Source organism: Triticum urartu, chromosome 3A, assembly GCF_056163025.1.
Source record: "Triticum urartu cultivar PI428250 chromosome 3A, HENAU_Tu73, whole genome shotgun sequence".
Classification (NCBI taxonomy): domain Eukaryota; kingdom Viridiplantae; phylum Streptophyta; class Magnoliopsida; order Poales; family Poaceae; genus Triticum; species Triticum urartu.
The window spans coordinates 413,460,544-413,532,632 of NC_141875.1; the positions used below are offsets into that span (position 1 = coordinate 413,460,544).

The 72,089-nt window shown below is 45.7% G+C and overlaps 1 protein-coding gene across 1 annotated transcript; it reads left to right on the forward strand.

The window, feature by feature from the left end:
* Nucleotides 1-39,286: 39,286 nt before the first annotated feature.
* Nucleotides 39,287-43,489, forward strand: LOC125544173 (TPR repeat-containing thioredoxin TTL1). The gene is made up of 7 exons (XM_048707762.2): nt 39,287-40,457; nt 41,064-41,265; nt 41,378-41,562; nt 41,655-41,988; nt 42,066-42,270; nt 42,485-42,591; nt 42,676-43,489. Exons 1-7 carry the CDS (start codon nt 39,586-39,588, stop codon nt 42,835-42,837), a joined length of 2,067 nt encoding a protein of 688 aa, XP_048563719.2. The 5' UTR covers nt 39,287-39,585; the 3' UTR covers nt 42,838-43,489.
* Nucleotides 43,490-72,089: the final 28,600 nt, after the last annotated feature.

Sequence of the window (72,089 nt, forward strand, 5' to 3'; positions counted from 1 at the left end):
GAGGATGGGGAGGCCACCCCTCCAGAGAGAGCGGCAGATGGAGAGGCGGAGGATGATAATTACATGCCCCCTCCAAAGACAAGGCAAGCCTCGACGATGACGAATTCGTCGTGCCAGAGGATCCCATCGAACAAGAGCGCTTCAAGCGCCGGCTTATAGCCACGGCAAATAGCCTTAAGAAAAAGCAGCAGCAGCTTCAAGCTGATCAAGATCTGCTAGCTGACAGATGGACTGAAGTCCTGGCGGCCGAGGAATATAAACTCGAACGCCCCTCCAAGAGTTACCCAAAATGCAGGTTGCTACCCCGACTGGAGGAAGAAGGGTATGATGCGGCTGATCGGCCACCTCGTGGCCGCGATAGAGAGGCATTCCAGCCAAAAGCTCAGCCTGCACCCCGACGCCATTCAAATAAAAAGGCATGGGGCAATACGCCAGACTTGCAAGACGTATTGGAGGACAAAGCAAAACATGCAAGATCGATCTACGGATCACGAGGGCGCGCCACTATGCGAGATGATAAACGTCACGCTAGATACAGTAAAAGTAAATCCGGCCGGGCCGAACACAGCGGGCAAGACTCAATGGAGCTGCGTCGCGATATAGCCCAGTACAGAGGCGCCGCACACCCCTTATGCTTCACAGACGAAGTAATGGATCATCAAATCTCAGAGGGTTTCAAACCCATAAATATAGAATCATACGATGGCACAACAGATCCTGCGGTATGGATCGAGGATTTCCTCTTGCACATCCACATGGCCCGCGGTGATGACCTACACGCAATCAAATACCTCCCACTCAAACTTAAAGGACCAGCTCGGCATTGGCTCAACAGCTTGCCAGCAGAGTCCATTGGCTGTTGGGAAGATCTGGAAGCCGCATTCCTCGACAACTTTCAGGGCACTTATGTGCGACCGCCAGACGCCGATGACCTGAGCCATATAATTCAGCAGCCAGAGGAATCGGCCAGGCAATTCTGGACACGGTTCCTAACAAAGAAAAATCAAATCGTCGACTGTTCGGATGTAGAGGCTCTAGCAGCTTTCAAGCACAACATCCGCGATGAGTGGCTAGCCCGGCACCTTGGTCAGGAAAAGCCGAAATCTATGGCAGCCCTCACGACACTCATGACCCGCTTTTGTGCGGGAGAAGACAGCTGGCTGGCTCGCAGTAACAACATATCAAAGAACCATGGTACTTCGGATACCAAGGACGGCAGTAGCAGATCACGTCGCAACAAACATAAGTGCCGCATTAACAGCGACAATACCGAGGATACGGCAGTCAATGCCGGATTCAAAGGCTCTAAACCCGGTCAGTAGAAAAAGCCATTCAAAAGAAGCACCCCGGGCCCGTCCAGTTTGGACCGTATACTCAATCGCTTGTGTCAAATACATGGCACCCCCGACAAGCCAGCCAACCACACCAATAGGGATTGTTGGGTGTTCAAGCAGGCCGGCAAGTTAATTGCCGAAACCAAAGATAAGGGGCCACATAGCGATGATGAGGAGGAGCCCCGGTAGTCGAATACCGGAGGACAGAAGAGGTTCCCCCCACAAGTGCGGACGGTGTACATGATATACGCAACCCACATCCCCAAGAGGGAGCGGAAGCATGCGCTCAGGGACGTATATGCATTGGAGCCAGTCGCCCCAAAGTTCAACCCATGGTCCTCCTGTCCGATCACCTTCAATCGCAGGGACCACCCCACTAGTATCCGTCATGGCGGATTCGCCGCACTGGTCTTAGACCCAATTATTGACGGATTTCACCTCACTCGAGTCCTTATGGATGGCGGCAGCAGCCTGAACCTGCTTTACCAGGACACGGTGCGCAAAATGGGTATAGACCCCTCAAGGATCAAATCCACAAAAACGACCTTTAAAGGCGTCATACCAGGTGTAGAGGTCCATTGCACAGGCTCAGTCACACTGGAAGTGGTCTTCGGATCCCCGGATAACTTCTGAAGCGAAGAGTTAATCTTTGATATAGTCCCGTTCCGCAATGGTTATCATGCACTGCTCGGGCGAACCGCATTTGCGAGATTCAATGCGGTACCGCATTATGCATACCTCAAGCTCAAGATGCCAGGACCTCAGGGGGTCATTACAGTTAATGGAAACACAGAGCGCTCTCTCTGAACGGAGGAGCACACTGTGGCCCTCGTAGCAGAAGCGCAAAGCAGCCTCTTAAGGCAATCCACTAGTTCGGCGTTTAAGGACCCGAACACCTTCAAGCGCGTCCGGAGTAATCGGCAATAGGACCGCCTGGCACATTCTGAGCTCGCATAGCAATGCGGCCCCCACCCCGGTCTCAGCCAAACGGCGAAACCCGTGCCGCGCGTACATAATTACGCATTAAAAATACCATGGGCAAAGGCGGGAAAGGGGGAACGACTACGGCACGCCCCAAGACGCGGCTTAAACCACACTAGGGGCTTCCCGCTTTGTTATTTTTCTCTCTTTCAGGACATTAATCTCTAGAAACCCTGTCTGGCAGCATGATTGCCGAACACATGATGCAGCAACCAAGGAGGCAGAAAGCTACATCACACCACGGAACTCCCAGGTGGATTACGATAACGAGTGAAATACTTGCTTTAATATTATTCCTCAGCTTGCCCTTGGAGGGGACATAGTCCTACTTTTTGCTTATTGCACTGCATGTATCATTCTGCTTTAACGCACCTTTTTGAATAAACAATGCATGGCATTAAGACTATTATTGCATTCTACCTTTATATATATATATATATATATATATATATGTATATGTTCATTCGTGACATCCAGCACCCGTACACTCTGGTACGGCCAATACACCAGGGGCTTAAGTACCCCACAATATGGTGTGAGAAGTCCGAACACTTTCACAAGTGCGGCACCCTAAACTTATAGCATTATATGCATCAGCTCCGAATCATGTCTTTGGTCAATAGTTAGGTTTGCCCGGCTCCCATGTTTTGGTACCTTACACTCCGCTATATCGGCTAAGGTAGCACTGGGAGAACTACTGCGACTGTGCCCCGGTTCAGCTGGGTTAAGCACCTCAGTAGAGAAAGCTAAAACTGACTGTCATGATAAGGCGAGAGACTGGTCGCTGTTCGAGAGGTTTTCGAGTCCTTAAAGACTTATGCCGCTTCGAGCGAGGAGTCGGCCCTGTCCGGCTTAAGGCATGTATTGCACCCTAGATTCGGCCTTCCGAATACTAGGGGCTTCGCCAAAAATTAAAATTATAGAATTATATGGCTAAGTGAGAGTGATAACGCATTATATTCTGATTGCCTTGTTCGTTGCGCTGAGCACCTCCCTCGAAGGACCCAAAAATGGGAACAAGAGTGCTCAGGTTTATCCCGAACACCCTAGCACTCGTGGCATGGGGGCAGAAGCCGACGACTAGCCATCTCTCGGATTTGATAAAAAGCCAAACAGAAGGTGATATTTTACATTCAAACAAGCGTTGCATAGCACACATGAACAAGTTTTCATGAATACAAGATTACACGAGTGGGTTTACTCAAATATTGTATCTTTGGTACACTCGTCCGCTACGAGACAGGCACCCTTCAGGACACCCTCATAGTACATCTCGGGGTGGAGATGCTCCTTGCCCTCCGGCGGCCCTTCATTGATCAGCTTCACGGCGTCTAGCTTGGCCCATTGCACCTTCACACGGGCGAAAGCCCGGCGTGCACCTTCGATGCAGATGGACCACTTGACGACTTCCAGCCATGGGCAGGCGTCCACAAGCCGCCTCACGAGGCCGAAGTAGCTGTTCGGAAGGGCGTCACCAGGCCACAGCCGGACTATAAAGCCCTTCATGGCCTGTTCGGCCGCCTTGTGTAGCTCGACCAATTGCTTCAGCTGGTCGCTGAGAGGCATCGGTTGTTCGGTCCCAGTATACTGAGACCAAAACAACTTCTCCATTGAGCTTCCCTCCTCGGCCTGGTAAAACCGTGCGGCATCCGACACGCTGCGGGGCAAATCTATGAATGCTCCTGGAGAGCTCCGGATTCGGGTAAGTAACAGGTAATTTACTTTCACATGCTTGCTTTGCATATAGAATGCCTTACCCGCCGCTATCTTCTTCATTGCATCAATCTCCTGGAGGGCCTTCTGGGCTTCAGCCTTGGCATTTAGCGCTTTCGAGGGCCGCGGCAAGCTCGGACTCTCGCGTCTTCGAGTCATGCTCCAACGCCTCATGCTTCGACACGAGAGCTTGGAGCTCTTGCTGCACCTCGCCCACCCGTGCCTCCTGCCTTTCCCGCTCGGTGCGCTCCTTGGCCACTTTGTCTTCGGCCTCGGATAGTGCTTGCTTCAGGGTCGCCACCTTGGTCGTGGCCCCTAGCAAATATATGATGATCCTGTCATTTTGCAATCGCGTCTTCTTTTATGTATACATATCTATAGACAGGGTATTACTTACCCTTGTTCTCCTCGAGCTGCCTCTTGGCAAGGCCGAGCTCTTTCTTGGACCCCTCGAGGTCCTGCTTCAATGCGGCAACCTCCGCAGTCTGTGCGGCAGCGGCCAGCAGCGAAGCCTGCATACGCATATAGACATACTTATATTAGACTCCTGCGATATTGTTTGATCCTCTGTTCGGCTTTTCTTTGTGAACATCGAACAGAGCATTAGGGGCTACTGTCTATGCGGTAATATTTTCCCTATAAGCTTACCTCAAAGCCTGTTAGAAGGCTGGCACAGGCTTCAGTCAGTCCGCTCTTGGCGAACTGAACCTTCTGGACCACCGCACTCATAATAGTGCGGTGCTCTTCGTCGATGGAAGCGCTGCGAAGAGCTCCCAGTAGACTGTCCGGTGCCTATGGATGGACAGAGGTCACCGGCACAGGCATCTTGCCCCTTTTAGAAGGAGGCAGCCTGCCCGAGTCCGGAACCACTGGAGGTTCCGGCGCGGTGTTCGGCTGAGGGCCGAACTCTGAGCCCTCGGGAGCCTTGCTCCCTCTGCTCCCGGAGTCCGGAAGGTCACCTTGAGGTGCCTCTGGGATTGTCTCCCCTCGACCAGGTGCCTCTTGAGACAATACCTCGGCGTTGTCCGTAGGGCAGGGGGAGGTGGCGGTCGGAAGTGGATCGCTATCCATATCCGACGAGCCCAGGGAGCCGTCCGACGATACGTCGATATGGGCTCGTGGCGGTCTGCATAATCATAATCATAATTCGGCGTTAGAGGAAACAGTGCGACAAATGAATGCTATGAGTTACTCTGGCATCCGAATACTTACGACTTTGCTAGGGGCTTGGCCCTGAGCAGCCACTCATCTTCGCCTTCGGCGGCGGTGGTAGAGTAGTCCGGAAGGAGAGTCCTTCCGTTCTTGGACCCTTCGCCCCCCCGGTTGGGGCGGCCTTCCTTTTCTTGTCTCCCCCAACTGAAGGGGAGCATCTTCTTCTTCCTCCTCGTCTTTGGGGGAGGAGTGTGCTGCAGAGTTATCGGACGATGAGTCCGATAACACGTGGCGTCGGGAACTCTTTCGGGTTCCCTTGGCCTTCTTGGTCTTCTCTGGCACCTTATAAGGGGCCGGAGTCAGCATCTCCGTAAGGAGAGCGTCCGCAGTGTCTTCGGGCAGAGGGGTTGGACAGTTAATTTGCCCCGACGTCTCCACCCAGTCCTGTCAAAGGCATGGAGATTAGACCCCGCACATGATTAAGCTAGGGAAATAAAATATCCTACCAGATGTATAGAACTCACCGAATGCGCTTGGCGCTTCGCGCTTAGCCCGCGGTCCTCGGTGAGGGAGGGAGGGACCTCGGCGCCGTTGAACAGCACCTTCCAGACGTCCTTGTGTGTCGTGTCGAAGAGCTCGCTCAGAGTCTGGTGCTGGGCCGAGTCAAACTCCCACAAGTTGAAATCCCATTGTTGACACGGGAGGATCCGGTGGATGAGCATGACCTGGACTATGTTGACAAGCTTGAGCTTCTTGCTTGTCATGTTCAGGATACATTTTTGGAGTCCGTCCAGCTCCACCGATGAACCCCACGATAAGCCCTTATCTTTCCAGGAAGTGAGCCGTGTAGGGAATCCGGATTGAAACTCAGGGGCAGCCACCCATTTGGTGTCGCGCGGCTCGGTGATGTAGAACCATGCTGAGGGAGTCCTGGATTAGGGGGTGTCCGGATGACCGGACTATATCTTCAGCCGGACTCCTGGACTATGAAGATACAAGATTGAAGACTCCGTCCCGTGTCCGGAAGGGACTTTCCTTGGCGTGGAAGGCAAGCTTGGCGATATGGATATGAAGATCTCCTACCATTGTAACCGACTCTATGTAACCCTAACCCTATTCGGTGTCTATATAAACCGGAGGGTTTTAGTCCGTAGGACAACATACACATCAACAATCATACCATAGGCTAGCTTCTAGGGTTTAGCCTCCTCGATCTCGTGGTAGATCTACTCTTGTACTACCCATATCATCAATATTAATCAAGAAGGACATAGGGTTTTACCTCCATCGAGAGGGCCCGAACCTGGGTAAAACTTCATGTCCCTTGTCTCCTGTTACCATCCGGCCTAGACGCACAGTTTGGGACCCCCTACCCGAGATCCGCCGGTTTTGACACCGACATTGGTGCTTTCATTGAGAGTTCCTCTGTGTCGTCGCCGTCAGGCTCAATGGCTCCTATGATCATCGATAGCGATGCAGTCCAGGGTGAGACCTTCCTCCCCGGACAGATCTTCGTCTTCGGCGGCTTCGCACTGCGGGCCAATTCGCTTGGCCGTCTGGAGCAGATCGAAAGCTACGCCCCTGGCCGTCAGGTCAGATTTGGAAGTTTAAACTACACGGCTGACATCCGCGGGGACTGGATCTTTGACGGATTCGAGCCACTACCGAGCGCGCCGCACTGTCACGGCGAGCATGATCTAGCTCTGCCGCCGAACAGTGCCCTGGAGGCCGCATCCGCATCGGCTCCGATCCTTAATTCGGAGCCAACTGCGCCGATCGAGGATGGGCGGTTGGACGCCACCTCGGGGGCTGCAACCCCAATGGCGATTGAGCCAAACACCAGCCCCGTACTCTGCGAGACTCGTGACTCCAAGGAGCCGGACTCCAAACCCTCCGCGCCCCTGCCAATCGGATCCGATTGGGTGCCGATCATGGAGTTCACCACCATGGACAGCTTTCAGCACTCGCCTTTCAGCGATATCCTGAAGTCACTGAAGTCTCTCTCTTTATCAGGAGAGCCCTGGCCGAACTACGGCCAGCAAGGTTGGGGTGCGGACGATGAAGAAATTCAAAGCCCACCCACCACCCACTTTGTAGCCACTGTCGACGACTCAACCGACATGCTCGACTTCGACTCCGAAGACATCGACGGTATGGATGCCGATGAAGGAGATGATGAAGAACCAACGCCTACTAGGCCCTGGAAAGCCACCTCGTCGTATGACATATACATGGTGGACACCCCAAAAGAGGGAGATGGCGATGGAACAGCGGAGGATGACCCCTCCAAGAAACAGCCTAAGCGCCGGCGTCAGCGGCGCCGCTCAAAATCCCGCCAAAACAAACATGGTGATTCTAGCACGGGAGATAATAATACTCCGGAAAGCGCCAAAGAAAACCCCCTCCAGCAAGATTTAGCACAGGAGGATGGAGAAACCAGCCCTCACAAGAGAGCGGCAGACAAAGAGGTCGAGGACGATAATTATATGCCTCCCTCCGAAGACGAGGCAAGCCTCGACGACGACGAATTCGCCGTGCCAGAGGATCCCGTCGAGCAAAAGTGTTTTCAACGCTGGCTTATGGCCATGGCAAGAAGCCTCAAGAAAAAACAGCAAGAGCTTAGGGCTGATCAAGATTTGCTAGTCGACAGATGGAATGAAGTCCTTGCGGCCGAAGAGCATAAACTCGAACGCCCCTCCAAGAGCTACCCAAAGCACAGGTTGCTACCCCAATTAGAGGAGGAAGCACTTGATGCGGCCGACCGACCACCTCATGGTCGCGACAGAGAGGCCTTTCGGCCCTCCACTCAAGCCGCACCCCGTACCAAGGCACGAGAATATGCGCCGGACTTACGAGACATGTTGTAGGACAAGGCAAGGCAAACAAGATCGATCTACGGATCGCGTGGGTGCCCCACGACTCAAGACGGTAACTGTCACGCTGGCCACAAATTCAGCGGGGCCAAACACAGTAGACAAGGCTCATTGGAGCTACGTCACGATATAGCCCAGTACAGAGGCGCCGCACACCCACTCTGCTTTACAGACGAAATAATGGATCATCAAATCCCCGAGGGTTTCAAACCCATAAACATCGAATCATATGATGGCACAACAGATCCCGCGGTATGGATCGAGGATTATCTCCTTCATATCCACATGGCCCGTGGGGATGATTTCCACGCCATCAAATACCTCCCACTCAAGCTTAAAGGACCAGCTCGGCATTGGCTTAACAGCTTGCCAACAGGATCAATCAGTTGTTGGGAGGACCTGGAAGCCGCATTCCTCGACAATTTCCAGGGCACTTACATGCGACCCCTGGATGCCGATGACCTAAGTCACGTAATTCAGCAGCCAGAGGAATCGGCCTGGCAATTCTGGACACAGTTCCTAAAAAAGAAAAATCAAATAGTCAACTGTCCGGATGCTGAGGCCCTAGCAGCCTTCAAACACAATATCCGTGAAGAGTGGCTGGCCCGGCACCTTGGACAGGAAAAGCTGAAATCAATGGCAGCACTCACGACACTCACGACCCGCTTTTGCACGGGAGAAGACAGCTGGCTTGCTCGTAGCAACAATATGACCAAGAACCCTGGTAATTCGGACACCAGGGACAGTAGTGGCAGGTCGCGTCGCAACAAGCAGAAGCGCCACATTAACGGCGACAATGCTGAGGATACGGCAGTTAATGCCGGATTCAGAGGCTCTAAATCCGGTCAGCGGAAAAATCCATTCAAAAGGAATCCTAGGGGCCCGTCCAGTTTGGACCGAATACTCGACCGCTCGTGCCAGATACATGGCACCCCCGAAAAGCCAGCCAATCACACCAACAGGGATTGTTTGGTGTTCAAGCAGGCAGGCAAGATAAACGCCGAAAATGAAGACAAGGGGCTGCATAGCGATGACGACGAGGAGCCCCGGCCGCCGAACAATAGTGGACAGAAGGGTTTTCCCCCATAAGTGCAGACGGTGAACATGATATACGCAACCCATGTCCCCAAAAGGGAGCGGAAGCGTGCATTAAGGGACGTATACGCGGTAGAGCCAGTCGCCCCAAAGTTCAACCCATGGTCCTCCTGCCCGATCACCTTTGATCGAAGGGACCATCCCACTAGCATCCGTCATGGCGGATTCACCGCATTGGTTCTAGACCCAATTATTGAAGGATTTCATCTCACTAGAGTCCTTATGGACGGCGGCAGCAGCCTGAACCTGCTTTACCAGGATACAGTGCGGAAAATGGGCATAGATCCCTCGAGGATTAAGCCCACCAAAACGACCTTTAAAGGCGTAATACCAGGTGTAGAGGCCAACTGTACAGGCTCAGTCACACTTGAAGTGGTCTTCAGATCTCCGGATAATTTCCGAAGTGAGGAGTTAATCTTCGACATAGTCCCATTCCGTAGTGGCTATCACTCACTGCTCAGGCGAACCGCATTCGCTAAGTTCAATGCGGTACCGCATTACGCATACCTTAAGCTCAAGATGCCAGGACCTCGAGGAGTAATTACGGTCAATGGAAACACCGAACGCTCCCTCCAAACGGAGGAGCACACGGCGGCCCTTGCAGCGGAAGTTCAAAGCAGCCTCTCCAGGCAGTTCTCCAGTCCGGCCACTAAACGACCGGACGCCGTCAAGCGTGCCCGGAGTAACCTACAACAAGACCGCCTGGCACGATCTGAGCAGGCGTAGCAATGCGGCCCCAACCCCAACCCTCGCAAAAAGGCGACGCCAGTACTTCGCGTACATAACTACGCTCTAGAGATACCATGGGTACAGGGGGAGGGGCACCATCACGGCATGCCCAATACACGACTTAAACCATACCAGGGGCTGCCAATTTTTTAATTTTCTCTTACTTTCAGGACTTCATCCTTCGGAAGGTCTGCTCGGCAGTTCAATTGCCGCACAAACGATGCAAGAACTAGGGAAGAAGACAAGCCACGCCGCACTACGGAACTCCCAGGTGGTCTCTATCACGAGAAGTATACCCGTTCCGCATACTATTCCGCAGCTTGCCCCTGGAGCGGACATGTTAACTAGTCCAACCTTCCACTTATCGCATTACTTGTATCGTTCTGCCTTGATTGCACACCTTCTTAATAAACAATGCATAGCTTTCATCTATTTTTGCATTACCCTTCTTCTTTATGTTCCTTAACGACATGTTGCACCCGTACACATTGGTACGGCCAAAATACGCCAGGGGCTTTAGTACCCCTCAATATGGTGTGAGAAGTCCGAACACTTTAACAAGTGCGGCACCCCTAACTTATAGCATTATATGCATCGGCTCCGAATCATGTCTTGGGTCAATAGTTGGGTTTGCCCGGCTCCTATATTTTGGTGCCTTACGTTCCGCTATATCGGCTAAGGTAGCACTAGGAGAACCACTACGATTGTGCCCCGGTTGAGCTGGGTCGAGCACCTCAGTGGAGAAAGCTAAAACTCACTGTCATGATGAAGCGAGAGCTGGTCGCTGTTCGAGAGGTTTTTTCGAGTCCCTAAAGACTTATGCCGCTTAGGGCAAGGAGCCGGCTCTGTCCGGCCAAGGCGTGGATAGCGCCCCGAATTCGGTCTTCCGAATACCAGGGGCTTCGCCGAAATTTAAAATTATAGAATTCTATGGCTAAGTGAGAGTGTTCACGCATTATAGTACGATTGCCTTGTTCGTTGGGCTGAGCGCCTCCCTCAAAGGACCCAAACATGGGAAAAAGAGCGCTCAGATTTATCCCCGAACACCCCAGCACTAGCGGCACGGGGGCAGAAGCCGATGACTTGCCATCTCTCAGAATTGATAAACAGCCGCACAGAAGGTAATATTTTAAATTCCACCAGCATTGCTTAGTGCATATAAACAAGTTTTCAGCGCACAGGACACAACGAGAAAGTTTCACTCAAAAATCACATTCCTAGAACATTCATCTGCCACAAGGCGGGCACCCTTCAGAACATCCTTATAATAATTCTCGGGCTTGCGGTGCTCTTTCCCCGGCGGTGGCCCTTCCTTCACCAGCTTCTCAGCATCCAGCTTGCCCCAGTGCACCTTCGCACGGGCAAGGGCCCTACGGGCACCTTCGATGCAGGCGGAGTGCTTGATGACTTCGAGCCTTGGACAGGCCTCCACCAACTGCCGCACCAGCCCGAAATAGCTCCCAGGCAGAGCCCCTCCAGGCCACAGCCGAACAATGAGGCCCTTCATGGCCTGTTCGGCCACCTTGTGGAGCTCGACCAGTTGCTTCAGCTGGTCGCTCAGGGGCACGGGGTGTCCAACCTCAGCGTACTGAGACCAGAACACCTTCTCCGTCGAGCTACCCTCCTCGGCTCGATAGAATGCGGCGGCATCGGATACACTCCGGGGAAGATCTGCGAATGCTCCTGGAGAGCTCCAGATTCGAGTAAGTAACAAGTAACTCACGTTTATGTGTTTGCTTTGCATAAACAATGCCTTACCTGCCGCTATCTTCTTCACCTCATCCAACTCCTGGAGGGTCTTCTGGGATTCGGCCTTGGCAGATTTGGCATTTTCAATAGCCACCGCGAGATCGGACGCTTGCGTCTTTGAGTTAAGCTCCAAACTCTCTTGTTTTTCCATGAGAGCCTGGAGCTCTCGCCGCACCTTGCCAACCTCGGCCTCATATTTCTCCCGCTCGGTGCACTCCGAGGCCGCACTCTTCTCGGCCTCGACCAACGCTTGCTTAAGGGTCGCCACTTCAGACGTGGCCCCTACATTAGCCACGATAATCCTGTCATTTTTTGCAATTGCACCTTTTTATATATTTTTAACAAGGTATTTCTTACCTTCATTGTCCTCGAGCCGCTTCTTGTCACGTTCGAGCTCTTTCTCGGACCGCTCGAGGTTCTGCTTTAGCGCGTCCACTTCCGCAGTCAGTGCGGCGGACGCAAGCAGGGAAGCCTGCATATGCATATTGACTCATTTTTGTTAGACTCCTGCGAATTCTATTTGATCCTCTATTCGGCTTTTCTTCCCGAATGCTAAACAGAGCATCAGGGGCTACTGTCTATGCGGTACTATTATTTACACATTCTTACCTCAAAGCCTGTCAAAAGGCTAGTACAAGCTTCAGTCAGTCCGCTCTTGGCGGACTGAACCTTCTGGACCACGGCACTCATAATAGCGCGGTGCTCCTCGTCGATGGAGGCGCCTTGGAGCGCCTCCAACATATTGTCCGGCGCCTCCGGTTGGACGGGGGCCGCTGGCACGGTGGACTTGCTCCTCTTGGAAGGAGGTCCCCCGCCGGACTCTGGAACCTTTGAAGGTTCCAGAGCGGTGTCCGGCCTAGAGCCGGACTTGGAGCCCTGGGGGGTTTCATCCCCTTTGCTCCTGGAGTCCGGGAAGTCGCCTTGCGGCGCCTCCAGGACCACCTCCTCCCAACTTGGAACCTGTTGGGACAACACTTCGGTGTCGTCCGTAGGGCGGGAGGAGGAAGCCGTCGGGAGTGAGTTCACGTCCGATGAGTCCAGTGAGCCGCTCGACGACGCGTCGAGCCGGTCTTTGGGTGGGCTGCATAAACATATTCGACATGAGGGAAAGTTGCGCAATAAACGAATGCTATGAAGTACTCAGGTATCCGGATACTTACGATTTGGCCAGGGGCTTGGCCCTAGGCGCCCACTCCTCTCCGCCGTCGTCGACATCGGTGGAGCAGTCCGGAGGAAGGGTTTTCCCCTTCTTGGACCCTTCGGCCTCCCCAGTTGGGGCGGCCTTCCTTTTCTTCCCTTCCCCCGCTGGAGGGGGAGGGGTCTCTTCTTCCTCCTTCTCGTCTTCGCGGGAGGAGTGCGTCTTAGATTCGTCGGATGATGAATCCGACACCTCCGGGCGTCGGGCACTCTTTCGAGTCCCCGTGGCCTTCTTCTTGACCTTCTATTTCGGCACCACATAGGGTGCCGGAACCAGCAGCTTCGCCAAGCGGGCATCTGCTGGGCCTTCGGGCAAAGGAGCCGGACAGTTGATCTGTCCGGATGTCACCTGCAATCCTGTCAAAGGTAAGGGAGTTTAGATCCCGCATGGAGTCAAACTATGAAAAACTGATACCTTGTAAAAGAAAAAAAAACAGCTTACCGTGAGAGCATGATGCTGCGCACTGAATCCGCGATCCTTAGTAGCGGATGCGGGAGCCTCGGCGCCCTTGAAAAGCATCTTCCAGGCATCTTCGTACGTCGTGTCGAAGAGCCTGCTCAGAGTCTGGTGCCGCGCCGGGTCGAACTCCCATAGGTTGAAAGCTCGTTGTTGGCACGGGAGGATCAAGCGGATGAGCATAACCTGGACTATGTTGACAAGTTTGAGCTTCTTGTCCACCAGGGTTTTGACGCATGTTTGGAGTCCGGTTAGCTCTCCTTTTTTACCCCACGACAGGCCCGTCTATTTCCAGGACGTGAGACGCGTTGGGGGTCCGGACCGGAACTCAGGGGGTGCGACCCATTCGGCGTCGCGCGGCTCGGTGATGTAAAACCACCCCAATTGCCACCCTTTCAGGGTCTCCACAAAGGAGCCCTCGAGCCAGAGGACGTTGGCCATCTTGCCCACCATGGCGCCTCCACACTCCGCCTGGCTGCCGCGCACCACCTTCGGCTTGACGTTGAAAGTCTTGAGCCAGAGCCCGAAATGGGGGCGGATGCGGAGGAAGGCCTCGCACACGACAATAAACGCCAAGATGTTGAGGACGAAGTTCGGGGCCAGATCGTGGAAATCCAGGCCGTAGTAGAACATGAGCCCCTGGACAAATGGGTGGAGAGGTAAGCCCAGTCCGCGGAGGAAATGGGGGAGGAACACCACCCTCTCATGGGGCCTAGGGGTGGGGATGAGCTGCCCCTTTTCGGGGAGCCGGTACGCGATGTTGTTAGACAGGTATCCGGCCTTCCTCAGCTTTTTGATATGTCCCTCCATGACGGAGGAGACGATCCACTTGCCTCTCGCTCCGGACATGGCTGGAGAAGGTTGAGGTTCGGAGTGCGGACTCGGGCACTGGAGCTCGAGTGCGCAAGAATGGATAGGCAAAGGAGGAAGAAGGCGTAGGTGAAAAGGTGGATCTTTATCCCCTTATATGGGTGGACGCAGCTACATGTCCCCACCAGCCTGATAAAACTCGCTTATCTCCAAGCGCCGTAATCGATGGCGCGGTTGGGTTACCCACGCCCGTATTGATGAGAATCCTGGAATAAGGGGACACGATCTCTGCTTTAACAAGACGTGCCAAGGAAACCGCCTCGCATAACGCGCTGAGATGGGACAGTAAAACGGTTCGAATAAAAGCTTGGCCGTAGTGTGATGACACACTACGGAATACGTCAATAGATTAGATTTGTGTAAATATTATTCTCTCTATGGCAATATGTGGAAACTTATTTTGCAGAGCTGAACACTATCTTTGTGTTCAAAATCTTCTATGAAGTACTTGGAGGAGGAACCCGCCTTGCAATGCCGAAGACGATATGCGCGCTGGACTTTTCGTCATTGAAGCCTGGTTCAAGGGCTACTGAGGGAGTCCTGGATTAGGGGGTGTCCGGATGACCGGACTATATCTTCAGCCGGACTCCTGGACTATGAAGATACAAGATTGAAGACTCCGTCCCGTGTCCGGAAGGGACTTTCCTTGGCGTGGAAGGCAAGCTTGGCGATATGGATATGAAGATCTCCTACCATTGTAACCGACTCTATGTAACCCTAACCCTATCCGGTGTCTATATAAACCGGAGGGTTTTAGTCCGTAGGACAACATACACATCAACAATCATACCATAGGCTAGCTTCTAGGGTTTAGCCTCCTCGATCTCGTGGTAGATCTACTCTTGTACTACCCATATCATCAATATTAATCAAGCGGGACATAGGGTTTTACCTCCATCGAGAGGGCCCGAACCTGGGTAAAACTTCGTGTCCCTTGTCTCCTGTTACCATCCGGCCTAGACGCACAGTTCGGGACCCCCTACCCGAGATCCGCTGGTTTTGACACCGACACACGCCGATTGCCACCCCTTTATGGTCTCCACGAAGGAGCCTTCAAGCCATATAACGTTGGGCATCTTGCCCACCATGGCTCCGCCGCATTCTTCTTGTTGGCCGCCCACCACCTTCGGCTTGATATTGAAGGTCTTTAGCCATAGGCCGAAGTGGGGGGATGCGGAGGAAAGCCTCGCAGACGACGATGAACGCCGAAATGTTGAGAATGAAGTTCGGGGCCAGATCATGGTAGTCCAACCCGTAGTAGAACATGAGACCGCGGATGAATGGATGAAGGGGAAACCCCATTCCGCGGAGGAAGTGGTGGAGGAAAACTACCCTATCATGAGGTTCCGGGGTAGGGACGATCTGCCCCGCAGCGGGCAGCCGATGCGCGATATTCGCGGCTAAGTATCTGGCCCCGCGCAGCTTTTTGATGTGTCCCTCCATAACAGAGGAAGCCATCCACTTGCCTCCCGCTCCGGACATGTTTGGAGAAGGTTGAGGAGAAAGTTGTGGACTTGGGCGTTGGAGCTCGAGTGCGTGAGAATGGATGAGCAAGGAGGAAGGAGGCGTGGGTAGAAAAAGGTTAAACCTTATCCCTTTATAAGGGCGGACTAAGCTATGCGCCCCCACTAGCCTGGTAAAACTTGCTTATCCCCCAAGTGCCGTGATTGATGGCGCGGTTGGGTTACCCACGCCCATATTGATGAGAATCCCGCAATAAGGGGGACACGTTCTCTGCTTCGACAAGGCATGTCAAGAAACCACCTCGTGTTATGTGCGGGGCTAGTTAAAGAAAAACGGTTCGAATAATCGCCGAGCCATGGCATGATGTCATGTTGCCAAAACGTGTCAGCGGATTAGATTTGTGGAAATATTATTCTCTCTACGGTGGTATGTGGAACTTATTTTGCAGGGTCGGACACTATCTTTCATTCAAACTCTTCTGTGGTGTATCCGGAGGAGGAACCCGCCTTGCAATGCCGAAGACAATACTGCGCGCCGGACTCATCGTCATTGAAGCCTGGTTCAGGGTCTACTGAGGGAGTCGTTGATTAGGGGGTCTCCGGACAGCCGGACTATATCCTTTGGCCGGACTGTGGGACTATGAAGATACAAGATTGAAGACTTCGTCTCGTGTCCGGATGGGACTCTATTTGGCGTGGAAGGCAAGCTAGGCAGTACGGATATGGATATCTCCTCCTTTGTAACTGACCTTGTATAACCCTAACCCTCTCCGGTGTCTATATAAACCGGAGGGTTTTAGTCCATAGGACAACAGACAATCATACCATAGGCTAGCTTCTAGGGTTTAGTCTCTCCGATCTCATGGTAGATCAACTCTTGTAATACTCATATCATCAAGAATAAATCAAGCAGGACGTAGGGTTTTACCTCCATTAAGAGGGCCTGAACCTGGGTAAAACATCGTGTCCCCTGCCTCCTGTTACCATCCGCCTTAGATGCACAGTTCGGGACCCCCTACCCGAGATTCGCCGGTTTTGACACCGACACCCCTCCTAAGCAATAGAAGCTCATGGCAAAAGCTACGCTAAAGAAGGCTGCTACAACATCCAAGTCTGCTACTACCCCCAAGCCTAAGGGGGAGACTACCAAAAACATCTCAATTGTAGAGAAGAACAAGGCCCCATTGCATGAGAGAACTCAGGAAGAAGATGATGAAGCCCCAGTTCTAAGGAAGCTAAGAGTCAGACTGCCTAAACATGACGATACACATCCCGTGGGCAGAAAATATGAAAGAGAGGAAGGACAAGGGTTTGAGGAAATGGAGAGAGTCTGATCCATAATCTATCAGGAGAAGGACTATTGTGGACTACAACTTCTACACTAAGGAGCATGAGGATTTTCAAGAGACAGTGCTTCTCGACAAGAAGCGTGTAGTGATTGACATGAGATGGGTGCACTGGAAGTACATTGACAAGAACGAGGATCACTCCCCCATGTTCATGAGGATTTTAGGACTGTTGGCATTGATGAGTTCATTAGGAGGAGGCTGACTGCATGGAATGACGGGATGATCATGCAATTCTACTCTACAACTCACTTCTAGCCCAATGGCAGAATAGTGTGGATGACCGAAGGTGTCAGGTATCAATCTAGTGTGCTTGAATGAGCTACCTTGTTGGGTGTTCGAGAGGCAGAGGAAGATTACATTGACGTATATGCCAAGCCCAAGATGGATCACAACTCCATCGCCAACATGTACACAGAAATTCCCAATAAGTACAAGGAGTCCCGCAAGCTTGGATCAGTGTGCCACCTACTAGCTGGTCTTGCTACCTCCAACATGGTCATGAGGCATACTTTGATGCCCAAGTCAGGAGATGAGAAGATCATAAGAGGCCACTCTATCAACATGCTGCATCACATTGATCAACATCAGAAGTTCAAAGTTATAGATCTCAATGTTGAAACTGTCAAGAGAAATGCTACAGACCAGAAAAGATCAGTGGCTTTACGCCACATATCCAGATGCTTATCAACTCTAAGGGTGCAAACAAGTCATTTATGCTTGATTGTGAGCATTTTCCGCTACAGTCGGAGTTTGAGGATAACATCGTGATGATGGATCCATCCCATCCCACCTCAGCTATAACACAGGAAGAAGTAGAGGCTGCTAGTACTGCAAAGCCAAGTGCTTCCATCGCTCCATTGCTAAAAACCAAGACAGATCAAATGAACTACCTTCTTCAAGCTACTCGGAGGATCGAGCAGAGTTTGGCCATCCTCGCAAAGAACCACAAAGAGTCTTGAGAGAATCATTGAGACCAAATTCTATGATCTGGATGTCAAGGTTACAGAGATGCAGACAACCATTGAGAGTCTGAAGAAAGAGGTGGATGAATCTAAGCTTTAGTCTAGTGATGATGATGATCAGCATGGCACATGTCTTCCCACGACCACTCATTTCCAGACTATGCCCAGATCAACACCAGTACTAGTCACTTCCAAAGCCACAGTCTCAGCTCCAACTATTGCATCTATGGTTGCTCCATCAGTCGCTCCAGTTGTTTCTAAACCTCCAACTCAGTAGACGTCAGCAGAGATCTTTGCAGACACACTTCTCTCCACTCTGACGTCTACGCACACCGGCACTGCAAGTTAGAGGACTTTACCACTAGGAGCTTGTAACGCCCCGAGACCGATGTGCCAGGTGTCCTCCAGTTATTCGCTGTTGTTGCCTTGTCTTTGCTTGCGTGTCATGCATTGCATATCATGTCATCATGTGCATTTCATTTGCATACATGTTCGTCTCATGCATCCGAGCATTTTTCCCGTTGTTCGTTTTGCAATCCGGCGCTCCTATGTCACCCGGTGTCCCTTTCTACCTTATTTTCATGTGTGGGGGTTAAACATTTCCGGATTGGACCGAGACTTACCAAGCGGCCTTGATTTATGTAACGCCCTCGATGCGGCTATATCTCCCACGTGTCGAAGCACGACTTAGAGGCATAACCGCATTGAAAGCAATGTCGCAAGTGAGGTAATATTCACACAACCCATGTAATACATAAGGGAAAGAGATACATAGTTGGCTTACAATCGCCACTTCACACAATTACATGAATAAAGCATTACAACAACCAAATACAATCAAGGTCCAATTATGGAACCAAAATAAAAGAAGAACCCCAAATGCGACAACGGTCCCTGATCGACCCCAACTGGGCTCCATTACTGATCAACTAGAACGAAACAACACAAGGGACAAGATCTTCATCGAGCTCCTCCTGAGCTTGGTTGCGTCATCTGCACGGACTCATCGGCACCTGCAAACTGGTTTTGCAAGTATCTGTGAGCCACAGGGACTCAGCAATCTCGCACCCTCGCGATCAAGACTATTTAAGCTTATGGGTAAAGTAAAAGGTATGAGGTGGAGCTGCAGCAAGCGACTAGCATATATGGTGGCTAACATACGCAAATAAGAGCGAGAAGAGAAGGCAAAGCACGGTCGAGAAAGTATGATCAAGAAGTGATCCTAAAACAACCTACGTCAAGCATAACTCTAATACCGTGTTCACTTCCTGGACTCCGCCGGAAAGAGACCATCACGGTAACACACGCTGTTGATTCATTTTAATTAAGGTCAACTTCAGGTTTTCTACAACCGGGCGTTAACAAATTCCCATCTGTCCATAACCACGGGCATGGCTTTCGAAAGTTCAAATCCCTGCAGGGGTGTCCCAACTTAGCCCATCACAAGCTCTCACGGTCAACGAAGGAATAGACCTCCTCCCGAGACATTCCGATCAGACTCAGTATCCCGGTACAACAAGACATTTCGACAGGGTAAAACTAAACCAGCAACACCGCCCGAATGTGCTGACAAATCCCGATAGGAGCTGCACATATCTCTTTCTCAGGGCACACTCAGATGAGCTCTCCATACAACTAAAACCAAACCTCGAGTTTCCCCAAGGGGGCGCTGCACAGGACTCTAGTTTGGACCAACACTCAGAGGAGCACTGGCCCGGGGGGGTAAAATAATGATGACCCTCAGGAGCGCGACTCCCAAGGGAAAAGAAAAGGGCTAGGTGGCAAATGGTAAAACCAATGTTGGGTATTGCTGGAAGAGCTTTACTTAAGGCGAACTGTCAAGGGGTTCCCATTATTACCCCAACTGCGTAAGGAACGCAAAATCCGGGAACATAACACCGATATGACGGAAACTAGGGCGGCAAGAGTGGAACAAAACACCAGGCATAAGGACGAGCCTTCCACCCTTTACCAAGTATATAGATGCATTAATTAATTAAGATATATTGTGATATCCCAACAAGTAAACATGTTCCAACAAGGAACAATATCTCCATGTTCCAACAAGGAACAAACTTCAATCTTCACCTGCAACTAACAACGCTATAAGAGGGGCTGAGCAAAGCAGTAACATAGCCAAACAACAGTTTGCTAGGACATGGTGGGTTAGAGGTTTGACATGGCAATTTGGGAGGCTTGAAGGCAAGTGGTAGGCATCGTAGCATTGGCATAGCAAAAGAGCGAGCAATCTAGCAAGCAAAGATAGAAGTGATTTCGAGGGTATGATCATCTTGCCTGAAATCCCACAAGGAAGAAGAACGAGTCCATGAAAAAGATAAACGGACGTAGACGAACGGGTCCTCACAATCACAACATTATCGTAACCAACCCGAAGAAGCAAACACCGGAAAGAAACACACAACATAGTAAACAACCAACACATGAACATGGTATGATATGCGGGATGCGGTATGCGATGCATATGCATGATTGGACAAGGAATGCATGAACCTGGCCTCAACTTGGAAAACCAAGTGTGCCACTGGAAATATGAGATGAAATCGCTTGAGAACAATATAAAGAACGCCGGAATCGGAGTTACGATTTGGAAATGGCAAGCGATTCAAATATGGCACCGGTCTGCGATTTACAGCAAGTAGCCATCTAAATGCAACAAGATGAACATGCTACAGCACTCAAACATAGCAACAAAATACATGGCAGGGATCCATTCATGATGCTTAACAAAAGTCTAGCACTAATCTACGGCCAAATCATCCATTAACAGGTTCAAACAAGCATGGCAAAAATGCATATGGTAAACAGATTTCAGACTTAGTGAAATTAACACAAGCCTGGAATTTCAGATCAGATAGCACTCTTCGGAGCAACAAAACTATATGCTACAGGACCTGAACATGGCAAAGTAAAGCATGGCATGGAGCTACTCAAAGAGCTTAACAAAAGTCCCTTAGTGACCTTGAGCCAAAAGGGATCACAAATACAATTGCAAGCATGTGAACATGGCAAAAAAACATAATCAGTTCTCAGACTTAGTGAAAACTGGAGCATGCTGAAACAGATATCAAGTAGGCATGTTAACGAGCTCGATGCACTCACCACAGAGCAAGTCATGACAAGCTAAGCATACACCCATCAAGAATACACAAAATGCAAGCTAGACATGGCAAGAACAATAGCATAGCATGCACGGATCAACTACAACATCCTCGGCAAAATCGCTAACAAGTAGACAATCTGCCCAGATACATGAAGTAGCAAAAGTAGAGCTCGATTGACTCAAGCTAGGGTGCTCCATAATTGCAAACAAAGACATGGATGGATAGAGCACTACAATAATAACAAAACATCCTTACTGATCATCCTCAAAAGAGGCACGAATCACTAGGAAACAACATGAACATATGACAACATGAGATAAACAGATCCAGGACTTACCAAGTGCACCACTTGGCAAGCTTGTGCTAGTCACCACACACATCACAAAAAAACATGGGTTGCACCTATGGAAAGATGGCAAAACCCTTAACAAAACATATGTACAGCTCATGGGCATATCATGCACACAATAATCATGGCAAAAATGACAAATATCTAAATGGAGTAGCAGATCTGACAATTAACTCAAGTAGCACACTTCCAACAGCATTTCGGGCATCAAAATGAACTCAAATGAAAATGATGCAATGAGATGAAATGATGTACTCTCTGAGACGAACATTTTGATATGCTATATGCATGAATCGGAGCTACGGATGCAAAGTTACGATGCGATGAACATGGGCATTTGGATCTGGGAATTTCGGGGACTTGGTGGAATTTATACCTCCGCGAAAGTCAACGCGGGATGGAGGGATCCGGGACAGAGCGGTGCAGATCTGAGACGGGACATTTGGTACGGGGAGTGGTGGATCTGGTCCATCTTCCATGGATCCGGCGCGGGACGAGCTCCGGCGATGTGAGGTGGGGCTCTGGCGAGCTCCGGTCGCCGGAGGCGGCGAGGCAGGAGGCGCGGCGCGCGGGACCGGCGACGATGGCGACCCGGCCGGCGGCAGCGGCGCTCAAAGGGCGGCGGCGGCGAGCAAACGCGGCAGCGCGGGTCGGCAGTGACAGAGCGGGCGGCGGCGCACATCCGGCGAGGCAGCGGCGGCCAAGTCCCTGGCGGCGACAGCGCTAGGCCCCGAGGAGAGCGGGAGCGAGGGGTCGGGCCCCCATCGAGCGGCAGCGGCGGCGTTTCAGGCCGGGAGGGCCCGATCCGGGCCCCGGCGGGCCGCGGCGGCGGGGAGGAAAGAGAGGACGCGGGCGCGGGTGAGGTGGCGCGCCGTGGTTGGGCGAGGTGGCGGTGGAGCTGACATGGCGGGCGCTGATTCGCCGGAGTGAGGTGGTCGGTGGACGCGTCCGGCGCGGACGGACGTGTCCGGCGGCGCGAGGAGGGAGATGGCTAGGGTTCATCCGCGAAATGATCCGAAATTTCGGGGAGGCACACATATATATAGGTAGAGGGAGCTAGGAGAGTCCAAATGAGGTGCGGTTTGCGGCTACGCGATCGTGATCGAACGACCGAGATGATGGAGATGGTTTTGGTGGGTTTTGGGCCAAATTGGAGGGGTGTTGGGCTGCAACACACACGAGGCCCTTTCGGTCCCTCGCTTAACCGTTGGAGTATCAAACGAAGTCCAAATGGTACGAAACTTGACAGGCGGTCTACCGGTAGTAAACCAAGGCCGTATGACAAGTCTTGGTCCAATCCAGAAACGTTTAATCCCCACACAAGAAAGAAAGGTAGAAATGACCACCGGAGGAGAACGGAGTGTCGGAATGCAAAACGGACAACGGGGAAAATGCTCGGGTGCATGAGACGAACATGTATGCAAATGAAATGCACATGATGACATGATATGCAATGCATGACACGCAAGCAATGACAAGGCAACAGCAGCGAATAACTGGACGACACCTGGCACATTGGTCTCGGGGCGTTACAACACTCCACCACTACGAGAGGATCTCGTCCCGAGATCTAGAATGGCACCGGAGGAACAACGGAAGAGAAAGAGAAGAGGTAAAACTAAGTTGCTTCTTTGACAAACGAGTGAAACCAAAGAACCTTGAAAAGGTTAAGCCATTTCGAGAAAAGAATACAATGGAGATGAACGAAGTTGAAAGCACTCCATTAGCAAAGAGGAACAAGGAAGAACAACTTCGGTCAGCACTCCGGTTGAAAAGAAAAAAAATTGAATAAGAACATGGTAAGATGAGAAGATACTTGATGACATTACAAAACACTGCCTCCGGAACAAAGGGAAACAATATCTTGAGAGAGCACGGTTACAACAAATGCTAGAACAGAGTTGTTGAAAAACCAACAACGAAAAGAATACACTTGATATGGTCTTATGGAATACATCTCGAATTATGGGGTGACAGCCTGCCACTCACGGAAAAAGAATTGGATTGGAATGAACAAGGAGACGGGAAACTTATCACCGGAAGGATATATGAAGAACTTGGATCATATATGAGCACAATTATAGCAACAATCCTTAGGGAAGACTTTAGGTGAAATATAACCCAAGATAACTCCAATGACGAGATTGATGGATTTAAAATATCTCATTCATGACAACATGTGAATCATGAAACATGAATTCAAATTATCAAGAATGACATAATACCACCTCCAATGATACGGAAGAAAGAAAGCACTCCGGATTACAATATGAAGAAAGCTTGAGCTCTTAGAAAAAATCTCAATGAACTCTTGGAGAAGGGATATAAATCATTGTTGGACCACCATGTATAGCCTCCATGAAGAAACTCCAGTAATCAAAAAGAACAACAAAAATAGAGAGAAATTGGAAACACAAGGTGAAACCTTGTAATGATTTAGATGGATCTCCGTGATAACATAGTTCAAAGAGGTTGAAACCCCGGGAAAAAGATAAAATGAAACAAATGAAACCGAGAATTTGAAGGGCCTCCGGAATAAAGAATTAATCATTATGATGAAACAAGAATAAGAATTATATTATGCTTATCCTTCACCAATTTAAATTGATGACAAGCAACGGATTTGACATATTACTTATTCTCGTAGAAAAGATTAAGAGAGATATAACATAAACTTGAGAAGGTCTTCAACGAACCACCGGAATAATTGAAACAACGAATAAATTGATATGATAAATGAAGGAAGAAGAATCTTGAACGAAGCACCATAAGAATTGAAAATGAACGAATAAAAGATAACGAATCACCGGGAAGAATTTGCAGATGAACGAAGATGCTTGAGAGAAACTAGATACATGAGAACGAAGGGATCACGAACTGATTAAAGATCACTTGAACGAAGCACCGGTAAGATTGAAGAACAGAGCTAAAAGCTGAGAATGAATAATATTTGAAAAGATGGATTCCGGATAACAAATTGAGATGACTCTTGAATTTGCTCCGGATAGTTGAAAAGAAAATCTCACAATCGCGAATAATTATGAGAGGATGGCAACAAGATAGAATCACGAATCTTGAAGAGAATGGAGCAAGATTGAGAGAAAAATCTTCTTCGGTCTCCAAATGCAGAGAATGACGATGAGGAACACCACCATGAATTATTTAGACACTCCGGAAGACTCAAAACGAAGAGGTTGAGCCAACGATGATAAGAAATTGAGAGATCTTGGAGAAATACATCTGACTGATGAAAACTTCATTCTTACGTCAAACTTCGAAATGAAATTGAGGTTACCTCCGGGAAAAATAAGAAGAGTCAGGTAAGATCCTGGGAAAAGACCTGTGGGTTAGGGCCCACTGAAAAGAAAACACCGTTGAAATGATTTGAAAGAGAGATTGCACCAGTTGAATTAAATGGCTTGAATGAGATAACATCCTCGAAAGAGCTTGAACGAATGTAGAGTGGAAACACGAATCTTGGAGATATCTTCAGCACTCCGGAACAAATGAATAGCGAGAAGTAGATGTTTAATAGGTGCACCGGCATGAGAAGGTATTTGAAACGAGGGAAAAGGGATATGATCAACACTAAAGCTTGAATTGGTTCCACCAGAGAAGAAAACGAGTGATGAGAGACGAACTTGATGCTCCGTTAGAATCTTCATGAGAATCACCGGATAAGAATATTCATAGAAAAGAAAGGAGAGACTTCACAAGAATAAAAGGATACTTGATTAAGAGATCTGAATCCTTGGAGAAAAACAAAGGGAGGGAGGGTGGGAAAAACAAAGACAATTTGGGATGGATGAAACGAACACCGTTGAGAAGAACTGATACTTGATCTTGCGAATGTTGAAGTGATCAGATCCACTTGAAGAGAGACACACCGGTTGAAAAGGATTGGCATGACAGACTCGATGATCGAGAAGGATTAGTATTCACATAGGAATATGAGAACACCATTTGGAAAAAGGTATAGAATCAACATTTGACTTCGAAGCAACTCGAATACCACATCTCAAAACAACACAAGGATTGGCTTGCAGAATAAGCCAGAACAAACATATGATAGAGATTTCATCCGAAGTTTTCGTGGTGGGGCCTACACGGGCTCGATCGTACAGCACCATCATGTACAAGGCAGTGCACATGACATACGAAGCGTCCCCGAGTCGGCATAGCCAAGGACTCTTTAAGACACAACGAGACCACTGTAAAACCGACCGTGAATAGGCGGACCACTAGACGTCGAACCCCAATTTCATATCATACATCTGTCAGAAAGATATCCTAAGAGCTACTTGAATTCCCACCTATGAAACTCCCGAACCTTTCCGGTTATGCAATCAGGTGTTGGGGATACAGGGAAGCATAATATCTCACCCAAAACTAGCAAATCCTACATCCAGCTGTATCCATCCTTCAACACATAACCAAGAAAACTTCGGAAACCATCTACCTCAACCTTCGAAAAGCATCCGTTATACAAGTTATGGAGATACTCCCGAACTCCCGCCCCAGTACTGGGTGGCGTCGAGGTTATCTCACCAACGAACTGCATAAAAGAGATTTTTGATGTCGGCGTACTAAACTCAGGTATTCCAGAACTGCAACGATAAAATTATGACGACAACACCTCAGAGCTCAACTCCCCGGGACACTTCCACAAAACCCCTGACAGGAGGCACCAAGACAATGTTCTCATCACAAAACCATCGGAACGATTCCAAGATACCCGCATGATCCTAAAAAAAATTAGTGAAATTTGAGAAGAGAAGAGTCAAAACTCTACATCGGAATGCCTTACCAGAGCGATGAGGAGACTGGGGAGTAAAAAGAATTCCAAAACTCTCTGATATATAATTCCTAAATGACTCAAAACATTTTTTCTAGACACAAACTCGGCCGCTAAAAACGATCAATCAGTGGGGGCTCCTAAGGTCGGGGAAGGCTCTGATACCAACTTGTAACGCCCTCGATGCGGCTATATCTCCCACGTGTCGAAGCACGACTTAGAGGCATAACCGCATTGAAAGCAATGTCGCAAGTGAGTTAATCTTCACACAACCCATGTAATACATAAGGGAAAGAGATACATAGTTGGCTTACAATCGCCACTTCACACAATTACATGAATAAAGCATTACAACAACCAAATACAATCAAGGTCCGACTACGGAACCAAAATAAAAGAAGAACCCCAAATGCGACAACGATCCCCGATCGACCCCAACTGGGCTCCATTATTAATCAACTAGAACGAAACAACACAAGGGACAAGATCTTCATCGAGCTCCTCCTGAGCTTGGTTGCGTCATCTGCACGGACTCATCGGCACCTGCAAACTGGTTATGGAAGTATCTGTGAGCCACAGGGACTCAGCAATCTCGCACCCTCGCGATCAAGACTATTTAAGCTTATGGGTAAAGTAAAAGGTATGAGGTGGAGCTGCAGTAAGCGACTAGCATATATGGTGGCTAACATACGCAAATGAGAGCGAGAAGAGAAGGCAAAGCACGGTCGAGAAAGTATGATCAAGAAGTGATCCTAAAACAACCTACGTCAAGCATAACTCCAACACCGTGTTCACTTCCCGGACTCCGCCGGAAAGAGACCATCACGGTAACACACGTTGTTGATTCATTTTAATTAAGGTCAACTTCAGGTTTTCTACAACCGGACGTTAACAAATTCCAATCTGCCCATAACCGCGGGCACGGCTTTCGAAAGTTCAAATCCCTGCGGGGGTGTCCCAACTTAGCCCATCACAAGCTCTCACGGTCAACGAAGGAATAGACCTCCTCCCGAGACATTCCGATCAGACTCGGTATCCCGGTACAACAAGACATTTCGGCAGGGTAAAACTAAACCAGCAACACCGCCCGAATGTGCCGACAAATCCCGATAGGAGCTGCACATATCTCTTTCTCAGGGCACACTCAGATGAGCTCTCCATACAACTAAAACCAAACCTCAAGTTTCCCCGAGGGGGCGCTGCACAGGACTCTAGTTTGGACCAACACTCAGAGGAGCACTGGCCCGGGGGGGTAAAATAATGATGACCCTCAGGAGCGCGACTCCCAAGGGAAAAGAAAAGGGCTAGGTGGCAAATGGTAAAACCAATGTTGGGCATTGCTGGAAGAGCTTTACTTAAGGCGAACTTCATTGTTGGAAGTGATTTCGAGGGTATGATCATCTTGCCTGAAATCCCGCAAGGAAGAAGAACGAGTCCATGAAGAAGACAAATGGACGTAGACGAACGGGTCCTCACAATCACGACGTTACCGTAACCAACCCGAAGAAGCAAACACCGGAAAGAAACACACAACATAGTAAACAACCAACACATGAACATGGTATGATATGCGGGATGCGGTATGCGATGCATATGCATGATTGGACAAGGAATGCATGAACCTGGCCTCAACTTGGAAAACCAAGTGTGCCACTGGAAAGATGAGATGAAATCGCTTGAAAACGATATAAAGAACGCCGGAATCGGAGTTACGGTTTGGAAATGGCAAGCGATTCAAATATGGCACCGATCTGCGATTTACAGCAAGTAGCCATCTAAATGCAACAAGATGAACATGCTACAGCACTCAAACATGGCAACAAAATACATGACAGGGATCCATTCATGATGCTTAACAAAAGTCTAGCACTCAGCTACGGCCAAATCATCCATTCACAGGTTCAAACAAGCATGGCAAAAATGCATATGGTAAACAGATTTCAGACTTAGTGAAATTAACACAAGCCTGGAATTTCAGATCAGATAGCACTCTTTGGAGCCACAAAACTATATGCTAAAGGACCTGAACATGGCAAAGTAAAGCATGGCATGGAGCTACTCAAAGATCTTAACAAAAGTCCCTTAGTGACCTTGAGCCAAAAGGGATCAGAAAATACAATTGCAAGCATGTGAACATGGCAAAAAAACATAATCAGTTCTCAAACTTAGTGAAAACTGGAGCATGCTGAAACAGATATCAAGTAGGCATGTTAACGAGCTCGATGCACTCACCACAGAGCAAGTCATGACAAGCTAAGCATACATCCATCAAGAATACACAAAATGCAAGCTAGACATGGCAAGAACAATAGCATAGCATGCACGGATCAACTACAACATCCTCGGCAAAATCGCTAACAAGTAGACAATCTGCCCAGATACACGAAGTAGCAAAAGTAGAGATCGATCGACTCAAGCTAGGGTGCTCCATAATTGCAAACAAATACATGTATCGATAGAGCACTACAATAATAACAAAACATCCTTACTGATCATCCTCAAAAGAGGCACGAATCACTAGGAAACAACATGAACATATGACAACATGAGATAAACAGATCCAGGACTTGGTGGAAATGCTAAGTCCCTGAAATCAGCATTACCAAGTGCACCACTTGGCAAGCTTGTGCTAGTCACCACACACATCACAAAAATACATGGGTTGCACCTCTGGAAAGATGGCAAAACCCTTAACAAAACATATGTAGAGCTCATGGGCATATCATGCACACAATAATCATGGCAAAAATGACAAATATCTAAATGGAGTAGCAGATCTGACAATTAACTCAAGTAGCACTCTTCCAACAGCATTTCGGGCATCAAAATCAACTCAAATAAAAATGATGCAATGAGATGAAATGATGTACTCTCTGAGACGAACATTTTGGTATGCTATATGCATGAATCGGAGTTACGGATGCAAAGTTACGATGCGATGAACATGGGCATTTGGATCTGGGAATTTCGAGGACTTGGTGGAATTTATACCTCCGTGAAAGTCAACGCGGGACGGAGGGATCCGGGACGGAGCGGTGCAGATCTGAGACGGGACGTTTGGTTCGGGGAGTGGTGGATCTGGTCCATCTTCCACGGATCCGGCGCGGGACGAGCTCCGGCGATGTGAGGTGGGGCTCCGGGGAGCTCCGGTTACCGGAGGCGGCGAGGAAGGAGGCGTGGTGCGCGGGACCGGCGACGGCGGCGACCCGGCCAGCGGCAGCGGCGCTCAAAGGGCGGCGGCGGCGAGCAAACGCGGTAGCGCGGGTCGGCAGTGACAGAGCGGGCGGCGGCGCACATCGGGCGAGGCGGCGGCGGCCAAGTCCCTGGCGGCGACGGCGCTAGGCCCCGAGGAGAGCGAGAGCGAGGGGTCGGGCCCCCATCGAGCGGCGGCGGCGGCGTTTCGTGCCGGGAGGGCCCGATGCCCCGGCGGGCCGCGGCGGCGGGGAGGAAAGAGAGGGCGCGGGCGCGGGTGAGGTGGCGCGCCGTGGTTGGGCGAGGTGGCGGTGGAGCTGACGTGGCGGGCGCTGATTCGCCGGAGTGAGGTGGCCGGTGGACGCGTCCGGCGCGGACGGACGTGTCCGGCGGCGTGAGGAGGGAGATGGCTAGGGTTCATCCGCGAAATGATCCGAAATTTCGGGGAGGCACACATATATATATAGGTAGAGGGAGCTAGGAGAGTCCAAATGAGGTGCGGTTTGCGGCCACGCAATCGTGATCGAATGACCGAGATGATGGAGATGGTTTTGGTGGGTTTTGGGCCAAATTGGAGGGGTGTTGGGCTGCAACACACACGAGGCCCTTTCGGTCCCTCGGTTAACCGTTGGAGTATCAAACGAAGTCCAAATGGTACGAAACTTGACAGGCGGTCTACCGGTAGTAAACCAAGGCCGTATGACAAGTCTCGGTCCAATCCAGAAATGTTTAATCCCCACACAAGAAAGAAAGGTAGAAATAACCACCGGAGGAGAACGAAGTGTCGGAATGCAAAACGGACAACGGGGAAAATACTCGGGTGCATGAGACGAACATGTATGCAAATGAAATGCACATGATGACATGATATGCAATGCATGACACGCAAGCAATGACAAGGCAACAGCAGTGAATAACTGGACGACACCTGGCACATTGTTCTCGGGGCGTTACAATTTACTACCGGTAGGCCGCCTGTCAAGTTTCGTACATTTGGACTTCGTTTCATGCTCCAACGGTTAACCGAGGGACCAAAAAGGCCTCGTGTGTGTTGCAGCCCAACACCCCTCCATTTTGGCCCAACTCCCACGAAAACCCCTTCCATCCTCTCGGTCGTTCGATCACGATCGCGTGGCCGAAAACCACACCTCATTTGGACTCTCCTAGCTCCCTCTACCTATAAATAGGTGCTCCCCTCCCAAAATTCACGGATGAGCCCTAGCCATCTCCCTCCTCGCGCTGCCGGACATGTCCATCCCGCACCGGACATGTCCAGCCGCCGCCGCCACATCACTCCGCCCAATCGCATCGCGACACGTCACCGCCGCCGCCTCCTGCACCAACCAGACGCCGCCACCTCAGCCGGTCGCCTCCCTCTCTCTCCACCGCGCCTGCCGCCGGCCCGCGGGGCCCGAGGCCGGCCCGCCCGAGCCGCGACCGGGCCCGAGCCCCCGCGGGTCGCCTGCCTCCTTGCCGCGCCTCGCCTTCGCCGCTGTGTGCCTCGCCGCCGCCACCGGAGTTCGCCCCGCCGCCTCGTCCTTCGAACCGCCGCCCGCCGGCAGCCTTCCTCCGCCGCCCCGCGCCGGGATCCGGCCGAAACCGGCGAGATCCGGCCTGGATCCGCCATCTCCGGTGAGATCCACCCCTCTCCCCGCCATCTCCGGCGAGAACCGCGCCGGCGAACCTTGGGTCCCGTGCCATTGACTTTTACCTCGAGGGTATAATTTCTACTAACTCCCCGAGATTCCCAGATTCATATGCTCATGTTCATCATGTCGTAACTTTGCATCCGTAGGTCCGTTTTGAGCGTGTAGCATATCAAAATGTTTGGCTCAGAGAGTACATCATTTCATCTCATTGAATCATTTTCATTTGAGCTCATCTTGATGCCCGAAATACTGTTGGAAGAGTGCTATTTGAGATAGTTGCCAGATCTGCTGCTCCAATTAGCTTTTTGTCATTTTTTGCCATGATTATTGTGTGCATGATATGCCCCTGAGCTCTACATGTGTTTTGTTATATGCCATGCCATCTTTCCAGGGGTGCCATCCATGTATTTTTATGATCTGTGTGGTGACTAGCACAAGTTTTCAAAGTGGTGCATTCGTTAATGCTGATTTCAGGGACTTAGCATTTCCACTAAGTCCTTGATCTGTTTATCTCAATATGCCATATGTTCATGTTGTTTCCTAGTGATCCGTGCCTCTTTTGAGGATGATCAGTAAGGATGTTTTGTTAATCTTGTAGTGCTCTATCCATCCATGTCTTTGTTTGCAATTATGGTGCACCCTAGCTTGAGTAAATCGAGCTCTACTTTTGCTATTTCGTGAATCTGGGCAGATTGTCTACTTGTTAGCGATTTTGCCGAGGATGTTGTAGTTGATCCGTGCATGCTATGCTATTGTTATTGCCATGTCTAGCTTGTATAATGTGTATTCTTGATGGGTGTATGCTTAGATTGTCATGCCTTGCTCTGTAGTGAGTGCATCGAACTCGTAAACATGCCTACTTGATATCTGTTTTTGCATGCTCCAGTTTTTCACTAAGTCTGTGATCTGATTATGTTTTTGCCATGTTCACATGCTTGCAAATGTATTTTCTGATCCCTTTTGGCTCAAGGTCACTAAGGGACTTTTGTTAAACTCTTTGAGTAGCTCCATGCCATGCCTTGCTTTGCCATGTTCAAGTCCTGTAGCATATAGTTTTCATGCTCCAAAGTGTGCTACCTGATCTGAAATTTCAGACAAGTGTTAATGTCACTAAGTCTGAAATCTGTTTGCCAAATGCATTTTTGCCATGCTTGTTTGAACCTGTTAATGGATGAATTGGCCGTATCTCAGTGTTCATCTTTTGTTAAGCATCATGAATGGATCCCTGCCATGTATTTTGTTGCCATGTTTGTGTGTTGTAGCATGTTTAACTTGTTGCATTTAGATGGCTACTTGATGTTTATCACAGACCGTTGTCATATTCGAATCGCTTGCCATTTCCAAACCGTAACTCCGATTCCGGTGATCTTTATATCGATTTCAACCAAAATCACCTCACCTTTCCAGTGGCACACTTGGATTTCCAAGTTGAGTCCAGGTTCAATCATTCCTTGTCAAATCATGCATATGCATCGCATACCGCATCCCGCATATCATATCTTGTTCATGTGTTGGTTTGTTTACTACGTTGTGTGCTTCTTTCCGGTGTTTGCTTCTTCGGATTGGTTCTGGTAATGTCGCGTTTGTGAGGATCCGTTCGTCTATGTCCGTTTGTCTTCTTCATGGACTCGTTCTTCTTCCTTGCGGGATCTCAGGCAAGATGACCATACCCTCGAAATCACTTCTATCTTTGCTTGCTTAGTCGCTCGCTCTTTTGCTATGCCTATGCCGCGATACCTACCACTTGCTTATCATGCCACCTATATTGTTGAACCAAGCCTCTAACCCACCTTGTCCTAGCAAACCGTTGTTTGGCTATGTTACCGCTTTGCTCAGCCCCTCTTATAGCGTTGTTAGTTGCAGGTGAAGATTGGGGCTTGTTCCATGTTTGGAACATGGATATTTTGTTGGGATATCACAATATATATTATTTAATTAATGCATCTATATACTTGGTAAAGGGTGGAAGGCTCGGCCTTATGCCTGGTGTTTTGTTCCACTCTTGCCGCCCTAGTTTCCGTCATATCGGTGTTATGTTCCCGCATTTTGCGTTCCTTACGTGGTTGGGTTATAATGGGAACCCCTTGACTGTTCGCCTTGAATAAAACTCCTCCAGCAAGGCCCAACATTGGTTTTACCATTCGCCACCTAGCCTTTTCTTTCCCTTGGGTTAGGCCAGCCCAAGGGTCATCTTTATTTTAACCCCCCCGGGCCAGTGCTCCTCTGAGTGTTGGTCCACCTGAGCGATGTCCGGAGCTACCAGGGGCAACTCTGGGCTGGCCCTCCCGATGTCTGGCTCATCCGGTGTGCCCTGAGAACGAGATATGTGCAGCTCCTATCGGGATTTGTCGGCACATCTGGGTGGCTTTGCTGGTCTTGTTTTACCATTGCCGAAATGTCTTGTAACCGGGATTCCGAGTCTGATCGAGTCTTCCCGCTAGAAGGAATATCCTTCGTTGACCGTGAGAGGTTGTGATGGGCTAAGTTGGGACACCCCTGCAGGGATTTGAACTTTCGAAAGCCGTGCCCGCGGTTATGGGCAGATGGGAATTTGTTAATGTCTGGTTGTAGAAAACCTGAAGTTGATCCTAATTAAAATACATCAACCGCGTGTGTAACCGTGATGGTCTCTTCTCGGCGGGGTTCGGGAAGTGAACACGGTGTTGGAGTTATGCTTGACGTAGGTTGTTTTAGGATCACTTCTTGATCATACTTTTATCGACCGTGCTTTGCCTTCTCTTCTCGCTCTCATTTGCGTATGTTAGCCACCATATATGCTAGTCGCTTGCTGCAGCTCCACCTCATACCTTTACCTTACCCATAAGCTTAAATAGTCTTGATCGCGAGGGTGCGAGATTGCTGAGTCCCCGTGGCTCACAGATACTTCCAACACCAGTTTGTAGGTGCCGTTGAGTCCATGCAGATGACGCAACCAAGATCAAGGAGGAGCTCGATGAAGATTTTGCCCTTTGTGTTGTTTCGTTCTAGTTGATCAGTAGTGGAGCCCAGTTGGGGTCGATCGGGGATCTGTGTAGCATTTGGGGTAGTCTTCTTTTATTTTGGCTCTGTAGTCGGGCCCTGATTGTATTTGGATGATGTAATGCTTTATTCATGTATTTGTGTGAAGTGGCGATTGTAAGCCAACTATGTATCTCTTTCCCTTATGTATTACATGGGTTGTGTGAAGATTACCTCACTTGCGACATTGCTTTCAATGCGGTTATGCCTCTAAGTCGTGCTTCGACACGTGGGAGATATAGCCGCACCGAGGGCGTTACAGAACTACCAGAGATCGAGCCTAGAACGATGATTAGCTCTGCTTCTTCAAACTTTTTGGTACTTGTTGCCAAAGGGGGAGAATTAGTATAGATCATTAGGCTTCGAGAGAGATTACTCTTGCTTTTTATTGTTTGGTTTCTTGGATTTCATGCTACTTTCAGATACTTTTGTTTGATGCTTGTATGAGACAATGTTACTTTGTGCTTGGTCATATCGTACTTTGATGCTATGCTTGCTTAAATATCTATCCACATGCTCTTTGTATGATCATTCACTTATTTGGTTGGTGATGAGTTATTATTACATTGCAATCATATCATTTTGAGCACACCACCAAGATGTATGTGACATGGAAGAGTGACCCATGATCCTAATCGATTGTGCATTTATATTCAAACACAAATTTAGGGGGGGCTTGCTTATCATATCATTTTGAGCGACGATGTATTTCTTTGATTATATCATTTGTCAAAGGTTTGATCTATATGTTGTCATCAATTACCAAGAAGGGGGGATTGAAAGTGGAACTAATCCCCGGGTGGTTTTGGTAATTAATAACAACATATAAGTCATTGATCTAATGCTCATTGATAATAGATTTCAGAGAAGATCAATGATTCGCATGGCAAGGACTAGTGATTGTGGACCCCTCAAAATGCTAAGGACAAGGATTGGCAAAGCTCCAAGAATCTACATTTTTGGTTAAGTGATCCAAGATCACATTGAGTCCATAGGAAAGCCAATACTATTTAAAAGGGGATGAGGTTTTGATCATGACTCAATTGCTCAAGTGCTTAGTGATATTGCTCCAAAAATCCTCAAACACTTCTCCACATCACATGCGTCCAAAACCCTAAAGTATCATCTCGGTCCCACCAAAAATCTCTATCCCGGACTCACCAAGTTGATCACATACATTGCCTAAGCCAAACCCTAGCATTTCGGTTCTACGGACATGGATCTCGGTCTCACTGAGATGGAGTGACCAAGTTTGTGTTGTGAAGTTGCTTCATTTTAGAATTAATGAGACGAAATGACTGGGACTACCGAAATGAGGTCTGTCCTAGCCATTGCACTGCAGTTGCACTAAGATGTTCTGATCGGTCTCACCAAGACTTCCAATGTTTGAATCTTTTACACTAATTTGTCTCACCGAGATTTCAGTCCGGTTTTACCGAGTTGGGTCAATGACTTTTAATGGTTGGATCTTTGGGTGAAGGGTATATATATACCCCTCCACCCCACTTAATCTCTAAGACAGTCATCAGAACGAAACACTACTTCCACTACTCATTTTCCGAGAGAACCATTTACTCATGTGTTGAGATCAAGCTATTCCAATCCGACCATTTGAACCTTGATTTCTAGCCTTCCCAAGTTGCTTTTAATTCAACCCCCTCTTCTACCAAAGCCAAATTGGTGAGAGAGTGATTCAGTGTTGGGGAGACTATCATTTGAAGCACAAGAGCAAGGAGTTTATTATCAACAACACCATTTATTACCTTTTGGAGAGTGGAGTCTCCTAGATTGGTTAGGTGTCACTTGGGAGCCTCTAAGAGATTGTGGAGTTGAACCAAGGAGTTTGTAAGGCAAGGAGATCACCTACTTTGTGAAGATCTACCCGAGTGAGGCTATTCCTTCGTGGGCGTAAGCCATGATGGAATAGACAAGGTTGCTTCTTCATGGACCCTTCATGGGTGGAGCCCTCCGTCAACTCGCACAACCATTACTCTCTGTGGGTTGAAGTCTCCATCAACGTGGATGTACGATAGCACCACCTATGGAACCACGACAAAAATCATCGTGTCTTCATTGCGTTTGAGTTCTCCGATCCCTTCTTTACATTCATATGCAAAGTCTTTACTTTCCGCTGCTCAACTCTTAGACTTGCATGTGTAGGGCATACTTGACTTGGTTGAATTGCTAAAACTTTCCTACAACTAAAATTGGGAAAATGATAAGTTTTATTTGGTCAAGTAGTCTAATCACCCCCTCCAGACATACTTTTGATCCTACAGCCACATGCTACGCGAGACTGACTGTGCTGAGCCAACCTTGCATTTCCAAGGTGTGCCTATTTACCTCATGCCACCTTTTTCTTCCTAACTAGAAAATAAGATGTGTAAGGTAGGCTTTTGCTGGTTTTCATCTCCGTCTTCTTATTTTTGGCTACTTTTCTAAGCATCTGCTAGTGATGGCAACTTAATCCCGACTAGTACAATTTTGAGAGGATTATTGTCCGACTCATTCTTGTTTTCCATAGTACCACTTCAATGTTCTTAGAATGTCCAACGAGTAAATTATAATCATCAATGGCAGCTCCGACCCGGGTCACACTTATTACTTGAGTATACAAATATGCGGCCTGTTATTTTGGCAGAAGTTGTGATTTTTGTAAATGTCATTTTGCTTGATCCGATATGTACTAACATTCCTTGCCACCTTCTTGTAGTCACAATATTGGACACAAGATGGTGAGCTCATTGTTGGGTAGAGTAGGAATAAAAACCTCCATAAAGTAGGTCACTTGTCTTGTAATAACCAATAGTATGTCTAGCTATTCTTGAACATGTTTAGTGTGTGTAGATAGCGTTGAAACAAAAGTTGTTCAACCTTTTGAAACTTAGTTCACAGAAATTTACCGGAAATTTATCCTAGTGGACGCCACTTCTTTATCTTATTTGTTTGTCTTGCACTGAGAATGAGTAAGTGGAACGGAGAAACTCCAAAATACTTTGTCCATCAAATTGTAGTGTCTTAAGAGCTCTATTTTTATATCAACCGAGTAGAGCTTGTACTTTATTCTCATTGAAGACTTTAGTCTAAAAATAATAATATTGAAGTTGAAGAGACATCTTCTCTTTGTACAAATACAAAAAAAGTAGATTACAAAATTTATCCACGACCGAGATATACAATTGACTATTGGTGTCTAGTTTGAATTTGTTATTGTTCCCTTGGCCTCTACAATGAGAAGGAGTGCACAACCTACAAATACGTTTATTACAAAGTCTTAAAAATAAAGGAAAAGGCCCTCATGCTAACATATGTAAAACAAGAAAAAAAGTGCTAAATAGAGCTACCGTCACCTAGTCACCTATGAACACACCATGAAAAAGTAGCAAGTAACTGCATCACTATGGTCTCCAACCACTTGCTTCACCTGATCATGCTTTCCACAAACCCGGCCTATGTAAGAATGCTCATGATTGCAACAATACAACACTCCTAGGAATAACTCGGTTTTGGTAGTTTAAACTTCTTTGTCAAAATAATATAGTTGTATCATAACCAAATAACCTAACATTTATCAGAACTACACTCATAATCTAGGAGAAGGGACGCCACCCTGGACCATCGGGCCATTTTCCTACACATATGAGCATCATTTAAGAGCAATACACAATACCTAGAGAAACCGAGCAGTTTGGCATATACATTCACCTTGTTTATAGAAGTTATTTTGAGCTAAGTATCTCTAGTCAAAGTTATCCTTTGACATATAATATTGTACCGAATGAGGTGTGTGTGAGTGTGTGTGTGGGGGGGGGGAGGGGGTTGATGTACTAAGTTTCCACAAAATGTGCGAGTAAATAGCACATGCGAGTTCATGGTAAGTCAATACATCGAGCCGGTAAAGAAAATGTCCATTATGCTATACAACATGGCTGCAATTATTTGGCCCGATAAGAGCTCATCTAAATTTGACATTAAAATACCGGTCATATGACTTGTGCCAAAATGACATTCTCCCTTCTCGTAGTGTTATATAAGGAATTGCAATTGTACAACTAATTAAGATTCATTTTTCATCCAACTTATTACAAATGGGTGTCACGGTCATTTTGGAGGCCAATGCATCCTAATTAGCTCTTTTGGCTTGGTATAGTTTCTTGGTAGTAGTTGTGTTTTCCTCTATTCATTTAGCCATTGGTCATTACATGGCAGATATATTTTGTAGACCATTGCAACAATTAGTCACCACAAGAGAAATGCATCATGCACACTGTGTGATAAAAATAAAATAAAATATGGCAATACACCAAATATCTTAAATATTTCAGTGTTTGTTTAGTAATCTAGTTGGATACACAAATATTAGAACACATGGTTTGGATATTTAAACCCATTCTTAAACAATGTATATCTAGAAACATTAATTTATATTCAGATGCTCAACCATTTTTGGGACACCGAGGATTTGGGATATCCGAAGGTATTGCGTTATTAAATACGAGAATATATGATAACTTTTATATCATAAATTACATTAGACTTGACGATGTATGTATCTTGTATGCCACTAAAAAATACTATCCTTATATATTATAAATCTGATAGATAATGTTCAATTCTGTTGTTGAAATGTTGTCACCGCATCATCAATATTTACCTTATGCAAAGTATAGTGACGTTCTATCTAAAATTATAGTTAAAAGGAAGGTAACCCCGCCGTAGAACAAAAATATATCATAAAAGCCAAGTTCGTTTCTAAATCCACTAACAATATATGTTATTTACATCACTTAGATGGTACCAGTCAAAACACATCTTATGTCTAGATTGTATTGCCTCTTGAAACTAAAATAGTTGTAAAATTGCTATAACTCACCCGCAAATTTTTTTCTCTGCAAAAAGGTAGATTTTATTTTGACTGATTTTCTGTAAATCAAAGTGTTTCTAAGAAATTCAAAAAAAAATCGCTATAACTCCAAATATCTCTATAAATCAAAGTAGTTCAAAGAAATCTCGATAACTCTCTAACCCTCCAAAAACCCACAAGGTCCAAGAAGACAGAATCCCAAAACTCTATGGCACCAAACCGCAAAACCATCCTCCAGGCAGAAACCCAAACAGCCCCATAGAAGAAGAAAGGATAGAGATTTTTGTATTTTGCCCCCTGAGATACTCGAAGCGTCTCGGGGTCACCCCTGTGTCGGTGTGCGCAGAGTCTATTTCTTCCCCTGACGCCCAGTCCTCTCCCCTTTCTTCTTCCTTCCTTCCTTCTTCTCCCCTCTTTCTCCGGTCGGTGCTCGCCATCTCTCTCCATTTCCCCGCCTCACGAGAAACCCACACGCGCTTTTCCTCCATAATTTATTGCTCAGGGTTCTTGCCGAGCAGTACTGCGCAACCACCCCCGCCGCGCGCGCGCGCAAGGACGAGCTCTTCCCGTGTTGCGTGCTTCCTTCTATGCCTGCTTGTTTGGTCAGGGGAGGAGGAGGAGTTGCGGGGTGCAGGTGGCGGCATTGGTGAGATTTTGCGGTGAGATCCAGCCATGTCGGAGGCCGACCGGTTACGCCTCCCCGCGGCGGCGATGGCGCTCGACGGCGGCGCCGTGCGGGACAAGCCGGACTCCAAGGCTAACGTGTTCGCGGATCTTGGGTCCCCGGTGTCGCCGCTGCGGGCGCGGGCCAGCATGACGACCTCCTCCTCCTCCTCTTCCGGGTCGGCCAAGTCGCCAGCGCAGTCAAATGTTGGGGCGGCGGGAGTGGCAGGTGGGAGGAGCCACTCCGGTGAGCTGGCGGTGGAGAGCCACCCGCCGCGGCTTCCGGGGCACCGGCGGTCCGGATCTGGCCCGCTGATTTTCTCCGGCGGCAGCAGCAGCGGAGGGAGCGGGGGAGGCGGAGGGGACCGTGGGAGCACGGCGAGCTCGCCGATGACCAATGCGCTCCCCGCCGGTAACATCTGCCCATCTGGGCACGTTCCGGGGGCGGCGGCCGCGCCGCCCCCGCCGCGCTCCCGCCCGGACGTGCTCGGATCCGGCACCGGCCACTATGGCCACGGGAGCATCATGCGCGGTGCCGGCATGGTCCCCGCGAGAAGCAGCATTGATGCGCCGTCCTTTCTCGGACACTCAATGCGATCTCCGGCAAGCTCCCCGGTGGCGCCACCGAGCGGCGGAAGCCTCCAGGAGATGACTCGCTTAGGCAACGAGTGGTACAAGAAGGGGAGGCACGGGGAGGCGCTGCGGTACTACGACCGTGCGGTGTCTCTCTGCCCCGAAAGCGCCGCGTGCCGCGGAAATCGTGCCGCCGCTCTCATCGGCCTCGGCCGGCTCGCCGATGCGCTCCGCGACTCCGAGGAGGCCGTGCGGCTCGACCCGGCCAGCGGTCGCGCCCACAGCCGCCTCGCTGGTCTCTACCTCCGGTGAGGTTCTTGTGCTCGTATCTTTGGGTCACTGTAACCGGCATTGCGCCGCTCTGCGGCAGAACGCATTAGATTCCAGTTCGATGTGCAGATCCCTACTTGATTCCATTGCTCTCAAGTGTTCACGTTTTCACGCCTGCATGTTGCTGTTGCTTTCTTGGCTGTGCTTGCCAGCTTTTCCCGTTAACAAAGTCCAACCTGAAGATGAAAGCAACATGATTGTTGCGTTGTTCCTCTTTCTTTTTGTTTGCGCTGCCCGATTTGATTGGGGATTGTTACTGGTCCGTGTGGTCTGTTTGATCATCCCTCTCCAATTTGAAAAAAAAGGAATTTTGGTGACAGAATTATCACATTAATTGGGCGTTTCCCATCACACAGTGCTGAATGAAAGGTGTTGCTTAGCTGTATTATTTTGTAAGCTTGCTTGATGCCATTGTCTTTAGGTACACTGAATTCAGACCACACAATGCTGACGAACCATGAATTTTAATCCTAATTCTGTTCAAGCGGGGCGCTGTCCTGACCTGAGAGCAATTCAGTGTTATTATTCAGATGTGCTGCATGCTTGTTTTGTTGCTGAAATCAGTGTTATTTCCATTGTTTCAGGCTGGGAATGATTGAAAAGGCGAGGAGGCACTTCACACAAGCCAGGCATCTTCACGAGTCCGACCCTGCAGACTGGGAGAAGCTGCAGGATGTGGAGATGCATCTAGGAAGAAGCACAGATGCCAGGAAAATTGGAGATTGGAAGAGCGCGCTGAGGGAAGCGGATGCTGCAATTGCGGCCGGAGCCGACTCGTCTCAGTTGGTAAATTGCTCATCCCTCGCTTGTGCTTTCTTTCTTTCAAGTGTTGGAAAATGGAATCAGTTTTACATTGTAGATTCTTGGTAGAATTTATACTGGTTTCTTTTTCAACCAGCTTCGTGCCTTGAGATCAGAAGCACTTCTCCGGCTCCACAAGCTAGAGGAGGCTGATTCGACTCTTACAAGCTTGCTGAAATTAGACAAGTCATTACTATCGTGGACGGCGGCCAAACTCTCGGGCATGTTAGTTGAATCTTATGTACATATTGTGCGAGCCCAGGTTGACATGGCATTGGGAAGGTACGTACGATCGTCCAACCCTGTAACAATGCTTGATTCTCTAGACTGCAGCAAAAGCAGATCATCGCTGAAGTTGGGATTCATTTCTGCAGGTTTGATGCCGCTGTTGCAGCAGCTGAGAATGCCAGACTTATCGATCCTGGGAATGCAGAAGTTGGGATGATTCTAAATAATGTGAGGCTAGTTGCAAGAGCTCGAGCCCAAGGGAACGAACTCTTCAAGGCTGCCAAGTTTTCTGATGCTTCTATAGCCTATGGTGAAGGCCTCAAGTACGATCCTTCAAATCCAGTGCTCCACTGCAACCGAGCAGCTTGCTGGTGGAAGCTAGACCGTTGGGAGAAAGCCGTTGATGACTGTAATGAGGCGTTGAGAATACAGCCTACTTACACAAAGGCTCTCTTAAGGCGAGCAATGTCCTATTCCAAGGTAAGCGACCGGGCATTCTCATGTTCTTGACATCCCATTCCGCTTGCTGTTTTGTTGACCTCTTCCATTTTTATTAGCTCGATCGTTGGGCTGATTGTGTGCGGGATTATGAGGCGCTCCGGAAAGAGCTTCCTGCCGATACTGAGGTTGCTGAAGCATTGTTCCATGCTCAAGTTGCCTTGAAGACAACTCGTGGTGAGGATGTATCAAACATGAAGTTTGGAGGAGAGGTTGAAATGGTAACCAGTGTAGAGCAACTATATGCTGCCACTCGTTCGCCTGGTGAGTTTTTCTCAAATAATACTTGTTTCTGTTACAGTTCCGATATCCGTAGGTCAGTTCTTGTGTGTATCTGTGCATTATCATGAAGAACGAGAACTGCCACATTGTTTGTGTATAAAACTATAAAATTATTACTGATGCATCTGGATAGGTTTATATAGTGTACTAGATTTGCCTGCATTACAGTTTTGCTTGCCTGTCGTTTCATTTTCAGGGGTATCTGTTGTCTACTTCATGTCGTCGGTGAATCAACAATGCATACAAATTACACCTGCGGTGGACTCTCTTTGCAGCGAATGCCCCTCAATGAATTTTCTGAAGGTAAAGCTACTTGATGTATCACTCAATCAGTTACAACTTTTTGCAAGTCACTAACAGACAGGCCACATTGCAACCCCTCAACAGGTAAATGTTGAAGATAGCCCAACGGTGGCAAAGGCAGAGAACGTGCGGATAGTCCCTACATTCAAGATATACAAAAATGGGGCGAGAGTGAAGGAGATGATCTGCCCTACCTTGCATGTCCTGCGCTACTCAGTGAGACACTATGCCGTATCCAGTTCTTGAGAAGCTTTCGGTTGGTACATAGGGCTCCCCTTTCCTCTGCCAGCCAGTCTTTTGCTTTAGGTCCCAAATTTGCAAAAACACCAGCCTCCACAGCATTTCACCAGCTGCATAATAATTCCCCATTGAGCATCGAGCATAATGAGCCTCCCCCAGTTTTCTGCTTTCCACCCATCATTACCCATCCCGTCCCATCCCTTGCCGTTGAGAACATATGATATTGCCGACCCCATTCAATTCTTACACCTTTCAGGCTCTTTGGCTCCCTGTATTTTGATACATTTTGCTTTACATCTTAGGCCGTAAACCAGCAGCGCCCGTGGAGGGCAATGTTTGTAATGTTGTTTAGTTTAGAATATCATAGAGGGAGAGGGGAGGGGGTTGCTGGTTGCGGTTTTCGTTACGTGTATATACCCTATAGCAAAACATGAGAATCCATTTAGTGGAGGTGGTGAGGAGGGGGAGGAGGGTACAGACAGGGCTAGTTGTTGTGTTACTGTCATTTTAGCGATAAAAAGGAAAATCAATTGGTAATTGGTGTAGAGAGGGGAAAGATTGGTGGTGTTAATTGGATGCCATTTTGCTGCTTCTGCTGGTCTGTGGTGCCGATACATTTTCATCATCATGAATAAAACAATCCAACATTCTTTCTTTCTTTCTTTGTATTTTACTCTGCTGTTGGTTATTTCTTTCTGTAATGAGCTGGAGTATTATGGTATGTTGTCAAGAATCACTAATCCTAGCTTGCTCTGGCATTCTTCTACTATTTGTCAGCATTAGCACAATAGGTTTGTTCTGCCAGCTGGCATGGCATGGCCTGTGAGAGTCCTTGGGAGTAGAGATGATGGCAACATCAGCACTGGTCCTCTGGTTTGGCTGTGTGTGTGGTGGCTGGTAGGTGTGGGTAACAAGGGTAGTAGTAGTAACACAGCGCATCTCCCAATGTATGTGCTTAGGGGTGTGAGAAAGAAGAGACTTTTTCCTCACTTGTTCTCTCTCTGGGGTGGGTCTACAGTAGGTGTTAAAGCCATGATGACCACAGAACTGTCAGTCCTCTCTGTCTCTCTCTAGCTCCATGGTGATGATCAGATCTGGGAGCCCCAGCTGGTAATGATTTGGGCCCCAGGGCCAGGGCCAAGCAAGTCCCTCCTAGCCTGGCACGCAGAGCTGGCCCCTTTTGAATGGGGTAGCTACCTCATTCATTGCTTTGCAATCTACTACTCCCTCCATTCCTAAATAGTTGTCTTTTTGGAGGTTTTAACTCGTGACTACATAAGAAGCAAAATGAGTGAATCTACACTTTAAAATATGTCTATATACATCCGTATGTGGTAATCATTTGAAATTTTTAGAAAGACAAATATTTAGGAACGAAGGGAGTAGTACTGTCCTCTCTCTCCATCTCCCTAGCCTACACGCCCAATAGATATTTACAGTCTCTGATAGCGAGTATAATAGTGGGTTTATAGCGGACTGGGAGCTTGTGGCTCTCAGGTCTACTCCCTTCATTCGGTATTACTTTGCAAAAATGGATGTATCTAAACGTATTTTAGTACTAGATATATCCATTTTCGAGACAAGTAATTCTGAACGGAGGGAGTAGTAGATAGTGGACCGGGAGCTTGCGAGACAATAGATATTTACACCCGATTTTTTCTAAAAAAATAGTAATTTGTAAGAAAGTCCAAAAAAACTGAAACCTTTTGGGAACAAAGTAGATTTATTGTTGCACTCCTATAAATCTTTTGTGAAGAAATGACTTTCATGTTGTTGTTGTGGACGTAATAAAACAAATTTGTCTGTATATATGGTACTGTTCATGCTATATTCTATGACAATTTGCCGTTTTTGTCAGAATTTTGTCGGACAATATTTCGTTACAGAATATTTTTGTATGACAGAGACGACAGATTTTTGTATGATAGAAACGACAACTCAAGTTTGATGGGAAAAAGTTTTAGAATGTTTTGACTTTTTCTGATTTAAAATAAAATAAAATCAGTTATCAGGTGTAATTACCACCATGTTCCAAAAGGTATTTTCCGTTTATAGTCTGCTTATGTGGCACTTTTGCCCGTGTGAATGAGAGACGTGGAAAGGTAAGGAAGTGTGCTCTGATGTAAGGGCAACTCCAACGTTGATCACCATATTTTAGGCACTACTTCCTCCGTTTTAAATTACTTGTCGTAGAAATGGATGTATGTAGAACTAAAATACATTTAGGTACATTCATACTTGCGACAAGTAATTTGGAATAGAGGGAGTAGATGTCTACAATCAAGGCGAAAAGGGGGCGAAGTAGAGGTTGTTGTTTGCCGCCAATGAGGCCATGGCTTCCTATGGCCTCTGAGCGCTTTTTTTTTAAACGAGGCAAAAGACTTGTCATTTTCATTGGTTAAGAAGAAAAGAATTGCTTGGTTAATTGATGGAAAACCGGGCTAAAATCGATACAAACCAACCCACATAACATGGGTACCACCGGCCAACCTGGCCACCAACATGGGATCAAACAGCAACAAGCAACTGCACAAAAACCATGACGGCACATGCCAACAGAAGGTAACACACGCGAACAACCGATAGCTCCGACTTTGATGACGATCATCACAAAGGAAATATGCAGGACACGCACCGATCGTGCTCTCCGTAACCGACCACCGAGCGCCTGTCATCGTCACATAGACACACTCCACCGCAGCTTCGACTTCAAAGCAACTAAGCAACCTACGGAAGAGCACCTCGGACACGCCGGGAAGATCCACCGAAGCCTGAGCCTCGACCAAAGCTCCTCTCGACGCCATCATCGTTGCCAAACACAAATCAGCGCCCTCGAAATGGCCGCCTTAGCAAACTACGCGGCGAAGATGCCGCCATCCACTGGTCCCCAGGTTGTGTCCGGCTCCGAGACGATGCCCCCAAGGAGGAAGAAGACGTGATATAAGGCATGAATGTTTATTTTGTGTTACCATGGCACTCCATGCATGTGTCCAAGCCCTGAGACCAATATGTTTGAAAATTCCTTCCAATTTACTGCGCATGTAATTACATCGCACACAAAAAGTACACATATATGATTTTTCAAACTATTATGGTTAGCTGTTGCATGCACATGTAGTTTAAATTTGAATTACGGTCATTAAATGGCTAGAAAATCACTTAAATGTCTTAAAAAGGTCAAATGACTCTTGAAATTTTTTCAAATTTTGACATGACAATTGTATTAGTGCACGTCAACAGTAAAAAACTTTTGAAGGCCATAAGAGGAAGCTATCGTTGGTCATCATCAAACATGCATTGTTCCCTCTCGAAACCACGAGCCTTCTAGTGAGTTGCTCCGCTTTGTGAGGGGTGCGTGTCCAAACTTTCGTCAAACACAATATTTTTACCACAGCATCTTGGTGGCATGCCATTACATAAAGCAAGGTTTCATGTATTTCTAATCATCTTTTAATTTTTTGGATTTTAAATGTCATGGCACTCCATGCTTTGTGTCCAAGCCGTGACACCAATATGTTTCAAAATTCCTTCCAATTTACTACACATGGAATTAACTCACAAACAAGTACATAAATATAATTTTTCAAACCATTATGGTTAGCTGTTGCATGTACATGTAGTTCAAATTTGAATTACGATCATTAAATGGCTAGAAAATCATCTAAATGTCTTAAAAGGTCAAATGACCCCTGTAATTTTTCAAATTTTGACATGACAATTGTATTAGTGCACGTTAATTGTAGAAAAAATTTGAAAGCCATAAGAGGAAGCTACCCCCGGTTTGTCATCAAACATGCATTATGCCCTCTCGGAATCACGAGCCTTCTAGTGAGTTGCTCCGGTTTGTGAGGGGTGTGTGTCCAAACTTTCGTCAAACATGCCAATTTATTTACCACACCATCTTGGTGTCATGCCATTACGTCAAGCAAGGTTTCATGTGTTTCTGATCATTTTTTTATTTTTTTGGAATTTAAATGCCATGGCAGTCCATGCTTTGTGTCCAAGCCGTGACACCAATATGTTTGAAAATCCTTCCAATTTACTGCACATGTCTCACACAAGTACACAAATATGATTTTCAAACCATTATGGTTGGCTGTTGCATGTACATGTAGTTCAAATTTGAATTACGGTCATTAAATTGCTAGAAAATCACTTAAATGTCTTAAAAAGGTCAAATGACCCCAGAAATTTTCCAAATTTTAACATGACCATTGTATTTGTGCACGTTAACTGTAGAAATGTTTTGAAGGCCATAAGAGGAAGCTATCGCCGGTTCGTCATCAAAGATGCATTATGCCCTCTCGGAACCACGAGTTTTCTAGTGAGTAGCTTCGGTTTGTGAGGGGTGTGTGTCCAAAGTTCTGTCAAACATGCCACTTTTTTTACCACGCCATCTTGGTTCCATGCCATTACGTCAAGCAAGGTTTCATGTATTTCTGATCATTTTTGAATTTTTTGGAATTTAAATGACATGGCACTCGATGCTTTGTGTGCAAGCCGTGACACCAATATGTTTGAAAATTTCGTCCAGTTTAATGCACATGGAATTAACTCGCACACAAGTATAGAAATATGACTTTTCAAACCGTTATGGTTAGCTCTTGCATGTACATGTAGTTCAAATTTGAATTACGGTAATTAAATTGCTAGAAAATCACTTGAATGTCTTAAAAAAGTCAAATGACCACCGAAATTTTCCAAGTTTTGACATGACAGTTGTATTAGTACTCCAAATATTCTTTTACATTTAAAACACCATCCGTTGCCACTGTACTCCAAATTCATCTTTCACAGCTAATACAAAATATCAACAACATCACACACAATTTGTTGTAGGAACCGTTTGCGATGAAAATTCATGGGACTATTTAAGTCTTCCTCCATAAGCCTCGTTGATGACCCAAAAGTATAGGGATCAATCGTAGCCTTTTTGATAAGTAAGAGTGTCGAACCCAACGAGGAGTAGAAGGAAATGACAAGCGGTTTTCAGCAAGGTATTTTCTGCAGGCACTGAAATTATCGGTAGCAATTAGTTTGGTAGTAAGATAATTCGTAATGAGTAACAAGTAATAAATGTAACAAAGGTGCAGCAAGGTGGCCCAATCCTTTTTGTAGCAAAGGATAATGCTGGACGAACTCTTATATAAAGGAAAGTGCTCCCGAGAACACATGGGAATTATCGTCAAGCTAGTTTTCATCATACTCATATGACCCACGTCTGTTAGTTTGATAATTTGATATGTGGTTGGACCGGTGCTTGGGTGCTGTACTTACTTGGACACGATTCCCACTTATGATTAACCCCTCTCGCAAGTATCCGCAACTACGAAATAAGAATTAAGATAAATCTAACCATACCGTGAAACATGTGGATCCAAATCAGCCCCTTACGAAGCAACACATAAACTAGGGTTCAAGCTTCTGTCACTCTAGCAACCATCATCTACTTATTACTTCCCAAAGCCTTCCTCTATGCCCAAATCATGGTGAAGTGTCATGTAGTCGACGTTCACGTAACACCACTAGAGGAAAGACAACATACATCTCATCAAAATATCTAACGAATACCAAATTCACATGATTACTTATAACAAGACTTCTCCCTTGTCCCGAGGAACAAATGTAACTACTCACAAAGCATGATCATGTTCAAGATCAGAGGGGTATTGAATATCATTAAGGATATGAAAATATGATATTCCACCAAATAAACCAACTAGCATCAACTACGAAGAGTAATCAACACTACTAGCAACCCACATGTACCAATCTGAGGTTTTGAGGCAAAGATTGAATAAAAGAGATGAACTAGTGTTTGAGAGGAGATGGTGCTGATGAAGATTGACGCTCCCACGATGAGAGGATCGTTGGTGATGACGATGGCTTCGATATCTCCCTCCCGGAGGGAAGTTTCCCCAACAGAATCGATCTGTCGGAGCCCTAGATTGCTTCTGCCCAGGTCCCACCTCGAGACGGCGGCGCTTCGTCCCAAAAGCTTCCTTCTGTTTTTTTCTAGGTCAAAACCCTCCATATAGAAGAAGATGGACACCAGGGGCTGGCCAGGGGGCCTACAAGCTTGGGAGGCGCACCCTGGAGAGTAGGGCACGCCCCCAGTCTTGTGGCCACCTGGTGGGTCCCCTTCCATTGTTTCTTCGCCCAATATTTTCTATATATTCCAAAACAATTCTCCGTTAAGTTTTAGGACATTTGGAGTTGTTCAGAATAGGTATCTTAGATTTGCTTCTTTCCGGTCCAGAATTCCAGCTGTCGGCATTCTCCCTCTTTGTGTAAACCTTGTAAAATAAGAGAGAAAAGGCATAAGAATTGTATCTTAAAGTGAAATAACATCCCATAATGCAATAACTATGAACATAAAAACATGATGTAAAATGGACGTATCAACTCCCCCAAGCTTAGACCTCGCTTGTCCTCAAGCGAATGCCGAAATCGACAATCATGTCCACATGTTTAGAGATAGAGGTGTTGAAAAAATAAAATACGGACATGAGGGCATCATGGTCATCCTTAGAACAACAATATATTGTCATATAAATTCTTATGCCAAAGCGATAATTCATTCACAAAGTAAAGTATAGACCAACAACTTTATTGAAAACTAACAAACTAACAAACTTATGAGATCAAAGCTTCAATCAGACACATAGAAAGACATGGGCTTATAGTTTCGCCTCCTAACCATTTACCTCAAGGGTAACATCAACAATAATACTTTATGATTACCTACATCCCAGTGGATATGTATGTCTTGATCTTTCTGTTGGGGAACGTAGTAATTTCAAAATTTTCCTACGCACACGCAAGATCATGGTGATGCATAGCAAAGAGAGGGGAGAGTGTTGTCTACGTACCCTCGTAGACCGACAGCGGAAGCATTATGACAACGCGGTTGATGTAGTCGTACGTCTTCACGGCCTGACCGATCAGGCACCGAAACTACGACACCTCCGAGTTCTAGCACACGTTCAGCTCGATGACGATCCCCGGACTCCGATCCAGCAAAGTGTCGGGGAAGAGTTCCATCAGCACGACGGCGTGATGACGATCTTGATGTTCTACCGTTGCAGGGCTGCACCTAAGCACCGCTACAATATTATCGAGGAGTATGGTGGAGGGGGGCACCGCACATGGCTAAGAGAACGATCATGAAGATAAACTTGTGTGTCTATGGGGTGCCCCCTGCCCCCGTATATAAAGGAGTGGAGGAAGGGAGGGCCGGCCCTCTCTATGGGGCGCCCTAGGGGAGTCCTACTCCCACCGGGAGTAGGATTCCCCTTTTCCTAGTCCAACTAGGAGTCCTTCCATGTAGTAGGAGTAGGAGACAAGGGGAAGAGGGAAGAGAAGGAAGGAGGGGGCGCCGCCCCTCCCCCTAGTCCAATTCGGACTAGTCAATGGGGGGGGCGGCGCCTGCCTCTCCATCTCTCCTAAAGCCCAATAAGGCCCATATACTTCTTCCCCCGTATTCCCGTAACTCCCCGGTACTCCGAAAAATACCCGAACCACTCGGAACCTTTCCGATGTCCGAATATAATCGTCCAATATATCAATCTTTACGTCTCGACCATTTCGAGACTCCTCGTCATGTCCCCGATCTCATCCGGGACTCCGAACTCCTTCGCTACATAAAAACTCATAAACTCATAATATAACTGCCATCGAAACCTTAAGCGTGCGGACCCTACGGGTTCGAGAACAATGTAGACATGACCGAGACACGTCTCCGGTCAATAACCAATAGCGGAACCTGGATGCTCATATTGGCTCCTACATATTCTACGAAGATCTTTATCGGTCAGACCGCATAACAACATATGTTGTTCCCTTTGTCATCGGTATGTTACTTGCCCGAGATTCGATCGTCGGTATCTCAATACCTAGTTCAATCTCGTTACCAGCAAGTCTCTTTACTCGTTCCGTAATACATCATCTCGCAACTAACTCATTAGTTGCAATGCTTGCAAGGCTTATGTGATGTGCATTACCGAGAGGGCCCAGAGATACCTCTCTGACAATCGGAGTGACAAATCCTAATCTCGAAATACGCCAACCCAACATGTACCTTTGGAGACACCTGTAGAGCTCCTTTATAATCACCCAGTTACGTTGTGACGTTTGGTAGCACACAAAGTGTTCCTCTGATAAACGGGAGTTGCATAATCTCATAGTCATAGGAACATGTATAAGTCATGAAGAAAGCAATAGCAACATACTAAACGATCGAGTGCTAAGCTAACGAAATGGGTCAAGTCAATCACATCATTCTTCTAATGATGTGATCCCGTTAATCAAATAACAACTCTTTGTCTATGGTTAGGAAACATAACCATCTTTGATTAACGAGCTAGTCAAGTAGAGGCATACTAGTGACACTCTGTTTGTCTATGTATTCACACATGTATTATGTTTCCGGTTAATACAATTCTAGCATGAATAATAAACATTTATCATGAAATAAGGAAATAAATAATAACTTTATTATTGCCTCTAGGGCATATTTCTTCAGTCTCCCACTTGCGCTAGAGTCAATAATCTAGTTCACATTGCCATGTGATTTAACACCAATAGTTCACATCATTATGTGACCAACACTCAAAGGGTTTACTAGAGTTAATAATTTAGTTCACATCGCTATGTGATTAACACCCAAAGAGTACTAAGGTGTGATCATGTTTTGCCTGTGAGAGAAGTTTAGTCAATGGGTCTGCCATATTCAGATCCGTATGTATTTTGCAAATTTCTATGTCAACAATGCTCTGCACGGAGCTACTGTAGCTAATTGCTCCCACTTTCAATATGCATCCAGATTGAGACTTATAATCATCTGGATCAGTGTCAAAGTTTGCATCGACGTAACCCTTTACGACGAACCTTTTTTCACCTCCGTAATCGAGAAACATATCCTTATTCTACTAAGGATAATTTTGACCGCTGTCCAGTGATCTACTCCTAGATCACTATTGTACTCCCTTGCCAACATCAGTGTAGGGTATACAATAGATTTGGTACACAGCATGGCATACTTTATAGAACCTATGGCTGAGGCATAGGGAATGACTTTCATTCTCTTTCTATCTTCTGCCGTGGTCGGGTTTTGAGTCTTACTCAATTTCACACCATGTAACACAGGCAAGAACTCTTTCTTTGACTGTTCCATTTTGAACTACTTCAAAATCTTGTCAAGGTATGTACTCATTGAAAAAACTTATCAAGCATCTTGATCTATCTCTATAGATCTTGATGCTCAATATGTAAGCAACTTCACCGAGGTTTTCTTTGAAAAATCCTTTCAAACACTCCTTTATGCTTTGCAGAATAATTCTACATTATTTCTGATCAACAATATGTCATTCACATATACTTATCAGGAATGCTGTAGTGCTCCCACTCACTTTCTTGTAAATACAGGCTTCACCGCAAGTCTGTATAAAATTATATGCTTTGATCAACTTATCAAAGCGTATATTCCAACTCCGAGATGCTTGCACCAGTCCATAGGTGGATCGCTGGAGCTTGCATATTTAGTTAACACCTTTAGGATCGAGAAAACCTTCTAGTTGCATCGTATACAACTCTTCTTTAATAAATCCATTAAGGAATGCAGTTTTGTTTATCCATTTGCCAGATTTCATGAAATGCGGCAATTGCTAACATGATCCGGACAGACTTAAGCATAGATACGAGTGAGAAACTCTCATCGTAGTCAATACCTTGAACTTGTCGAAAACCTTTTGCGACAATTCTAGCTTTGTAGATAGTAACACTACTATCAGCGTCCATCTTCCTCTTGAAGATCCATTTATTTTCTATGGCTTGCCGATCATCGGGCAAATCCATCAAAGTCCATACTTTGTTCTCATACGTGGATCATATCTCAGATTTCATGGCCTCAAACCATTTCACGGAATCTGGGCTCATCATTGCTTCCTCATAGTTCGCAAGTTCGTCATGGTCTAGTAACATGACTTCCAGAACAGGATTACCGTACCACTCTGGTGCGGATCTCACTCTGGTTTACCTACGAGATTCGGTAGTAACTTGATCTGAAGTTACATGATCATCATCATTAGCTTCCTCACTAATTGGTGTAGTAGTCACAAGAACAGATTTCTGTGATGAACTACTTTCCAATAAGGGAGAAGGTACAATTACCTTATCAAGTTTTCTACTTTCCTCCCACTCACTTCTTTCGAGAGAAACTCCTTCTCTGGAAAGGATCCATTCTCAGCAACGGATATCTTGCCTTCAGATCTGTGATAGAAGGTGTACCCAACATTTTCTTTTGGGTATCCTATGAAGACGCACTTCTCCGATTTGGGTTTGAGCTTATCAGGTTGAAACTTTTTCATATAAGCATCGTAACCCCAAACTTTAAGAAACGACAACTTTGGTTTCTTGCCAAAACACAGTTCATACGGTGCCGTCTCAACGGATTTAGATGGTGCCCTTTTTAACGTGAATGCAGCTGTCTCTAATGCATAACCCCAAAACTATAGTGGTAAATCGGTAAGAAACATCATAGATTGCACTATATCCAATAAAGTATGGTTATGACATTCGGACACAGCATTATGCTGTGGTGTTCCAGGTGGCATGAATTTGTGAAACTATTCCACATTGTTTTAATTGAAGACCAAACTCATAACTCAAATATTCGTCTCCACGATCAGATCATGGAAACCTTATCTTCTTGTCATGATGATTTTCCACTTCACTCTGAAATTCTTTGAACTGTTCAAATGTTTCAGACTTATGTTTCATCAAGTAGATATACCCATATCTACTTAAATCATCTATGAAGGTCAGAAAATAACGATACCCGCCGCGAGCCTCAACACTCTTCGGATCGCATACATCAGTATGTTTTATTTCCAATAAGTCAGTTGCTCGCTCCATTGTTCCGGAGAACGGCGTTTTAGTCATCTTGCCCATGAGGCATGGTTCGCAAGCATCAAGTGATTCATAATCAAGTGATTCAAAAAACCCATCAACATGGAGTTTCTTCATGCGCTTTACACCAATATGACCTAAACGGCAGTGCCACAAATAAGTTGCACTATCATTATTAACTTTGCATCTTTTGGTTTCAATATTATGAATATGTGTATCACTACGATCGAGATCCAACGAACCATTTTCATTGGGTGTCTAACCATATAAGGTTTTATTCATGTAAACAGAACAACAATTTATTCTCTTACTTAAATGAATAACTGTATTGCAATAAACATGATCAAATCATATTTATGCTCAATGCAAACACCAAATAACACTTATTTAGGTTCAACACTAATCCCGAAAGTATAGGGAGTGTGCGATGATGATCATATCAATCTTGGAGCTACTTCAAACACACATCGTCACCTTACCCTTAACTAGTCTCTGTTCATTCTGCAACTCCCGATTCAAGTTACTAATCTTAGCAACTGAACTAGTACCAAATACTGAGGGGTTGCTATGAACACTAGTAAAGTACACATCAATAACATGTATATCAAATATACCTTTGTTTACTTTGCCATCCTTTCTTATCCGCCAAATACTTGGGTAGTTCCGCTTCCAGTGACTAGTCCCTTTGCAGTAGAAGCACTTAGTCTCAGGCTTAGGACCAGACTTGGGCTTCTTCACTTGAGCAGCAACTTGCTTGCTGTTCTTCTTGAAGTTCCCCTTTTTTCCTTTGCCCTTTTCTTGAAACTAGTGGTCTTGTCAACCATCAACACTTGATGTTTTTCTTGATTTCTACCTTCATCAATTTCAGCATTACGAAGAGCTTGGGAATCGTTTCCGTTATCCCTTGCATATCATAGTTCATCACGAAGTTCTACTAACTTGGTGATGGTGACTAGAGAATTCTGTCAATCACTATTTTATCTGGAAGATTAACTCCCACTTGATTCAAGCGATTGTAGTACCCAGAGAATCTGAGCACATGCTCACTAGTTGAGCGATTCTCCTCCATCTTTTAGCTATCGAACTTGTTGGAGACTTCATATCTCTCAACTCGGGTATTTGCTTGAAATATTAACTTCAACTCCTGGAACATCTCATATGGTCCATGACGTTCAAAACGTCTTTGAAGTCCCGATTCTAAGCCGTTAAGCATGGTGCACTAAACTATCAAGTAGTCATCATATTGAGCTAGCCAAACGTTCATAACATCTGCATCTGCTCCTGCAATAGGTCTGTCACCTAGCGGTGCATCAAGGACATAATTCTTCTGTGCAGCAATGAGGATAAACCTCAGATCACGGATCCAATCCGCATCATTGCTACTAATATCTTTCAACACAATTTTCTCTAGGAACATATCAAAATAAACATATGAAAGCAACAACGCGAGCTATTGATCTACAACATAATTTGCAAAATACTACCAGGACTAAGTTCATAATAAATTTAAGTTCAATTAATCATATTACTTAAGAACTCCCACTTAGATAGACATCCCTCTAATCATCTAAGTGATCACGTGATCCAAATCAACTAAACCATGTCCGATCATCACGTGAGATGGAGTAGTTTTCAATGGTGAACATCACTATGTTGATCATAACTACTATATGATTCACGCTCGACCTTTCGGTCTCTAGTGTTCCAAGGCCATATCTGTATATGCTAGGCTCGTCAAGTTTAACCTGAGTATTCCGCGTGTGCAACTGTTTTGCACCCGTTGTATTTGAACGTAGAGCCTATCACAGCCGATCATCACGTGGTGTCTCAGCACGAAGAACTTTCGCAACGGTGCATACTCAGGGAGAACACTTATACCTTGAAATTTAGTGAGAGATCATCTTATAAAGCTACTGTCGAACTAAGAAAAATAAGATGTATAAAAGATAAACATCATATGCAATCAAAATATGTGACATGATATGGCCATGATCATCTTGCGCCTTTGATCTCCATCTCCAAAGTACTGTCATGATCTCTATCATCACCGGCATGACACCATGATCTCCATCATCTTGATCTATATCAATGTGTCGTTACATGGTCGTCTCGCCAACAATTGCTCTTGCAACTATTGCTATCGCATAGCGATAAAGTAAAGCAATTATTTGGCGCTTGCATCTTATGCAATAGAGAGACAACCATAAGGATTTTGCCATTTGCCGATAACTTCAACAAAACATGATCATCTCATACAACAACTTATATCTCATCACGTCTTGACCATATCACATCACAACATGCCCTGCAAAAACAAGTTAGACGTCCTCTACTTTGTTCTTGCAAGTTTTATGTGGCTGCTATGGGCTTAGCAAGAACCAATCTTACCTACGCATCAAAACCACAACGATAGTTTGTCAAGTTGGTGCTGTTTTAACCTTCGCAAGGACCGGGCGTAGCCACACTCGGTTCAACTAAAGTTGGAGAAACTGACACCCGCCAGCCACCTGTGTGCAAAGCACGTCGGTAGAACTAGTCTCACGTAAGCGTACGTGTAATGTCGGTCCGGGCCGCTTCATCCAACAATACCGCCGAACCAAAGTATGACATGCTGGTAAGCAGTATGACTTATATCGCCCACAACTCACTTGTGTTCTACTCGTGCACAACATCAACGCATAAAACCTGGCTCTGATACCACTGTTGGGGAACATAGTAATTTCAAAATTTTCCTACGCACACGCAAGATCATGGTGATGCATAGCAAGGAGAGGGGAGAGTGTTGTCTACGTACCCTCGTAGACCGACAACGGAAGCATTATGACAACGCGGTTGATGTAGTCGTACGTCTTCACGGCCCGACTGATCAAGCACCGAAACTACGACACCTCCGAGTTCTAGCACACGTTCAGCTCGATGATGATCCCGGACTCCGATCCAGCAAAGTGTCGGGGAAGAGTTCCGTCAGCACGACGGCATGGTGACGATCTTGATGTTCTACCGTCGCAGGGCTTCGCCTAAGCACCGCTACAATATTATCGAGGAGTATGGTGGAGGGGGGCACCACACACGGCTAAGAGAATGATCACGAAGATCAACTTGTGTGTCTATGGGATGCCCCCTGCCCCCGTATATAAAGGAGTGCGGGAGGGGAGGGCCGGCCCTCTCTATGGCGCGCCCTAGGGGAGTTCTACCCCCACCGGGAGTAGGATTCCCCTTTTCCTAGTCCAACTAGGAGTCCTTCCATGTAGTAGGAGTAGGAGACAAGGAAGGGGAAGAGGGAAGAGAAGGAAGGAGGGGGCGCCGCCCCTCCCCCTAGTCCAATTCGGACTAGTCAATGGGGGGCACGCGGCCTGCCTCTCCCTCTCTCCTAAAGCCCAATAAGGCCCATATACTTCTTCCCCCGTATTCCCGTAACTCCCCGGTACTCCGAAAAATATCCGAACCACTCGGAACCTTTTCGATGTCCGAATATAGTCATCCAATATATCGATCTTTACGTCTCGACCATTTAGAGACTCCTCGTCATGTCCCCGATCTCATCTGGGACTCCGAACTCCTTTGGTACATCAAAACTCATAAACTCATAATATAACTGCCATCGAAACCTTAAGCGTGCGGACCCTACGGGTTCGAGAACAATGTAGACATGACCGAGACACGTCTCCGGTCAATAACCAATAGCGGAACCTGGATGCTCATATTGGCTCCTACATATTCTACGAAGATCTTTATCGGTCAGACCGCATAACAACATACGTTGTTCCCTTTGTCATCGGTATGTTACTTGCCTGAGATTCGATCGTCGGTATCTCAATACCTAGTTCAATCTCGTTACCAGCAAGTCTCTTTACTCGTTCCGTAATACATCATCTCGCAACTAACTCATTAGTTGCAATGCTTGCAAGGCTTATGTGATGTGCATTACCGAGAGGGCCCAGAGATACCTCTCCGACAATCGGAGTGACAAATCCTAATCTCGAAATATGCCAACCCAACATGTACCTTTGGAGACACCTGTAGAGCTCCTTTATAATCACCCAGTTACGTTGTGACATTTGGTAGCACACAAAGTTTTCCTCCGGTAAATGGGAGTTGCATAATCTCATAGTCATAGGAACATGTATAAGTCATGAAGAAAGCAATAGCAACATACTAAACGATCGAGTGCTAAGCTAACAGAATGGGTCAAGTCAATCACATCATTCTCCTAATGATGTGATCCCGTTAATCAAATAACAACTCTTTGTCTATGGTTAGGAAACATAACCATCTTTGATTAACGAGCTAGTCAAGTAGAAGCATACTAGTGACACTCTGTTTGTCTATGTATTCACACATGTATTATGTTTCCGGTTAATACAATTCTAGCATGAATAATAAACATTTATCATGAAATAAGGAAATAAATAATAACTTTATTATTGCCTCTAGGGCATATCCTTCACTTTCCCCAACACATAGTGCTTGCCAAAAAGAGAAAATATAAAAGGAAGGGTGAAGATCACCATGACTCTTGCATAAAGGTAGAAATTAAAATAAAAGATAGGCCCTTCACAGAGGGAAGCAGAGCTTTTCATGCGCTTTTTGTTGGATGCAAGAAATAGTAATGCAATGGAAAGCCACTTTATATTGCCGCTTGTGATAAAGAACTTTATTATGCAGTCTGTCGCTTTTTTTTTTCTTCCCCATCACAAGTTCGTATAAAGCTTATTTTCCTCACACTAGAAGATCATACATATTTAGAGAGCAATTTTTATTGATTCCACTGATGACAACTTACTTGAAGGATCTTACTCAATCCATAGGTAGATATAGTGGACTCTCATGGCAAACTGGGGTAAAGGTTTTTGGATGCACAAGTAGTATGTTTACTTAGTGCGGAATTTTTGGGCTAGCATAGGATGAGAAGCAAGCTCAACATTGTTGGGGAACGCAGTAATTTCAAAAAATTTCCGACGCACACGCAAGATCTATCTAGGTGATGCATAGCAACAAGAGGAGAGAGTGTTGTCCATGTACCCTTATAGACCGAAAGCTGAAGCGTTATGACAACGCGGTTGATGTAGTCGTACGTCTTCACGATCCGACCGATCCTAGCACCGAAGGTACGACTGAGGTCGAGGGAGAGTTTTCTTAGCACGAAGGCGTGATGACGGTGATGATGAAGTTACCGACGCAGGGCTTCGCCTAAGCACTACAACGATATGACCGAGGTGGAAATCTGTGGAGGGGGGCACCGCACACAACTAAACAATCAACTTGTGTGTTCTAGGGTGCCCCCTTACCCCCGTATATAAAGGAGCAAGGGGGAGGCCGGCCGACCCTATAGGGGCGCGCCCCAAGTAGGATTCCTACTAGGAATAGGTTTCCAACAAGGAAGAGAGGGGGAAGGAAGGAGAGGGAGAAGGAAAGGGGGGCGCCGCCCCCCTTCCCTAGTCCAATTCGGACCCAAGGGGGAGGGGGCGCGCGGCCTGCCCTAGCCGCCCCTCTCTTTCTACACTAAGGCCCATGAGGCCCATTAGTTCCCCCGGGGGGGGGGGGGGTTCTGGTAACCCTTCGACACTCCGGTTTTATCCAAAACTTCTCCAGAATATTTCCGGTGTCCGAATATAGTCGTCCAATATATCAATCTTTATGTCTCGACCATTTCGAGACTCCTCGTCATGCCCGTGATCACATCCGGGACTCCGAACTATCTTCGGTACATCAAAACACATAAACTCATAATACCGATCGTCATCGAACGTTAAGCGTGCGGATCCTACGGGTTCGAGAACTATGTAGACATGACCGAGACTCGCTTCCGGTCAATAACCAATAGAGGAACCTGGATGCTCATATTGGTTCCTACATATTCTACGAAGATCTTTATCGGTCAAACCTCATAACAACATAGGTTGTTCCCTTTGTCATCGGTATGTTACTTGCCCGAGAGTCGATCGTCCATATCTCAATACCTAGTTCAATCTCGTTACCAGCAAGTCTCTTTACTCATTCCGTAATGCAACATCCCGTAACTAACTCATTAGTCACATTGCTTGCAAGGCTTATAGTGATGTGCATTACCGAGAGGGCCCAGAGGTATGTCTCCGACAATCGGAGTGACAAATCCTAATCTCGTTCTATGCCAACTGAACAAACACCATCGAAGACACCTGCAGAGCATCTTTATGATCACCCAGTTATGTTGTGATGTTTGATAGCACACTAAGTGTTCCTCCGGTATTCGGGAGTTGCATAATCTCATAGTCATAGGAACATGTATAAGTCATGAAGAAAGCAATAGCAACAAAATAAACGATCATGGTGCTAAGCTAACGGAAGGGTCTTGCCCATCACATCATTCTCTAATGATGTGATCCCGTTCATCAAATGACAACACATGTCTATGGCTAGGAAACTTAACCATCTTTGATTAACGAGCTAGTCAAGTGGAGGCATACTAGGGACACCCTGTTTGTCTATGTATTCACACATGTATCAAGTTTCCAGTTAATACAATTCTAGGATGAATAATAAATATTTATCATGATATGAGGAAATATAAATAAAAACTTTATTATTGCCTCTAGGGCATATTTCCCTCAGTCTCCCACTTGCACTAGAGTCAATAATCTAGTTCACATCGTCATGTGATTTAACACCAATAGTTCACATATTTATGTGATTAGTTCACATCTCCATGTGACTAATACCCAAAGGGTTTACTAGAGTCAATAATCTAAGTTCACATCGGTATGTGATTAACACCCAAAGAGTGATCATGTTTTCCTTGTGAGTGAAATTTAGTCAACGGGTCTGCCACATTCAGAGTCGTATGTATTTGCAATATTTTCTATGTCTACAATGCTCTACACGGAGCTACTCTAGCTAATTGCTCCCACTTTCAATATGTATCCAGATTGAGACTCAGAGTCATCCAGATCGGTGTCAAAACTTGCATCGACGTAACTCTTTACGACGAACTTTTTGTCACCTCCATAACCGAGAAACATATCCTTATTCCACTAAGGATAATTTTGACCGATGTCCAGTGATCCACTCCTGGATCACTATTGTACCCTCTTGCCAAACTCTTGGTGAGGTACAATATAGGTCTGGTACACAACATAGCATACTTTATAGAACCTATGGCTGAGGCATAGGGAATGACTTTTCATTCTCTTTCTATTTTCTGCCATGGTCGGGTTGTGAGTCTTTACTCAACTTCACACCTTGCAACACAGGCAAGAACTCCTTCTTTGATGGTTCCATTTTGAATTACTTCAAAATCTTGTCAAGGTATGTACTCATTGAAAAATATATCAAGCGTCTTGATCTATCTCTATATATCTTGATGCTCAATATGTAAGTAGCTTCACCGAGGTCTTTCTTTGAAAATTTATTATTCAAGTATCCTTTTATGCTATTCAGAAATTCAGTATCATTTCCGATCAACAATATGTCATCCACATATAATATCAGAAATGCTACAGAGCTCCCACTCACTTTCTTGTAAATACAGGTTTCTCCAAAAGTATGTATAAAACCATATACTTTGATCACACTATCAAAGCGTATATTCCAACTCCGAGATGCTTGCACCAGTCCATAGATGGATCACTAGAGCTTGCACACTTTGTTAGCACCTTTAGCATTGACAAAACCTTCTTGTTGCATCATATACAACTCTTCTTTAAGAAATCCATTAAGGAATGTAGTTTTGAAATCCATTTGCCAGATTTCATAAAATGTGCCAATTGCTAACATGATTCAGACAGACTTAAGCATCGTTACGAGTGAGAAAATCTCATCGTAGTCAACACCTTGAACTCGTCGAAAACTTTTTGCGACAATTCGAGCTTTGTAGATAGTAACACTACTATCAGCGTCCGTCTTCCTCTTGAAGATCCATTTATTCTCAATGGCTCGTCGATTGTCGGGCAAGTCAATCAAAGTCCATACATTGTTCTCATACATGGATCCCATCTCAGATTTCATGGCCTCAAGCCATTTTTTCAGAATCTGGGCTCATCATCGCTCCCTCCGTTTGTATGTTCGCCATGGTCTAGTAACATGACTTCCAGAAAGGATTACCCTACCACTCTGGTGCGGACCATACTCTGGTTGACCTACGAGCTTCGGTAGTAACTTGATCTGAATTTTCATGATCATCATCATTAGCTTCCTCACCAATTGGCGTAGGAATCACTAGAATTGATTTCTGTGATGAACTACTTTCCAATTCGGGAGTAGGTACAATTACCTCATCAAGTTCTACTTTCCTCCCACTCACTTATTTCGAGAGAAACTTCTTCTCTAGAAAGGATCCATTCTTGGCAACGAATATCTTGCCTTCGGATCTGTGATAGAAGGTGTACCCAACAGTTTCCTTTGGGTATCCTATGAAGACACATTTCTCTGATTTGGGTTCAAGCTTATCGGGTTGAATTTTTTTCACATAAGCATCATAGCCCCAAACTTTAAGAAACGACAGCTTAGGTTTCTTGCTAAACCACAGTTCATATGGTGTCGTCTCAACGAATTTAGATGGTGCCCTATTTAACGTGAATGCAGCTGTGTCTAATGCATAACCCCAAAATGATAGTGGTAAATTGGTAAGAGACATCATAGATCTCACCATATCTAATAAAGTACGGTTATGACGTTCGAACACACCATTACGCTGTGGTGTTCTACTACCTCTTGAGCACTGCGTTGGTTTTCCCCGAAGAGGAAGGAATGATGCAGCAAAGTAGCATAAATATTTCCCTCAGTTTTTGAGAACCAAGGTATCATTCCAGTAGGAGGCTACGCGCGAGTCCCTCGCACCTGCACAAAACAAATAAATCCTCGCAACCAATGCGATAAGGGGTTGTCAATCCCTACACTGCCACTTACGAGAGTGAGATCTGATAGATATGATAAGATAATATTTTTGGTATTTTTGTGATAAAGATGCAAAGTAAAATAAAAGCAAAGTAAAAAGCAAAGGAAATAACTAAGTATTGGGAGATTAATATAATGAAGATAGATCCGGGGGCCATAGGTTTCACTAGTGGCTTCTCTCGAGAGCATAAGTATTCTACGGTGGGTGAACAAATTACTGTTGAGCAATTGACAGAATTGAGCATAGTTATGAGAATATCTAGGTATGATCATGTATATAGGCATCACGTCCGAGACAAGTAGACCGACTCCTGCCTGCATCTACTACTATTACTCCACTCATCGACCGCTATCCAACATGCATCTAGAGTATTAAGTTAATGAAAATAGAGTAACGCCTTAAGCAAGATGACATGATGTAGAGGGATAAACGCATGCAATATGATGAAAACCCCATCCTGTTATCCTTGATGGCAACAATACAATACGTGCCTTGCTGCCCCTCCTATCACTGGGAAATGACACCGCAAGATTGAACCCAAAGCTAAGCACTTCTCCCATTGCAAGAAAGATCAATCTAGTAGGCCAAACCAAACTGATAATTCAAAGAGACTTGCAAAGATAACCAATCATACATAAAATAATTCAGAGAAGATTCAAATATTGTTCATAGATAGACTTGATCATAAACCCACAATTCATCGGTCTCAACAAACACACCGCAAAAAGAAGATTACATCGAATAGATCTCCACAAGAGAGGGGGTGAACATTGTATTGAGATCCAAAAAGAGAGAAGAAGCCATCTAGCTACTAACTATGGACCCGTGGGTCTGAGGTAAACTACTCACACTTCATCGGAGGGGCTATGGTGTTGATGTAGAAGCCCTCCGTGATCGATGCCCCCTCCGGCGGAGCTCCGGAATAGGCCCCAAGATGGGATCTCGTGGATACAGAAAGTTGCAGCGGTGGAATTAGGGTTTTGGCTCTGTATCTGATCGTTTGGGGGTACGTAGGTATATATAGGAGGAAGGAGTACGTCGGTGGAGCAACAGGGGGCCCACGAGGGTGGAGGGCGTGCTTGGTGGGGGTAGGCGCACCCCCTACCTCGTGGCCTCCTCTTTTGTTTCTTGACGTAGGTTCCAAGTCCCCTGGATCACGTTCGGTGAGAAAATCACGTTCCCGAAGGTTTCATTCCGTTTGGACTCCGTTTGATATTCCTTTTCTTCGAAACCCCCAAATAGGCAAAAAACAACAATTCTGGGCTGGGCCTCCGGTTAATAGGTTAGTCCCAAAAATAATATAAAAGTGGATAATAAAGCCCAATAATGTCCAAAACAGTAGATAATATAGCATGGAGCAATAAAAAATTATAGATACGTTGGAGACGTATCAAGCATCCCCAAGCTTAATTCCTGCTCGTCCTCGAGTAGGTAAATGATAAAAACAGAATTTTTGATGCAGAGTGTTACTTGGCATAATTTTAATGTAATTCTTCTTAATTGTGGTATGAATATTCAGATCCGAAAGATTCAAGGCAAAAGTTCATATTGACATAAAAATAATAATACTTCAAGCATACTAACAAAGCAATTATGTCTTCTCAAAATAACATGGCCAAAGAAAGTTCATCCCTACAAAATCATATAGTTTAGTCATGCTCCATTTTCGTCACACAAGAATGCTCTCATCATGCACAACCCTGATGACAAGCCAAGCAATTGTTTCATACTTTAGTAATCTCAAACCTATAAACTTTCACGCAATATATGAGCGCGAGCCATGGACATAGCACTATGGGTGGAATAGAATATAATGAGGGGGGTTATGTGGAGAAGACAAAAAGGAGAAAGTCTCACATCAATGAGGCTAATCAATGGGCTATGGAGATGCCCACCGATTGATGTTAATGCAAGGAGTAGGCATTGCCATGCAACGGATGCACTAGAGCTATAAATGTATGAAAGCTCAACAAAAGAAACTAAGTGGGTGTGCATCCAACTTGCTTGCTCACGAAGACCTAGGGCACTTGAGGAGGCCCATTGTTGGAATATACAAGCCAAGTTCTATAATGAAAATTCCCACTAGTATATGAAAGTGACAAAACAAGAGACTCTCTATCATGAATATTACGGTGCTACTTTGAAGCACAAGTGTGGCAAAGGATAGTAACATTGTCCCTTCTCTCTTTTTCCCTCATTTTTTTATAATTCCTCACTTGGGACAATGTTCTAGAAAATGATGATCATCACACTCCTATTTATTTTACAACTCAATGATTACAACTTGATACTAAAACAAAAGATGACTCTATATGAATGCCTCCGGCGGTGTACCGGGATATGCAATGGACCAAGAGTGACATTTATGAAAGAATTATGAATGGTGGCTTTGCCACAAATACTATGTCAACTACATGATCATGCAAAGCAATATGACAATAATGAATGTGTCATGATAAACGGAATGGTGGAAAGTTGCATGGCAATATATCTCGGAATGGCTATGGAAATGCCATAATAGGTAGGTATGGTGGCTGTTTTGAGGAAGATATAAGGAGGTTTATGTGTGAAAGAGCGTATCATATCACGGGGTTTGGATGCACCGGCGAAGTTTGCGCTAACTCTCAATGTGAGAAAGGGCAATGCACGGTACCGAAGAGGCTAGCAAGGATGGAAGGGTGATAGTGCGTATAATCCATGGACTCAACATTAGTCATAAAGAACTCACATACTTATTGCAAAAATCTACAAGTCATCAAAAACCTCGGTACTACGCGCATGCTCCTAGGGGGATAGATTGGTAGGAAAATACCATCGCTCGTCCCCGACCGCCACTCATAAGGAGGACAATCAAATAACACCTCATGTTTCAAATTTGTTACATAACGTTTACCATACGTGCATGCTACGGGACTTGCAAACTTCAATACAAGCATTTCTCAATTTCACAACTACTCAACTAGCACGACTTTGATATTATTACCTCCATATCTCAAAACAATCATCAAGCATCAAACTTCTCTTAGTATTCAAAACACTCATAAGAAAATTTTACTAATCTTGAATACCTAGCATATTAGGATTTTAAGCAAATTACCATGCTATTTAAGACTCTCAAAATAATCTAAGTTAAGCATGAGAGATCAATAGTTTCTATAAAACAAATCCACCACCGTGCTCTAAAAGATATAAGTGAAGTACTAGAGCAAAACTATATAACTCAAAAGATATAAGCGAAGCACATAGAGTATTCTAACAAATTCCAAATCATGTATGGCTCTCTCAAAAGGTGTGTACAGCAAGGATGATTGTGGTAAACTAAAAAGTAAAGACTCAAATCATACAAGACGCTCCAAGCAAAACACATATCATGTGGTGAATAAAAATATAGCTCCTAGTAAAGTTACCGATAGAAGTAGACGAAAGAGGGGATGCCTTCCGGGGCATCCCCAAGCTTTGGCTTTTAGGTGTCCTTAGATTATCTTGGGGGTGCCATGGGCATCCCCAAGCTTAGGCTCTTGCCACTCCTTGTTCCATAATCCATCAAATCTTTACCCAAAACTTGAAAACTTCACAACACAAAACTCAAAGTAGAAAATCTCGTGAGCTCCGTTAGCGAAAGAAAACAAAAGACCACTTCAAGGTACTATAATGAACTCATTATTTATTTATATTGGTGTTAAACCTACTGTATTCCAACTTCTCTATGGTTTATAAACTATTTTATTAGCCATAGATTCATCAAAATAAGCAAACAACACACGAAAACAGAATCTGTCAAAAACAGAACAGTCTGTAGTAATCTGTAGCTAGCGCAAGATCTGGAACCCCAAAAATTCTAAAATAAATTGCTGGAAGTGAGGAATTTATCTATTAATCATCTTAAAAAATAATTAACTAAATAGCACTTTCGAAATAAAAATGGCAGCAGTTCTTGTGAGCGCTAAAGTTTCTGTTTTTTACAACAAGTTTAACAAGACTTTCCCCAAGTCTTCCCAACGGTTCTACTTGGCACAAACACTAATTAAACACAAAAGAAACAACCAAAACAAAGGATTTATTACTAAACAGGAGCAAAAATCAAGGAATAAAAATAAAATTGGGTTGCCTCCCAACAAGCGCTATCGTTTAACGCCCCTAGCTAGGCATAACAAGCAAGGATAAATCTAGGTATTGCCATATTTGGTTGGCAATTCTTCAATGAGGCATCTACCATCTTTAGGAATTTATTTATTTTTATTAATTATCAAAATTTTAGGCACAAGATCGAAAAATTCATTTGTAACAAATGGTTTCTTAATGATAGCAAAAAGATTGGGATGAATACTTATAGATTTGAGATCCGCAGTTTCCTTACTAGAGGATTCACCCTTACTTTTAGGAACATACATAAGATTGGCAATTTTAGTGGGAGGACTTGGAGTATTCTTTACAGAAGAAAAAGTGCTTCCCAAGTTGGTAATAATATCCTCAAGTTTATCGATTCTAGTGGAATCGTGATTTATTTTCTCATTAACTATGGGTTCCTTCTCTTTAATATTTTTCAAAGTGACTCCTACTTTAGATCCATATTGAGAGATTCGGTTGTGGATCTTTTTATCCAAATTTTCAGTTAACTCTACGGTAGCAACATTATTTTCAATAATTTCAAGTCTTTGCATTACATGCTCCAAAGTTAATACAGTTCCATTAACCAAAAGAGGGGGTGAGCCAAACAAATCTATCATAGCATTATAAGAATCAAAAGTATGGCTACCCAAGAAGTTCCCTCCAGTAATAGTATCAAGGAAATATCTGTGCCAAGGAGTAACGCCTACATAAAAATTGCGAAGAAGAACGGAAGTAGATTGCATCCTGGTAGATCTATTTTGAGCATTGCAAATTCTATACTAAGCGTCTTTTAGATTTTCTCCCTCCCTTTGCTTAAAATTTAGAATTTCATTTTCGGGAGACAATGGAGAAGATAAGGGACTAGCCATAATGACAAGCAAACGAACTAACGCGCAAGCAAACAAAAAGCAAGCGGGCAAAAAGAGGCAAACGGGAAAGAGAAGGAGGATAGAGAGAGAGGGCGAATAAAACGACAAGGGTGAAGTGGGGGAGAGGAAAACGAGAGGCAAATGGAAAATAATGTAACGCGGGAGATAAGGGTATGTGATGGGTACTTGGTATATTGACTTTTGCGTAGACCTCCCCGGCAACGGCGCCAGAAACCTTCTTGCTACCTCTTGAGCACTGCGTTGGTTTTCCCCGAAGAGGAAGGGATGATGCAGCAAAGTAGCGTAAGTATTTCCCTCAGTTTTTTGAGAACCAAGGTATCAATCCAGTAGGAGGCTACGCGCGAGTCCCTCGCACCTACACAAAACAAATAAATCCTCGCAACCAACGTGATAAGGGGTTGTCAATCCCTACACTGCCACATACAAGAGTGAGATCTGATAGATATGATAAGATAATATTTTTGGTATTTTTGTGATAAAGATGCAAAGTAAAATAAAAGCAAAGTAAAAAGCAAAGGAAATAACTAAGTATGGGAGATTAATATAATGAAGATAGATCCGGGGGCCATAGGTTTCACTAGTGGCTTCTCTCGAGAGCATAAGTATTCTACGGTGGGTGAACAAATTACTATTGAGCAATCGACAGAATTGAGCATAGTTATGAGAATATCTAGGTATGATCATGTATATAGGCATCACGTCCGAGACAAGTAGACCGACTCCTGCCTGCATCTACTACTATTACTCCACTCATCGACCGCTATCCAGCATGCATCTAGAGTATTAAGTTAATGAAAACAGAGTAACGCCTTAAGCAAGATGACATGATGTAGAGGGATAAACGCATGCAATATGATGAAAACCCCATCTTGTTATCCTCGATGGCAACAATACAATACGTGCCTTGCTGCCCCTCCTGTCACTAGGAAAGGACACCGCAAGATTGAACCCAAAGCTAAGCACTTCTCCCATTGCAAGAAAGATCAATCTAGTAGGCCAAACCAAACTGATAATTCAAAGAGACTTGCAAAGATAACCAATCATACATAAAATAATTCAGAGAAGATTCAAATATTGTTCATAGATAGACTTGATCATAAACCCACAATTCATCGGTCTCAACAAACACACCGCAAAAAGAAGATTACATCGAATAGATCTCCACAAGAGAGGGGGTGAACATTGTATTGAGATCCAAAAAGAGAGAAGAAGCCATCTAGCTACTAACTATGGACCCGTAGGTCTAAGGTAAACTACTCACACTTCATCGGAGGGGCTATGGTGTTGATGTAGAAGCCCTCCGTGATCGATGCCCCCTCCGGCGGAGCTGCGGAATACGCCCCAAGATGGGATCTCGTGGATACAGAAAGTTGCGGTGGTGGAATTAGGGTTTTGGCTCCCTATCTGATCATTTGGGGGTACGTAGGTATATATAGGAGGAAGGAGTACGTTGGTGGAGCAACAGGGGCCCACGAGGGTGGAGGGCGTGCTTGGTGGGGGTAGGCGCACCCCCCTACCTCGTGGCCTCCTCTTTTGTTTCTTGACGTAGGGTTCAAGTCCCCTAGATCACGTTCGGTGAGAAAATCACGTTCCCGAAGGTTTCATTCCGTTTGGACTCCGTTTGATATTCTTTTTCTTCGAAACCCCAAAATAGGCAAAAAAACAGCAATTCTGGGCTGGGCCTCCGGTCAATAGGTTAGTCCCAAAAATAATATAAAAGTGGATAATAAAGCCCAATAATGTCCAAAACAGTAGATAATATAGCATGGAGCAATCAAAAATTATAGATACGTTGGAGACGTATCATGTTCCAGATGGCGTGAGTTGCGAAACTATTCGACATTGTTTCAATTGAAGGCCAAACTCATAACTCAAATATTTCGTCTCCACGATCAGATTGTAGAAACTTTATTTTCTTGTTAAAATGATTCTCCACTTCACTCTGAAATTCTTTGAACTTTTCAAATGTTTCAGACTTGTGTTTCATTAAGTAGATATACTCATATATGCTCAAATCATCTGTGATGGTCAGAAAATAACGATACCCGCCACGAGCCTCAACACTCATCGGATCACATACATCGGTATGTATCATTTCCAATAAGTCAGTGGCTCGCTCCATTGTTCTGGAGAACGGAGTCTTAGTCATATTGCCCATGATGCATGGTTCGCAAGCATCAAGTGATTCATAATCAAGTGATTCCAAAAGTCCATCTGCATGGAGTTTCTTCATGCGCTTTACACCAATATGACCTAAACGGCGGTGCCACAAGTATGTTGCACTATCATTATCAACTTTGCATCTTTTGGCATCGATATTATGAATATGTGTATCACTACAATCGAGCTTCAATGAACCATTTATATTAAGTGTATGACCATAGAAGGTTTTATTCATGTAAACAGAACAACAATTATTCTTTGACTTAAATGAATAACCATATTGCAATAAACATGACCCAATCATATTCATGCTCAACGCAAACACCAAATAACATTTATTTTATGTTCAACACTAACCCCGAAGGTAAAAAGGAGTGTGCAATGGTGATCTTATCAACCTTGGAATTATTTCCAACACACATCGTCACCTTGGCCTTAACTAGTCTCTGTTCATTTTGCAACTCCTGTTTCGAGTTACTAATCATAGCAACTGAACCAATATCAAATACCCAGGGGTTACTATGAACACTAGTAAAGTACACATAAATAACATGTATATCATATATACTTGTGTTCACTTTGCCATCCTTCTTATTCGCCAAGTATTTGGGGCAGTTCCGCTTCCTAGTGACAATTTCCTTTGCAGTAGAAGCACTCAGTTTCAGGCTTGGGTCTAGCTTTGAGCTTCTTCATGGGAGTGGCAACTTGCTTGCCATTCTTCTTGAAGTTCCCTTTCTTCCCCTTGCCCTTTTACTTGAAACTAGTGATCTTGTCAACCATCAACATTTGATGCTTTTCTTGATTTCTATCTTCGTTGATTTCAGCATCACGAAGAGCTCGGGAATTGTTTTGGTCATCCCTTGCATGTTATAGTTCATCACGAAGTTCCTGTAACTTGGTGATAGTGACTAGAGAATTCTGTCAATCATTATCTTATCTGGAAGATTAACTCCCATTTGATTTAAGCGATTGTAGTACTCAGACATTCTGAGCACATGCTCACTGGTTGACCTATTCTCCTCCATTTTGTAGGCAAAGTACTTGTCAGAGGTCTCATACCTCTCGACTCAGGCATGAGTCTGAAATACCAATTTCAGCTCTTGGAACATCTTATATGCTTCGTGGCATTCAAAACATTTTTGATGTCCCGGTTCTAAGCCGTAAAGCATGGCACACTAAACTATCAAGTAGTCATCATACCGAGCTTGCCAAACGTTCATAACGTCTGCATCTGCTCCTGCAATAGGTCCGTCACCTAGCGGTGCACCAAGGACATAATTCTTCTGTGCATTAATGAGGATAATCCTCAGATCACGGAGCTAGTCCGCATCATTGCTACTAACATCTTTCAACATAGTTTTCTCTAGGAACATATCATAAATTAAACGAGGAAGCTATACACGAGCAATTGATCTACAACATAGATATGCAAATACTATTAGGACTAAGTACATGATAAATTTAAGTTCAATTAATCATATTACTTATGAACTCCCACTTAGATAGACATCCCTCTAATCATCTAAGTGATCATGTGATCCATATCAACTAAACCATGTCCGATCATCACGTGAGATGGAGTAGTTTTCAATGGTGAACATCACTATGTTGATCATATCTACTATATGATTAATGTTCGACCTTTCGGTCTCAGTGTTCCGAGGCCATATCTGCATATGCTAGGCTCGTCAAGTTTAACCCGAGTATTCTGCATGTGCAAAACTAGCTTGCATCAGTTTTATGTGAACGTAGAGCTTATCACACCTGATCATCACGTGGTGTCTCAGCACGAAGAACTGTCGCAACGGTGCATACTCAGGGAGAACACTTATACCTTGAAATTTTAGTAAGGGATCATCTCATAATGCTACCATCATACTAAGCAAAATAAGATGCATAAAAGATAAACATCACATGCAATCAAAAATATGTGACATGATATGGCCATTATCATCTTGTGCCTTTGATCTCCTTCTCAAAAGTACCGTCATGATCTCCATCGTCACCGGCATGACACCATGATCTCTATCAATGTGTCATCACATGGTCGTCTCGCCAACTATTGCTTTTGCAACTATTGCTATCGCATAGCGATAAAGTAAAGCAATTGTATGGCGCTTGCATCTTATGCAATAAAGAGACAACCATAAGGCTCCTGCCAGTTGCCGATAACTTTAACAAAACATGATCATCTCATACAGCAATTTATATCTCACGTCTTGACCATATCACATCACAACATGCCCTGCAAAAACAAGTTAGACGTCCTCTACTTTGTTGTTGCAATTTTTACGTGGCTGCTATGGGCTTAGCAA

Bases quoted from the DNA above. Each gene is read 5' to 3' on its own strand.
- LOC125544173 (XM_048707762.2), top strand. From the start codon at position 39,586: ATGTCGGAGGCCGACCGGTTACGCCTCCCCGCGGCGGCGATGGCGCTC. The intron at 40,458-41,063 runs GTGAGGTTCTTG...CCATTGTTTCAG, and splicing joins CTCGCTGGTCTCTACCTCCG to GCTGGGAATGATTGAAAAGG. The intron at 42,592-42,675 runs GTAAAGCTACTT...ACCCCTCAACAG, and splicing joins CCTCAATGAATTTTCTGAAG to GTAAATGTTGAAGATAGCCC.